General features: G+C 39.2%; 2 protein-coding genes across 3 annotated transcripts; both read left to right on the top strand.

Annotated features, from left to right (window-relative positions):
• Positions 1–7,098: 7,098 nt before the first annotated feature.
• Positions 7,099–23,828, top strand: LOC148158102 (protein NLRC3-like). 2 transcript variants are annotated; one of them, XM_088007732.1, is made up of 10 exons: positions 7,099–7,150; positions 10,488–10,613; positions 10,767–10,886; positions 17,047–17,125; positions 17,286–17,514; positions 17,652–19,440; positions 19,886–20,059; positions 21,416–21,589; positions 22,664–22,710; positions 22,858–23,828. In XM_088007732.1, exons 2-10 carry the CDS (start codon positions 10,525–10,527, stop codon positions 23,388–23,390), a joined length of 3,234 nt encoding a protein of 1,077 aa, XP_087863858.1. In that variant the 5' UTR covers positions 7,099–7,150; positions 10,488–10,524; the 3' UTR covers positions 23,391–23,828. The 2 variants fall into 2 exon arrangements, with proteins under 2 accessions (XP_087863858.1, XP_087863859.1); XM_088007733.1 differs by lacking the exons at positions 7,099–7,150; positions 10,488–10,613 and having other exon boundaries at positions 16,356–17,125.
• A 5,241-nt stretch (positions 23,829–29,069) lies between these two features.
• Positions 29,070–50,710, top strand: LOC106924220 (neurexophilin-1). Its single transcript, XM_088007934.1, has 2 exons — positions 29,070–29,727; positions 49,800–50,710. The coding sequence occupies exons 1-2, from the start codon at positions 29,671–29,673 to the stop codon at positions 50,571–50,573; spliced, it is 831 nt and encodes a 276-aa protein (XP_087864060.1). The 5' UTR covers positions 29,070–29,670; the 3' UTR covers positions 50,574–50,710.
• The last annotated feature ends 10,238 nt before the right edge of the window (positions 50,711–60,948 follow it).

Here is a 60,948-nt window from a genome sequence, read left to right on the forward strand (position 1 = left end):
CTTCTCCAGCCTCTTCAGTGGCCCACCCTCCTTTAAAAGCTTTTTTAATTACGGCAGCCATTAAAGCAGGGCTGGCTCTCACAGAGCATCTACCATTGCCCCTATGAGCCAGCCACATGCTTACATGCATTTATGCAACCGCAGGCACACATGCATATAGAGCACACACAAATACAATCACATGAGATAGCGCTCGGTCCTAAATGCCCCAACCAGACAACCAAACTGGCTCCAGTGGCATTAAATCTTTTTAATCGCGTTTTCCAAAGTCTGGTGTCATTTAGGTGGAAGAGCTGCAAGAACAGAGCAGGGAAGAGAGGAAGGAGGATGAAGGAGAGCAGAAGACGGAGGGAGATAAAGGGCAGCGACGAGCAAAGCAATAAAACACTGTTTCCATGCTGGCCTACAGCGGAGGTGTGTGTCTGCTGCTAGATTGTTCTCATCAAAAACCGAAGAAGTGAGGCTAAATATAGAGGAGCTAACCGGCAGGATGGATGCCTCCGTCAGTAAAAACAGATAAGTACGCTTTAAAGTGTTGATTCACTGTCATAAAAACAGTCACAAGGAAATCTGGAGAGAGTCTGACCGCATAAAAGACACACTGTTAAAGTAAAATGGATTCAGCAGAGGTCGGGTCCAGTCACTGTTCTGCACAAGTCAAATCCAAAGTTATTCACTTTGAACCGAGTCTTAAATATCCAATTTGAACAAATATGTAACTTAATCAGATAAATTACATTTGTGAGAGAATACTTCATTTAAAAAGTGTTATTTTTCCTACAGAATAACCTGAAGCATTGGGGCCACTGTAGTTAGGGGGGAAAAAAGAGGAGTACATTTCTGCCAATTTTGACATCAGTTTCAGAAATTTCCAAGAAATAAAGCTTAGAAATTTCACAGTTTGAAAAGTTGTAAATTTTGGGATTAATCTCAGAAATGTTCTTGACATAAATTTGGAAATTTCTGTGCTTCAAAAGTCAGAAACATTTATCTTTCGAGTCATAAATGGTAAAAAAAAAAAAAAATCACACTTTGCATGTTTTTGTGCTTCCATTTGGTTTCAACTGCTTCTAAAAAGAGAAACAGAAATGCTTAAAAAAACACAATGGGTTTTTGGAAATAAAATGTTTGTTGGTGGCTGGAAAATGACCAAAAAACTCCAGAATGCAAAGTCACAAATCAAGCTTATCCCGTTACCTAGCAACCCCAGTGAAGCCCTGTCGTAACCTAGCAACCCACAATGAGCTTCACCACATTTCGCCAGCTGGTTTCACCACTGTATGAGCTGTACAATGACTGCTGGAGAAGTCAAGTGGTTTTTGTTGACATACAATCCAGAAATGACTTGCTGCATTCTTGATGGTTGTGCAGGAGGCTCCACTTTTGCTTTTCAAAGATGTACGCCTGAATAATTGCACATCTGTTTGCAGCCAATTTCACGTGTGAGTTTAAATATTGAATTCCCTCCAAATCACAGCCAGCAGCTTATTTGGATTTAAAGTAAAGCAGCTCATTCTGAAAGGAGAACTGACCAGAGTCAAATCTAAGTAGGATGATTTTTGTGCAAAAAATGCAATGAACATGTTTTAACCCACAGACTGAATCCTAACCTGTTCAAGGAAGCATAACAGGTCACTTTTAAAGACAAGTCCAAGTTTGTGACCTCAGTCTGACTTTCGTTCACACCTGTGGTGTTTACACATGTAGAGGTTTAAACGCTCCCCGGCCAGTTCTACCTGCATGAACGCATCGCCGCTCATGGGATGCCAACGCCGTCTGGCCTACATGAGACACTAATCTAATTGTCACTGTTCAGAAATACGTGTTTGACCCCTGGGTTTCTGGGGTCACGCTGGCTTCCTGTTTGGACCAATGGGGGGTCTCCATCGGGGTCTTACATGCTGCTAAAGCCGCTCTCAGGTTACGCTGCCCTGGCCTGGGAGCCGCTCTGCCGCCGCAGCGCTTTTCAAACACGTCCATATGGGATGTGGAGCGGCCGGGTGGGGCTCTGCGGAGCCGCAACCCTCCCCACTTCAAAGAGTCGCTGTCAGTCTCATCCCTGGGGGTCCTGCTGCTGCAGCCCCCGGCGCTGCCACCAACGGGTCGGCATCACGGCGGTTTGTGACGCAGGTCCGCCTGAAAGGCCTTGAAGTCTGACACCTTCCCAGCAGACCGAGCTGATGGCCTTTCCTGTGTGTCCCTGACCCTCAGAGCATCCCAGCTGATGGCGCTCCCACTTTGAAGTGCAACCCGAGAAAACCACATCAGAACCACGGCACTTCCTTCAGCCCAGCCGTATAAACCATATGGAACAACCTGCTGTGGCCCCGGCCCTTAAAACGAAGCACTTACAGCATATGGACATGTTGTCTGTTATCAGCTTAGAGGACCAAAAATGGAGGCAACAACAGAGCTTGTCTTGTTCTCTGGGTCACCGTTCTGCAGTTGAAAGCGTTTGGTGAATGATCCTTTAAAAAGCTAAATGAATGACTTCCATTATGTGATGACGTCCAGATGACCTATGGATTATTTGCGTTTTTTAGTGCGTTTATTGATTTTCTGGTTGGCTAAAGTGGAGGTACTCCCTAATTCAGAAGAAAAAAACACTTCCTCGCCTCCATTATGCATAAAAATTAGATTTTTCTTCCAGCCGTGTTGAATGGATAAAGACCAGACCAGCAGGTTAATGACCCAAAGCCCTAAATACCAATAAGGTTCCCCGTTAAACTCTCACTTTCCAGAAGACGGATTCGACAAACAACCCAAGCCACCAGAAAGCGGCATCATTAGCAAACGGTGGAGCGTGACCTTTTGACACCACTTTGATTTCTTTACCGACGCTCTGATGCTCATCGCTCATCCTGATTGGATGAACTGCAGTCGCAACAGATTTCAGCCAGAAGGACCAATGCATCCAGGCTCGGCCCCCTGGGGCCTCCAGCTACAACCAGGAAATGTTTAGAGCGGATCAACCAGCCCGCCTGAGGTCAAAGGTTACACAAAAAGTCACTCTAGTTTAAGCTACGTCCTTCGACAAAGACTAAAGGGTGAATGTCATGGCTCTCAGTGGGGAACCCTGAGATGTTTATTATTGGTATTGGAGGGAAAGTGCCACAGGTGAAATGAGGAGGTGTTAAAATCAACCGGCTCTCCCGCCGACCAGCTCGTCAAACCCAAACGAACAGGAATGCAACAACTTAGCGCCTAACACCTTTGGACGTAAGCGAAGGCTGAGCAGAGGTCAGCTGGCACGACTCGACTGATCAGAAGCAGATGAGCTGATTATGATGAAGAACCGGAGCAGAAACTGAGAAAAGACAACAGAGAGATGTAATCTCTAACTTACTGCCTCTGTCACAAACATGTACAGGTTTTAATAATATCCAAAAATATGCAATTAAAATGAGCCTAAAACATGTTTGAGCATTTTTAATGCTTTGGTTAAAGGTGTAAAGAGGATTATAGGGACGCTGAAAATAAAGAAGAATTATGACTTTTCTCAGAATTACAACTTCTGATCTCAGAAGATTGAAGTGAAATCTGAGATAAAAACATGAGAATTTTCAGATTAAAGTCATAATTTTGAAATTAAAATCAAAGTTGTGTGACCAAAGTCAGAAATCTGAAAAATTGAGAATTCTCAGATTGAATTTATAATTCTGAAATTAAAGTCATAATTCTTCTTTATTTTCGTCAGAATGTCAGTGGCTCTAATCCTCCTCCATAAATTAAAGAGTAAAGCTGGATTATTAATTCCATTAATATTCAAAAATTGTTTTAATCCATCGCCAGATGCTAACAGGAAGTTAGCATCATAATAAACATGACATATTTTAGACGTGTTGTTTCAATGATCTGCTGTTCTTTAATGAGGTGGGAAGAAAGAAGAAGAGCAAAATTATAAAATGTGTTGCACTTCCTTCTGAAACTCAGTTAACCCTGGTGGGACATAAAGATGGAGGAACGACCTTCATCCTGGGGAATTAGCTTTGAAATGCAATAAACTTTAAAAACAAAAGACCATTTTTGTAAAAAGAAAAAGGAAGTTAAATCAAAAGAAAATGGGATCGGTGTCCTGAAAGATGCAAAATTTCAAACCTTCTTTATCTACAGGAGATTTCATCTGAGATCCCATGAAGTTCATTCGTTTCTGTTTTCAGGCGGCGTTCCTCTCCTCCAGAAAGCCATCGATTAGCAGGGGGACACGGCGACGGCCTGGCCTGTCACCGAGCCGCTCATGGGGATCAATCAGTCTATTGTTGGCTTCAAGTGCCTCATATATTTATATCTCTGCAGCTTCAAGTTCACAGCCAGGCAGGAAAGGAGCTGAGCAAGAAGAGGCAAAAGCAGGAAATAACTCTGGATTTTCACATCATGTCCTTCCTACAGCCATTATCTACTGTATGCGGTCGGACCAGAAGAAGACAGAAACAAATAATTCCTGATTTTAAGGGAAATTAACTCAATAGAGCAACAGCAGCTTAACGGTTATGAGGTATTAAGTTTGGTTACAGCGCCTCCCAGTGGCTGATGGTGCTGTTTGCCTCTAAATCTCACCGAGATATTTATATTTTTATATTATTCAGTGCAACAAACATCTAAAATTAGATAAATTGTGTTTCTAAGTTTAAGCAAAATGTTGTAAATGTAAAAATGGACCATAAAAACATTACATTTACTCTACTGTTCACTAATCTTATTGTTTTTAAGTTATTGTGCAGAAATCTGGAGCAATAATTACAAAACTACACTAAAAACAATACAAGACTGAAAACAAGAGCAATAATCCATAAGGTTGGATAATTAAAACAAAACGCAGACTATTTGTGAAATCTAAATTATTCAAGTTTTAAATTCTTTACAAAGGCAAAAAATAAGCTATTACTGTAGAACATTCAAAAATTCTTTAAAACTAAACATTTATAAGTTAACGAGGGAATTAAATTTTAAATATGCAAATTGAAAACACAGAAAACTTGTATCAGTAAGAGAAGTCAAACTGGAGAAAACAGAATATTGAACTTAAACATAAAGCTGTTCAAATTATGATATGAATACTGATGGATATAATTTAATAATATCATTAGTAAATTATTCTTATTGAAGTTAGTTTTTTTTTGGTAAAATATGATTATCTGCTCCAGTTAAAATATCAAATATCCACTAAATGTCTACAATGACTGAAATGGACTGAAAACTTGAGCGTTTCTTACACGAAAGTTTTGTCATTGGGGCCTGCCTATGCAATGCATGATGAGAAAGATAGAGATATGTGAGAGATACAATGCATTCTGGGTAACAAATATTTCATGGGATTATTGTTATTTCACTTACATAAATGTATTATTTCTGAATGTGAATTAAAACCATTAGTATGAAAGTTGAACATTTCTCGAAAAAAAAACAATTATCCACTGTCTTTATTTTTTTGTATTTCGCACCGTGAGTTAGAGCCACATGTGCAAAGCTTATAGTTGTAAGTTTTGTACTGTAGAATTGAACCAGGTCAGCCATAACACTGTGGTAATGGACCTGGCATAAGTTACAGTCATTGCACTTCAGTGGTGGGTAATGTCAATCCTGTCTTGGCTCTCATGAAGTTCAGCTTGCATGGGTTTTAGGTATCAGAATTCCAGGTCTAAAGTGATGTGCACAAGTCTGGCAGGCCCCAATTAAATTTATTCAGGAAGTTAATGTCTAGTAATTATAACACTAGAATAAATGCTATGTACATTATGCAGCAAAGGAAATCAGAAGATTGAACATACATCCATTATGGAGATGATTGGTTTTGGACAGGCGATGTGCCCCTATTGCATAAGCGATACTGAAGATTGACTTATGTCATTAACAGCACAGGGAAGAAGGTTTTTAGTTATCTTGCTATCTTGCTAGTCGTTAGCTAGCAGCTAGCTAACAGCACATCAACAACAGCCTAATGTCTGCATGATAAAAACACTGGATGGATAGATAATAACAGTTTTTCCTCACCTGGCTGTCTCCTCCCGGCTGTCAGTGTGTGTTGTATTTCATTTCCTCTCTGCTTAAACCACTACTCTGTGCTGAAGCAGAAACGATACAACGTTCAACCTTTTCCGTCATGTGACTAGTAGCAAGTCTACTCCACTTTTATTTTATAATTCACCAAAAACGGCCCTGTTATCTGGAACGTTCGCTACGTTGAGCTCCAGTTAGCCGCCTTATCTCACTGTGCGAGAGGCATGGGCAAAAGGTCAAAGGTAACAAAGTGACCGGAGGGCTTATTATGTTGTTTTTCTTTCAAAATACAAAAAAAAAAAAATTAATAATGTTGTCCACAGATGACACAAGCATCACCAGTTCAGAGTGGTGTCTTCTCCTCTCACAGCTCTGTAGCAGGTTTATCTTTTCTTTCTCTGCTCTGATCCTGGACAGCAGACCAGTGGAGGTTGTTAAAGCTCAGTCACACACAGTTCCAGTCCAAATGTCCAACAGGAGACAGACAGTCGTCCCCTGAATGGAAACGTCTCATCAGGTCTCTGGTGTCAGAATAAATCAGGATGAACAGAAACTTCAGAGCCTGGAGGTGATGAAGGTTTTCTTTGTCTTCCTGATCCACTGGATCACTTTCACCAGCTGGTGGAGTGAGAGGGACATCATCTGATCCATGGAGGACAGGGCTGAGGAGTTGAGGTCAGAGGTCAGATGCACCACAGTGAGGCTCAGACAGAGAGGAAAAGAAGCAGCAAATAGAAATCGATTAGGGTTTGTTATATTTTTATTGTTTATGTAAATATGCATTTATACAAATGTGGTGATGTTAAGAACTACAGCTCAGATTGTTTGATGTTTCTGTTTATTTTCTGTTTGTATTTATAGTCTGACCAGTTACTGCAGAGCGAATAAAGCAGCTGTTCTGTTTTCTGGGCTCATTTCTCCTCATGATTCCATTATTTTTATCTAAACTTCTCTTCTTCCCCATTAAGAATTTATTTTGATTCTTGTGATTTCATTTCAGATCTACTTTCTGTTTATGCTGCTTCGAAAGAAGAAACTAAAAACCATGTGAGTTGTGACATCATGAGTCACACAATATCCCCCACATTTACTTTCAGTTTGAAAGTCAGTGTGTTCAGATGTTCTTCTTCTCTTTGGATCGTTTGAACAAACTGTAAGTTTGCTTTGTTTCCTACTTAAACTTTGTTTTCAGAACTTTCCTGTTTGTTAATTTTCAGGATTATTAGATTAGTGAGGAACTTCAATCAAACAACATGAACAGCTGATGTTTCTTAGTTTTCTTTCTCTGAACAAACTGCTTCATATGTCTTTATCCTGAATTCACCTTGTTACCTTTGACCTTTTGCCCATGCCTCTCGCACAGTGAGATAAATCAGCTAACTGGAGCTCAACGTAGCGAACGTTCCAGATTACAGATCAGTTTTTGGTGAATAAAGTGGAGTAGACTTGCTACTTGTCAGATGACGGAAATCGTTGAACGTTGTATCATTTCTGCTTCAGCGGTTTAAGCAGAGTGGTAATGAAATACAACAGACACTGACAGGCCTCTGCGTCTGTCTTGTTATTGTGCCCTGCTGTTACATTTCAATGGCAATCCACACAGCCAAACTCATGATCATCAATCTCGCCAAGCTGAGCTTGCAACTTCTCCAAGGTCTGTTCTTTCCTGACAGCAAGTTTCAGGAACTGCAACTGAGCTGTGGTTCTGAACAAGAATCACTTCCTGTTTGGTTCTAGTCACACAGCATCTGAGTCTGAGTTTTCACAACAAGGCATTTCATTGTATGAACCAATCGGCCTCTCATGGCCAGAATAGCTGCCAACATTTCCCAAATTTCAGGATATACAAAGTGCCTGCTGGGTCCAAAAAGCAGAAATCCTGTTATCAAAAATTCAATTATGTGCATTTTAAACGTTGGCAAGCCAACAATATGGACAGACTCAGGGTCTTCCTTCTCCCAGGAGTCCATCATTTATCCAGATGCAAATGTCCCATGGGGGCTGGAGGGCTGTCCTTTGCCCAATCTTCTCATCGAGACCAGATCCATACTCAATTTGGATTTAGTTTGCAATTTGGAAGATGCGCAAACAGAGGCTCCAAGAAAGAGCACAGCTCACAGAGCAAAAAGCAGACCAGCTGAGGGAGGCAGCATGAGCATAAGAAGCATCAGCTTCACAGAGAAGAGAAAAACAATCCACTGTCAGGTTCACACTATCGTATCCATTCCATTGTTAATTTATAAGTTTAAAGTTGTTAATCTGAGCTATTGGCAGACATGATTATGATGGTTTTTAGTTAAGAAGGGTTTGAGAATGTCTGTGTTGAGCTAGTTATGCACTCAATAAATCCACTACTGTTCATTATTGTAGCAGTTGTTGTTCTAGCCAGTTTAATACTGGCTAGAACAATTGATACGCTTAATAATAAGCGTTGATCCGTTGCTGCTTAATTTTGACGCACTGAGCAGCTAATGTTGTACATTTTGATCATGTGTTAAGTTGATCTTCTTGTCGTCCAAATTCCAAATCTGTTCCAGTCAGATGAGTCGTTTGTGAACAAAATCCATTTATTCCATGATACACAGCAACAATGTTAACAATGACTTTGCCACAATGGTCAAAACCTTGTATGCCCCTCCGCAGGGCCGTGCAGAGACCACTAAAGCGGCAGGTGCTCAAAAAAAAAAAAAAAAAGAAAGAGCACATCTAACCACCTTCTAGGACAGAATATTAGCAAAGCCTCTCAGCTTTCAGAGTTTAATAAACAATGATAAATTACAAAATTGTGAGATATACAATCAAAGCTAAGGAAAATCTATATATAGTGTATACAACTATGCATATATAAAATATTTTATTAGTAATTTCTTCCTGCAGGTCTATTTTAGTAAAGTATTGCAGTATTCAAACCCGTAATTTAGCAAGATATGTAAATCAGAGCGAGACCACCAGACATATTTTGTCTTTACAGAATTACACTATTAAAAATATAAACAAGGGCACAATGCAACCTTTTAGTGGACTGTAATCTATAAAAAAGAGCTGCCTGTTTGCTGCAGTGGAGATGAAGATGGTCCATTCAGGAAAGCAGAGCTGCATCAAACTTTAATGTGGAACTGCAGAAAAAAAAAAAAAAAGCAAAAACTGAATTGTTAATGCATGTCACTATGAGGTCACCATGAGAAAAGCCTACTGAGTTTTGCTTAAAAAACTTTTTAAAAAAGTAAAATCACACATCTTTGTCTCATGAAATGAAAAAATTATTTGTAAAACAAACTTATTTGCACTTGTCATAAATCGTTTCTTGCTATTCCACGTTTTTGTTTGTGACTCAAAGTTTTGCTTGTGATTCTCACATAACATCATGGGCAGGGCCTAAAATCACAACAAAAGATTCCTGATGTGTGCAAATAAAAATTTATGTTTGGCAAATAACTTTTTTAATTTCACGACACAAAAATTAGTTATTTAATTTAAAAAAAGTTTTTTAAACAAAATGTTTTGTTTTTAAAAAATAAATCATTACAATTCCAAAGGTTTTGATTACAATTTTATTTTACTTAACTGAGGTTAGTTTTTTTTTCATTGAATAATTGGGAAAAAAAAATTAACTGCATACTCTGCGAACAAGACCCTAAACTTACTTAAAGTCTGGATTGAGTTTTTTCCCCTTCACTAATGACACTTTTATTACATACATTATATAAATCATGGTAATTCAGGGCGAGTTATTTTTAATTCTAAATGAATATCCTTGTTGGACTTTTATTTAAGTGCTATTCTCCTTCAAGATGGGCACAGATATGGGAAGTGTGGAAGCCCCTACTGTATCAAATCGATATAGGAATAACAGAGAGTTGGCCACTCTGAGGTAAAAACGACAAACAGTTTCCAGTCCAAGGGGGGGCACAGCTGTCTCTGTGGGCGGGCAATGCCCCCCAATGCCCCCCCCCCATGCCGCCGGGCCTGGTCCTCAGGTCTCCACAATTAAACTCATACACAGCAGTTTTCTGCCGCTTCCTTTAAAATAAAATATTATTGTTAAAATGCGTTTCATTCAGTCACATCATTAAGTATTTATGGAGCACATGTTCAGTTCTTGATGGTCAGCATGAATCAGTGTGGTTCAGTGAATGTAAGTGTTGCTTCATGTCTCCATCTAGTGGACTGATAGTAGAAGTGCAGGTTAAATCAGTGAATGTAAGTGTTGCTCTATGTCTCCATCTGGTGGACTGATAGTAGAAGTGCAGGTTGAATCAGTGAATATAAATGTTGCTCCATGTCTCCATCTGGTGGACTGATAGTAGAAGTGCAGCAGCTGATGCAGCTTCCTCTGCCTCTCTGCTGTCTGACTGCATTCACCTGACACTGTTATGAAGCAGAGAAGAAGAGCCAATCAGAGGAGGAGCAGCTGATCTTTTTCCAGCACTAATGATGTAAAGGATGATCAGAGTTGATGTGCAGATGAATGATGTGTGTTTCCTCTGCAGGTAGAAAGTGTGTGTGAGCTGATGTGAATTCAACAGCATGGATCAGTGTGAGGACAGAGAGGAGGGAGTCCCTCCCTCTAAAACCACTCTGTGTGGGGAAGATGAGAGCCAGAGCAAAGGTCAGAGGTGAGGTCACCATCTCTAACTGTCCACAGCCCTTTTCACACAGCGTTCACTATATCAGGCCAAAACAGACGTGGTGATGAAGCTGCTGCTGCTCCTGTTTACTGCTTCATCCAGACTGAACAGATTCAGTTTTAATCATCATGTTTCTGTCAGGATCCATCAGAGACTCAAACCAGAACCAGAACCAGAACCCAGCTGTGTGTCCTATAAGAGCGACTGGTCAAAGGGTACTCCCATTTACTTTAAATCTCCTGGATCTCCACCATCAGAGAGGTGAGCTGTTTCTAACTGCTGGAACTGTTTCTATCTGTCATTGTGGCCATGTGACGATACCAAGTTCTGTTGGGTTCTGTTGCCATGGGAACATTAGACTGAATATCAGGTTGTTTTATTTTCACTCCATCAGTGCATATGGTAACATGTCTTGTTAAAGACGTCTACACATCTTCCTCCAGGTTTGTGATGTGAGAGATCAGCAAGTTAAAATCAACCAAACTTTAATCAAATGCAAAGATTCTTTGGAAAGCTGACAGAAAAATTCACACAAAGATTCAGTCAGATCTGGTTTCCATTCTTAATACCTGCAGTTATATAGAATAAAGCCTCAAGCTGCACTAAAACCTCTTCTGGAATATTACAGCAGCAGCTGCTGGCATAACTAATGATCTGAGTAACTTTCAACAGTTTTGGTTCTCAGTCCTGCTTCATAATTATTTCTGTTATTTCTGAGATTTTACTGCTGCATGTTCAGACCAAGCCTTGTACCGTGCATGACCAGGACAGAAACGTTCATGTGCACAAAATATTTCACTAGCAGCAGAGCCATGAAGTTATTATAGGAGATCAGACTCAGTTAATTACTGTTTTACTCTTTTAAAATAGTAATAATAAAAGTGCTAAAACTGGTGCAGTTTTAAAATGCATAATCATTAAGTCACATCACAAAAACGGGATGAGATAACATTCTGTAGGAAAGATTTGATTTTTAAAAGCACTATTATGTACAAACCATATACATTTATACAAAAATAATATGAGCTCCTTTCCAGGCCTCAGGGATTTGGTTACAAAAACAAAAACCTTCAATGTCAAGAACTGGTCATGATTGCAAACACATTGTTACAAAAATTGAAAAATTACAGTTTCTAGTGTCTAAAACTGAGTTTAATTAATCATTTTTACAGTCTTAAGGATTCAAAAATAATGTTATGGAAAATGACCACATGTTCAGGCCTCTTGGTTTTGTTAAAGACAAAAATAAACCCAGTAATATTTCCATTATAAAACCCAGATTAGGACAACATGACATAGGATTCTGCATTTATTATTTAACACTCAAAGTGGTTCTTACTTTTTAAGATGCAGCAGAGGGAACCATGGAGCCTGGAAAAGCATCAGAAAATGTCAAGTTAAATGATTTGGAAACAGAAAGATTTCAAAGAAACAAAGGACAACTATTAACCTGAAATGACACTAAAGGTACATCAGGTTTTTATCAGGTAGAAACATGAGCATCACTGTCTGCAGTTCCTTCTGGATTATCTTGCCCACTTTTCTGGATGCCACCTTTCCATGGATGGTCTTTGTGCCTTTCTGGGTTCACCTTAATGAACCCAGAACAACAAAATAAAAATAAGAAACACTTTTGGAAAACTGGCAGTTTGAAGGAAGAAAGTCAATGTAATGTAAAAAAAAGTCCTTTACCTAATGTGAATTATTCCGTTTTTAAATATATTAAGATAACACGTCAACATATTGGTCAACTGTTAACTATCCTCCTGACTACCAGGAAAAAAAATATTGTCCAATCACCATTTTTTTAAATCCCACAATCGTTGTAAGGAAAAACTAACGGTACTACTTTGTGTCAAATTTTAATTAATCGAGTTTGATGGATTAAAATGCCACGCCCAAATCAAAATCGATGTTATCGCACACAAACATCTGTTTATTTACGTCATAAAATGCTTATCGCACACAAACACCTGTTAAATCTGCGTCATAAAATGGTTATCGTATAAAAACATATGTTTGATTTAAATTGATTTCTTATCAATAATAAAACAGGCAGTGTTCTGGAACATTCTCTCTTGCATCATATAAAATTAAGTTGATATCAATGTAAAGCAGACAATGTTCTGGAACCTTCTCTCTCTTGCATCATATAAAATTAAGTTGATATCAATGTAAAGCAGGCAGCATTCTGGAACTTTCTCTCTCTTGAGTCATATAAAATTAAATTCTTATCAAAATAAAACAGGCAGCATTCTGGAACCTTCTCTCTCTTGCATCATATAAAATCAAGTTCTTATCAAAAAAAATAAAACACAAGATTCTGGAACCTTCTCTTAAATCAATTGGTTAATAAGGGGTGAGGTCCTCTTTGTGACTTTTGACCCAGTTATACCAATGCAACTCCTCCTCACGCAGATAGACTCCACCCCCAACTGCTTTTATCTTCCTGCTCCTGGCAGATGCCCCAGCCCACTTTTATGAATCAGCCAATAGAGATAAAGGGGTGGATTTCTGTTTTCTGCTTTAAATAATTTTTCGGAGGCCCTGTCATTCTACTTGTTGCATTTGTTAGAGGAAGATCCACTTTGCTCTGACAGAAAACAAACAAACAAACAAACAAAGAAACAAAAAATGGTTCGCATTAAAAGAGAAAAGCCTCAAAAGAGAAGACATCAGGAAACCAATCAACTACCATGTGCCTCATCTGCAGATGGACAAACCATCACGAGGCCCTGCTCCATGGTTGATGCTTCAACCTCTACACTCCTGGATAGAAATCTGATCCTACCTCCATCAGCAGCCGAATCCTCAATTCAGCACGAGATTCCCACCTTCCAGGACTCCAAACATCCTCCGCCTGATTCCTCTGGATACCACTCTGCTGAAGCTCCTTCATCCATCTTGGGAAAAACCACCACCACCCGGTGTTGTCCAGTGGGACCTCCCTTCTCTGTCAGACTCCAGGCTCGGTCTATTCAATTCCAGTCCATAAATTGGATGCTTCCCAGAAGTCCTCCTTTTTTTGTGCAAGAGAAAACCTGAAGACAAAAGGCAGCAGGTTGTGAAGTGAGGTGGAGAAGCTAGTCTGGTAACATCCAACTCAACTGCTTGAAGATCCAAAAACAATCAGATGGGAATCCCACCACCTGCTCCATGCATCACCCCAAGAAGTAAATCATTACAGTTGGACAAAGTTTCCTCTCTATTTTTTATATATTTATTTATTTTTATATTATTTTTTTTTTGCTTCATTCATATAAATGTAATCCAACAAAGAACTTTTATCTCCACCTCCAAGCCTGAATCCACTCTCAGTCACTTCATCCCAGTCAAGGCTGATGAAGAAATTAAGGTCAAGGAAATTATAGTCACTATCTACTCAATAGTTAAGCATTTAATAAATCATGTTAATTGTTATATTAATTTCAAATCATAATAAAAACAGAGAATAGTTTATTTCATAAACAAAAATGTATCTGTGTTTAACTTCCTCACCGTTTCTTTCTCTGTGCTGCTCTCAGCTGGTATCTGATGAACCATCCTCCACTCTGTCACTTCAACCAACCGACTTGCCTCGGGGTGAATGAAGGTCCAAAATAATGTCGAGTCACTATCTACTAAATTGTCAAGTATTTTATTGACTAATATTTTGTTTTTTACAGTAATTTTTTTAAAAGTTACAATTTAAATAAAAAAAGAATTTTGTTAATTTTGTGGACAACTGATCCATATGTTTAACTTTGAGAGCTTTTCTTTCTCTGCTGCATCAGCTGCTGAGCTCAGCCTGTATCAGATAAACCAACAGCCCCTCTGCAACGGTCACTTTACCCCAGCTAGGGATAGTAAAAGTCAAAGATATGTGGAACCGGTAAACTGTCAACCATCAATATATTTTTAGAATAATGATAAGACAAGCATACTGTTATAATTATTACAATAGCTTAATCCTATGAACAAGTTTTTGCTGTTTCTTTCTTTGTGCTGCTCTCAACTTGTATCAGATAACCCAGCAGCCTGTCTCCAACGGCCACTGCTTATTTAAAAAAACAGTCAAGGAAATCTGGTTCTACTGTTCCCTAACTCAACAAGTATTTACTAAGCCATCAAACATGTACAAAATTATTAATATTAGTACAGGTTAATTATTTTAAATTAAGTTAGAATTGCTTACCATGTCTTTAGTTTTGTTTTCCTTCTGTCAGGTAGTTTTCTATTTATCATTTTAAACTCCTCTCCTATCTAGAGAAACCAAAGGAAATGAAAAAAAAAAACACCGTAGCACTAGCACACGACTAAAGAACATACTTTTTCATAGAGATTAGGACAGAGCACAAGAATGACATGATTGAGTGGAAGTTTGATAGGTTGGCCTCTAGTCAAACCTGAGCCCATATAAAAATAAATGCATAATTAAAGATTAGCTTTGTGTATTTCATTGTAAACCAAAAATGAACCAGCTTTAATAAAATTCCTCTTGTTCATGTGTGTCAGGCTTAAACACACAGGAAAGAGAAGAGTCTGTTAGTTTATGGAAAACTATTTTAATATTTAGTTGTTGTTTTTTCTTTTTTTTTTTTCTGTAACTGAAACAAGCCTGACCTCTACTACGTTTACACTACATCTACCGATACCTGCACAAGACATATGAGGAACATTTTTATCATCCTGTCTGATTATGCATTGTCCATGCTGTTAGTGATTCTATTCAATCGTTCAACCTTATTTTTCCTCAATATCTTTCCTAAAACCCATTTAGTACCATCTATGGTTCAATTACTGGTTGCCATCTTCAAAACACCAGGGCAAGAACATGCATGCAGTTAAGTGTTGTAGGAAATAGACCTCCCTGAAAGGAGAAAAGTTGGAAAGAAAAAAAAACAGGAAAACATGACCACAGAAGCAAATCCACTCAGACCTGGTCTCCAAATTCAATTCTGAAGCAAAACTGTATCAGTAGATCCACAAGTCCACCACACTTTTCAGATTTTTATTTTTTTTTTAATCCTTAACTTTATAAACCATGTATCCCATATAATTGTCAATCTATTGGAAAAAAAATGGAATACACTGAAATATGTGGTTATTTACTTTCTTACATTTATTACGCTCCTGCACTGGACTTTCTTTTTTTTTTCTCGAGTTGAATGTCTGAATGCTTTAGCACGTTGAATTCTCTCGTTACTGAAATCAGTACAGACAAAGTTTTAAAAATGAACATTTTTCATTTTCATATTGTTTTCTTATAAGCTAACAAGTGAACCATTCTTTATAATAAATCCCTCTAGTCAATATGTCATCACCAACAGTTTACCTCATAAGCATGAAAAAGGTGCTTATGAGCATTTTAATCCATCAAACTCGATTAATTAAAATTTGACAGAAGGTAGTACCATTAGTTTTTGTAAGGTAATTAAATACTGAAAACATTTTTTTTGGAAAAAAAAGTTTTTATTTTTGAACCCCATACATTTGAAATTGAACCTTGATGGCAACCAGGTTGTCCCAAAGAAAATATCCAAACAACATAAGAATAAATTTCACATTGACAGAACTGAGCACTGTTGCCTAGCAAGAAGGTTCTGGGTTCGATTCCTGGCCCAGGATCTTTCTACATGGAGTTTGCATGTTCTCCCTGTGCATGGTGGGTTCTCTCCGGGTACTCCGGGTTCCTCCCACAGTCCAAAAACATGACTGTCAGTTTAATTGGCCTCTCCAAATTCTCCCTAGGTGTGAGTGTGTGTATGCATGGTTGTCTGTCTCTGTGATGCCCTGAGACAGACAGATGGACGGACGGATGGATGGATGGATGGACGGACGGACGGACGGACGGACGGACGGACGGATGGATGGATGCTGGACGCCTCAAAGATGACTTGGCTTTCAGCGCTGACCGTCCAACCAGCCACTAGCTGCTCATCGCTCTATGATGGGCAAAGACACAAGTTTTGTTTTCATTTTTCCTCAAACATTTTACTTTGATATCAAAGCTGAATTCATTTAAGCTCAACATGACAAATCTATTCTACAAAACCTTTTCATTTATGTTGAGAGTGGCTTCCAGTCCTTTTTGTGCGCAAATAATTTTTTTAAAGAATCATGTAATTCTAGAATATATTCAACACTTTAAGAAGTATTAAGCAAAACATGTAAATAGTGATAATTTGTTTTGCTCTTACATAATATCAGACAAGTCCTGCCACCTGCTGGCAAACTGAGGCTGGTTTCAACATCTGCTGCTGTTGCAGGTCAGATTAAAAATGAGCTAGTTGGATCTTTTCGGGTTGAAGATGGACTCAAAATCAACTCCCAAACCTACTGCCAGTTTTTAAAAGAAAAAGGAAAAAGCTGCATCTTTCAAGAAGTAAATATTACTGGATGAATATTTCCTGCCTTCCTGATTGTTCTGGTTCCTCCACAGAGTGGACCAGCAGAGCTCAGAGGTTCCCAGTGGTCTGTCTGCCCAGCAGCATCAAACACAGCTGGACTCCATATTTATGGTCTGTACATGAACAACAACTACTTTTCCATGGTTCTGTTCACAGTCGTCTCCATGCTGCACTTTGTAGACCAGAGGACTGTCAGTCTGTCCAACATCCATCTGGTGTTGGGCTCCATGATTTCAGTCTGATGTTTCCTTCATCTATTATTCTGTTCCAGCTGCTGGAGGAAAACATTGTCACTTTTGTGAAGAACGAGCTGAAGAAGATCCAGAAGGTTCTGAGTCCAGATTACCCAGAATGCTCAGAGAGTCAGAACGATGATGATGAGGTGTTGGAAGGTGATGATGAAGAGCAAAGGAGGAGCAGCAGAGAGGCAGTGATGAAGATCACACTGAACTTCCTGAGGAGGATGAAGCAGGAGGAGCTGGCTGACCGTCTGCAGAGCAGTAAGAGGATTTCTACAAAGATTTGACCTGATGGATAAATGACACATTTACTGATGTCTGAAGAAATGGAATCACATTTATTTAAATCATCTTCAGAAGGTATTTTGTTTCATCTCTGACTTTTTGTGTTACTTTAGAACATTTTGCTCCAGTTTGTAAACAACTTAAATCTGGTCTGAAGAAGAAGTTCCAGTCTGTATTTGAGGGGATTGCTAAAGCAGGAAGTCCAACCCTTCTGAACCAGATCTACACAGAGCTCTACATCACAGAGGGAGGGACTGGAGAGGTCAATGATGAACATGAGGTCAGACAGATTGAAACAGCATCCAGGAAACCACACAGACCAGAAACAACAATCAGACAAGAAGACATCTTTAAAGTCCCACCTGGAGGAGATCAACCAATCAGAACAGTGATGACAAAGGGAGTGGCTGGCATTGGGAAAACAGTCTTAACACAGAAGTTCACTCTGGACTGGGCTGAAGACAAAGCCCACCAGAACATCCACTTCATATTTCCATTCACCTTCAGAGAGCTGAATGTGCTGAGAGAGAAAAAGTTCAGCTTGGTGGGACTGATTCATCACTTCTTTACTGAAACCAAAGGAATCTGCAGCTTTGAACACTTCCAGGTTCTGTTCATCTTTGATGGCCTGGATGAGAGTCGACTTCCGCTGGACTTCCACAACAAGGAGATCCTGACTGATGCTACAGAGTCCAGCTCAGTGGATGTTCTGCTGACAAACCTCATCAGGGGGAAACTGCTTCCCTCTGCTCTCCTCTGGATAACCACACGACCTGCAGCAGCCAATCAGATCCCTCCTCAGTGTGTTGGCATGGCGACAGAGGTCAGAGGGTTCAATGACCCCCAGAAGGAGGAGTACTTCAGGAAGAGATTCAGAGATGAGCAGCAGGCCAGCAGGATCATCTCCCACATGAAGACGTCACGAAGCCTCCACATCATGTGCCACATCCCAGTCTTCTGCTGGATCACTGCTACAGTTCTGGAGGATGTGCTGGAGACCAGAGAGGGAGGAGAGCTGCCCAGAACCCTGACTGAGATGTACATCCACTTCCTGGTGGTTCAGACCAAAGTGAAGAAGGTCAAGTATGATGGAGGAGCTGAAACAGATCCACACTGGAGTCCAGAGAGCAGGAAGATGATCGAGTCTCTGGGAAAACTGGCTTTTGATCAGCTGCAGAAAGGAAACCTGATCTTTTATGGATCAGACCTGACAGAGTGTGGCATCGATATCAGAGCAGCCTCAGTGTACTCAGGAGTGTTCACACAGATCTTTAGAGAGGAGAGAGGGCTGTACCAGGACAAGGTGTTCTGCTTCGTCCATCTGAGTGTTCAGGAGTTTCTGGCTGCTCTTCATGTTCATCTGACATTCATCAACTCTGGACTCAACCTGATGGAAGCAACACAAACATCTAAGAAATCTTCACTATTTAAAAAACCTAAACTAAAGTCTGTCCATCAGTCAGCTGTTGACCAGGCCTTACAGAGTCCAAATGGACACCTGGACTTGTTCCTCCATTTCCTCCTGGGACTTTCACTACAGACCAATCAGAGACTCCTACAAGGTCTGCTGACACAGACAGGAAGTAGCTCACAGACCAATCAGGAAACAGCTCAGTACATCAAGAAGATGATCAGTGAGGATGTGTCTGCAGAGAAAAGCATCAATCTGTTCCACTGTCTGAATGAACTGAATGATCGTTCTCTAGTGGAGGAGATCCAACAGTATCTGAGGTCAGGAAGTCTCTCCACAGGTAAACTGTCTCCTGCTCAGTGGTCAGCTCTGGGTTTCATCTTATTGTCATCAGGAAAAGATCTGGATGTGTTTGACCTGAAGAAATACTCTGCTTCAGAGGAGACTCTTCTGAGGCTGCTGCCAGTGGTTAAAGCCTCCAACAAAGCTCTGTAAGGACACACATTGTTAATAAAGTTACTTTTGATGGGTAGAAATCTGCTAATTATGAGGTAAATATTCATGTTTCAGTTTATATTTTGGTGCTTTGTCTCTTCAAAGTGTCCCATTGGGGGGAAGCGCAAAAAAAGAAACAGACTTCCTTCAGCAGCTGAACATCATGTTACATATTCACGCAGCAAAACTCCTCCACTTTGTTAAAAGTTAAATTGGGTTACTATAGTTAATTGTGTAATTTTATAATTCTCTTTCCAACCTCCTTGTTGCCTGTAGTTCTGTCATTTAAGGCTGGAGGCCCAATGAACCAGTTCACAACAAATACAAAGGTTGTGTAAAATTAGATGGTTCCTTCTCTGTCCAACAAAAACATTGTTGATTTGAAAGAACATAAAATCAGATGAATAGTTTAATAACAGACTTTCCTCCCTGTCTCCTCAGACTGAGTGGCTGTAACCTCTCAGAGAGAAGCTGTGAAGCTCTGTCCTCAGTTCTCAGCTCCCAGTCCTCCAGTCTCAGAGAACTGGACCTGAGTAACAACAACCTGCAGGATTCAGGAGTGAAGCTTCTCTCTGCTGGACTGAAGAGTCCAAACTGCAACCTGGAGACTCTCAGGTAAAATGTGACCAATCCTGGTGATTTCTATCCACTAGCTGCTAGCAGAGATTAACTAAAGTATTTGACCACCATCCAAATGATGGGAATCAGGAGTTCCAGTAACTTCCATGGCCACAGGTTTACGAAAGTAGCACCAAGGCATGGAGACTGTTTTTACAAACATTTGTGAAATAATGTGTTGCTCTCAGTAACTCAGTGGATTCCAGCCTGGAACTGTGATAGGATGAGCAACAAGTGGCTTCCTGTCACTAACAAAGTTTCTACACATAAACGTTGCTGGTTTTCATTCCCTCCATGCTGACAGAACCAAGAACAGAGGTGTTTAGAAAGGCAGTGGTCAGACTTCATTGATAGTGTAACTCTGGATACTTGACAGATTGCTGCATCCTTGGTGCACAAATGAGCTTTATTACAGATCCTTCCTCCCAGCAGTTGTTAGACTTTCTAACCAGAACTGCTCCCAATAGGGCTGCACCGATTGCAGTTTTCTGGCTGATCACGGATTACCGATCTTTTAAAGAGCCTTACTTACCGATTCCGATTTTGGTCAATACCATGTTTTTGTATGAAATGTTGCTGAATATATCAAGAAAGTTCCTGAATTGGCAGCAATGGGGCGACTATTGTTAACTGTAAATGTGCAGACATGAGCTGGTCGGCCGGTTTGTCAGTCAAACTTTTCTCACGGGAGAAAAGAAAAGCACAGTGGTTGATTTTAGACTTTTGCTGAGGTTGATAACATCGGTGGATAAAATCAGCTTCACATGTAAAAATCGGCCAATTACCGATCTCCTAAAATTAAGGAAATTGGCACCAACAAATCAATACACCCCTACCTCCCAACAAACTTATTGTTTTTATACATACTGGCTGTTACCTGGTGTCTTTTTACATTCCTTTTAAATAGTCTATTGCTGTTTCAACATACAAATATACACATCTTATAGATCATTATAAATCGCCCTACTCAGCTGCACATTTCTTTGAGACTTATGATGCTGTTTTTATTAAATGTACAGCATTTTTATTCCTCTGTTATAAATGTGTCATTACTCTACAGTCTCCTATTATATATTTTTACCTTTTCTTTAATATCTGATTCTTTCATTTAAACTTGTTGCTGGTAAACCTGAACTCCCTGCTGTGGATCAATGAAGGATGTTTCTATTCTGATCCGTTCTACATGTGACAAATGTTGATTTTTATGACACACAGAACTACATGAGAGTGTTATTACTATTTCATCTTATTGACAGGTTAATTTATTGACTTTTTTCCTCTCCTATAAATGTCCAGTTCAGACGATGGGCTCTACCTCAATGTTCTCATCATGTGATGATTGTGTGTCTGCAGCTTATCAGGCTGTTTGGTCTCAGAGGAAGGCTGTGCTTCTCTGGCCTCAGCTCTGACCTTTAACCCCTCCCATCTGAAAGAGTTGGACCTGAGCTACAATCATCCAGGAGACTCAGGAGTGAAGCTGCTGTCGGCTGGACTGAAGGATCCAGACTGGAGACTGGAAGCTCTCAGGTATGGAGGAACCTGCTGCAGGAGCAGAGAAGGTCTGATAGAGGAGGAAGAGGAGAAACGTCTTTAGTCTGATGGGAAACATTTAGTTTGAAGAGAAATATTTAGTTTGATCATTAAATATTTAGACGCCTCATCTGGAGGCAGAGATCATTACCCAGTTTTCTGGAATATTCTTCTGACTAAGAACGGCTCACAAGGAAAATGAAAGAGTGGGATGGATTTAATAGAGTTTAATAGGGACTCTGACTAAATGAATAAAAGTGAAGTTCAGTTAGATTTCCATGATGATCCACTGATGACAGAAAGGACTTTAAACAATATTTGATGGAGCTCCAGACCAATCAGCCCCAAGGAGCAAAGATGAGAAGAAAAGTAACTCCATGTTGGTCAGATGGATGTTTAAAAGTTCAGAGACAGAAATAAAGATTTTAACAAAACTCACAAGTGTGTATCGCGCCACCTGGTGGTGCTGGTTGGTAGAGGAAGTGCTGAAAGGTTGGAGGTGTTTGTCAGAGGTGTGTGATGATGGAAGCCTCTCCCTGGTTTGTGAGTCTGAGCTCAGAGATCAAATGTTTGGTTCTTGTTGAACTCTTTGTTGAATGTGATGCAGCTTCTCCTTTTTAATGTTTGTATTTCTGGATATTCCAGTGAGGCCACAGCAGGTTGTCAGCAGCAGGTTGTTTAGTGTTTCATTCCTTCATCTGTGTGGATGGAGCAGGTATCCAGGTGTTGATCAGAGTTTAGATTGATTGGATTTTAATGCTGATTATTAAATCAGGTTGAGCTTCCAGAAATGTTTCCTTAGTTTCCTGATGTCCTTTTAGGCTTCAGTGAGTTTCTTCAGGTTGTTACTGAGGGATTTCCTTTCTCCTCTCTGTTGGAGCTTTTCCTGTGTTTGGAGAAATGAGTTGTGCTGCAGCAGCACCAACTGTCCTTCCTACATCCACTGCAGTTTGCAATCCAGATGTTGGACTGTTCCTGTCTCAGTGGAGGACAATGTGTGTCTGAGAGACATGTAATGTCCATGTTTGCTGCTGAAAGAGACTGATGGTCTGACCCCCCTCCTCCTTTCAGGGTGGAGCCTGCTGGAGGCCGATTCTTGACACCAGGTCCATGGAGATGTAAGTGTGTTTTTCATCTGATTCATGACAACAAAGCAGCTCACATTCAACCGTCTTCAAACTGTCACATCACTCATTCAGGATCATCATCAAAGATCAATAAATGATCAATAACTGCAGCTGGATTGTGTTTGTTCTCTCCATCAGATTCCTGTCAACTCACCATCGACACAAACACAGTGAGCAGAGAGCTCAAACTGTCTGAAGACAACAGGAAGGTGACATGTGAGGAGGAGCTTCAGTCATATCCTGATCATCCAGACAGATTTGATGTATATAATCAGCTGCTGTGTAGAACTGGTCTGACTGGTTGCCGTTACTGGGAGGTCGAGTGGAGAGGAATTGTTTATATATCAGTGAGTTACAGAAGAATCAGGAGGAAAGGAGACAGTACAGACTGTGTGTTTGGATATAATAATCATTCCTGGAGTCTGAGCTGCTCTGATGATGGTTACTCTGTCAGACACAATAACAGAGTAGCCCGTCTCTCCTCCTCCGTCTCCGTCTCTAACAGAGTATCAGTGTATGTGGACTGTCCTGCTGGCATTCTGTCCTTCTACAGAGTCTCCTCTGACTCACTGATCCACCTCCACACCTTCAACACCACATTCACTGAACCTCTGATTCCTGGATTTACAGTCTGGTCGACCAGTTCTGGTTCCTCTGTCTCTCTTTGCTGATTTGAGTCTAAAGATTTTCCTCCTGTCAGAGAAACTCTCTCTCTGTTGAACAGATAGTTCATTTCTACAATCTATTTCGTGGTGAAACTTTTCTGATCGAGTCCTTGGAAACTTTTTCTTCTTCCAGTCCTTTAAAGATTGAAACTGGGACTTTTCCAGGATTATTCCAGGATTATTCCAGGATCCACATTTTTTCCTGTCTGTTTCCAGTCAAAGCTTCACACTGAATATCAAGATGTTGTTTCTCTCATTTTTTCCTCTCATTCATCAGATTTCATTGAAATGTTGATCAGTTTTTCTCTCTGAACATTTTCTGTTTCTGTCGGCTCCTATTTTTCTAAACTCGTCAGATTTGAATATTAAATCTTCCTTTTGTTTATTTGCTGCAGTTTTTCTTCATGTGTTTTAGAGAAATAAAAACATTTTTCTTCTTCTGCATTTGGTTCATTTGCTGCTCATTCTGTTATTTTCCTGTTCAAATTTAAATATTTGCATTAAAACTATTTTTCATCAACTCTGCCTGTCAGAAAGTCCTAGTTAAAGTAAAACATTCCCATCCTATGAAGGTCAGAGGTCAATGCTTTGAAGCATAAAGTGATAAAATCTTCATATTTTCTGTTTCATTCAGAACTTCTGCCTGAAACTCAGAACCTGCAGAACATTTTTTCTCTCTGGAGAAAAAATCCAGGAACTTGAAGATCAGAGCAGAATGAAAACTGGAGATCAGTGATGGACAGAAAAGCTCTGATCGCTGCATCTCTGACATATTTTACATTTGATAACAGTAAACCTATTTTAGCTGAGAATAGACCAACATGGATATGACCCGCCACAGCCCAACGTGGGCCACACCTGATTCAACCCAAACCGGAAAATAAAGGATTTAACTGGAAATCCCAAAACTCAGTAAAATCAGCAGCTGGTTGTGATTAAAATGCAGTTTGTTGCAGAGATTCAACCTTCCTGATGGTGAATTTAAAGGGTCATGAAGAAAGACTCACCCTGGAACTGCAACAAGAGGTGGAGGACCGGCTGCTGGTCTCACCTTCTGATGTCTCCGACCAAACACTCCACCATCAACATTTAAAAAATGATGCAGGAATGCAGTTTTCCTACTTTCCCACTTGAAATAATCTAGTCTAAATATCATATACAAAAATATCAAACCAAAAAGTGACAAATCCAGCAGTCAAGGGAAAATAACCTTCAAAAATACAGAATACAGCAGTCAACTGTTCAAATACGGAATTTGCATAAACATGGATGCCCAAAAGTAATTCAAATCGCAGAATGATCAAAGCATAAAAATAAATGCCAAGGATCATGACAGAAATACCAAGAAAAAAAATCTGTAATAGAATTTTGTAAAATTATAAACTGCAAAAGTTTTTCACTAACTGGCATATAAAGAAACATCTCTGGAAAAAGCTTTACTTTCTGCGAATGTTTCAATTTATTTATGAGAGAAAAATGACAAATAGTTCAACGTAAAAGTTTAGTTTTATTTTAGGGAATTTGGATTAATATACAATCAACCACTAAATCTACATCCACTGTAAATGATGGGAGTTTTAAATGTAGACAAAAATAAAACCTCAGCACTTTTGGGGATTTATCGGGACTAACTGCTCGTTACCTACACAGTTCACAGGATGACTGAAGGTTTATCCAACAGCAAACCTTTTCACACCTGATGGAAAATAAATGTGGAAAAAGTAAACGGGAGAGGGCGGTAAACTACCGTATTTTACCGCCCTCTCCCATCGTGCTCCCGTATTAATATTTTCCAGTAAATATCCGACACTGTGCACAGGAACACAAAATCTTACCAAGTATTTTTGTCTAGCCACTGAAGGGAAATTGACCTATTGATTATTGCATTACTTGCTTAAAGGAAGCTTTTACATTTATTTTTTAGCACTTTTTAACCTAAACAAAGATCCTCACTGCAAAAACACAAAATCTTACCAAGTATTTTTGTCCAGTTTCTAGTGCAAATATCCCAGTACACTTGAAATAAGACAAAGCTAACTCACAAGTAACTTTTCAGCAAGACATAGGTGCTTGTTTTAAATCAATCATTTCATAATATTGATTGTAAAAAAGGTATTTATTCCATTAGCAGATTATTTCACATATCACATTTTCCCATGTTATAAAATGTTCTTAAAGGGCCGGTTGTGCCAGAATGCATTGATAAAACCCACTAAACTGTTCAAATATCAGTGAGTTGCTGTTTGTTTCAGCATTCAGTATGGAGGCTGAATATGTGACATTTTAAATAGAAAACTGACTTTTTTGTCAGATTGAGTTCTTATTATGGGGATTATTTTATCCAATCAACAAATGTGTCCAAATTGAAGGCTGATTTTTCTAAAACCGTTTTAAATTTGGGCTGTAGCAATATAAAAATGTGGGTATTTTCCCATATTTGGAGGTATTTTATCTCAGCTTGCATGATTTTCTCCCATACAGACTTGAGCCAAGACACTAGAGGGCAGCCAACCCTCGTCTATTAGCTACGTAACCTCAGCCTGCATCATTTCACCAAGCTGTCTGTTGCCTGCAGCCCCTCATTCAAACAGAATTACACTGTGAAATAGGATTACGTGTCAAGCAATGCAATGATTGAGCACAATTGTTGTGCTTTGGCAGCATCAAGGAATAAAAAGGAAATACACAAACATGGATTTCCTGTTTGTCACGTTGATGTGAGTCGTCTGTGAAACCACATTAAGATAAGTTGATCCTTGGTGTCAAATGATGGGCATCTTACCATCCACACTTCTTCCTGCTTTTATAAAGATTTCTTTTTTAACCAAAGTAAAAAAAAAAATAGAAAGAAATAGCAGTTCCTTGTCTGGTTGATCCCCAGAGAGCATCCAGACTGAGTTATTGCCCTATAATTATGTGCATGAGTGAAAGTGTGTGTGTATAAATGAACGTGATCTGTTTTAAAAGGAGTTTTACTAGGGTTGCTGTTTCCTCAGATTGTGGATTTGGGACTGGATCTCCCTTTATGGGTTGCCGTTCCCTCCACAGCTGAGCTGGCTGAAGAGGCTGATTCGAATTATACAAAGACACGTTTAGCAAAAGAAAGATAATCAAATCAGAACCAAAACGAGGGGTGGAGATTAAGAAAGCTTCTCAGCCTCATATTTCATCAACATCTCCTGCATGCCGATGAGCCGCGGGTTGATGCGTCTGCATGCAGGCAGGATTGAAAAACACGAGTCTCTGAAAGCTTCCTGTTTCAAAACCGTTGATGTGTTGGTCAGTCTGGATTGGCAGGGCGGCGGTCTGCAGCCTCAGAGGTCAGGTCCTCTGGTGTGGCCCCTGAGGAACCAATTAACCCCTGATCTGAGATCAATTAACCCATGCTCTGCACCTCAACAGGATAGCATCAATAAAGAGCACAAACAAGTTGAAACATACAGTTCTTCCTGAAAACAAAGTGTAAAAAGAAAACCCTCGTCTTAATTAAGCAGAGATGTAACTGTTGAGAGATAACCAACCTGCGTAGTGATATCTCACATTTCAGTTCATTAAATATCCTTAATAATGAACTGAGAGTTACAGAAGAAAGTCTATTAATCACACCTGACTGAGGTGGCGGACAGCAGCTCATCTGAGTCGCCATGTTTGTCAATATCCTCTTCAGCAGAGCTCTGGATCAATGGCTGCCCTGAAACGATGGCGACAGACAGGCTGGTTATTATACGTACGTTGTGACAAAGTGTAGGAATCACAGGTTGATGAAGAAAATACTCAAGACTTTGTGATTTCTATGGATTTTATTTTGCATCTGCAAGAGTTTTATTGGGATCCTTCGTTATGGACCAACACAACACAAAGGAAAAGGATGCATGCTATTCAATTTTATGCTAATAGAAATCTGAAAAGTGTGTTGTACACCATTGAAAATAATGTAATGTAAGCAACAGTGTCTGTAATTTATACCCAACTTTAAACCCAGCTGTTCTGTGAAATCTTCAGAGGTTTGTAGAGAACTGGATCACCAAGACCAAGAAACAAGAAGGTTGATAAGAAGTTTGACTCAAAGATAGTTTATAAAATTATATCCCAAACTTTTAACAACTCAAAGTTGTGTCATCATCCAAAAATCTATGTGGCAGAACCTACCAAGACACCTAAACTGATGTCAAGATTAACAGGAAAAAGTCACTTTTCATTTTATTTATTTTTTTATTTCATTCACACAGTACAAAATATTAAATAATTCATGTAACCCCTAAAACTTGTTGACCCTTTGCAACTACGTCAATCATTGGAGGCGCCATGACGGACGTCGGAAATGAGGAGGGAAGTGTTGAAAAGAGCAACTGTAGCCGGTTTCCAAAGTTGTTTTTGCCAGTTTATCCGTGGTTTCTACTTGTTCGAGTCGAGCTAATTTGTCCTTTAAAGTAACACACTTGATAGGAGCTCTTATTCGGTGGTATTTATGAAAGTAGGAAACAGCTAGCTTAGAAACAGACCCATACCTGCTCCCTCATGACGTGTTGATCAAATTACCGACTCTGCCTGAATTCACACATGATTTATATCATTATGTCATGAACAGCGTTTCCCTTAAACCGGAGCAGCATTAAAAACGTACAGAAGCCGAGATGCTAACCAGTTTTTTCCATATATGCTAGGCTACATGACGGCACTGTCTCCATGGTTACTGACGGTTAGACGCGGACCTTCTCCATAATGCGACATTTAATATCTTTCTAATCACACTTAGTTATAAATATGAACGTTAATCTTACCTTGTAAAAAAGTGTTTGCTGCTAATCCGTGGTTACACCGAAAGCTGCAGGTCATTATGACTGACAGCTGATATCCATCACCGCCGTTTCTTTCCTCGTTACCCTATAAAACCACAAATCTGGTTTCCATTCTGGTTTTTCTCTGCAGCCGACCGCGCAGCGTCCTGTGACCATTCTTAATACGAAATCAACTAAATAAAAGCGATATTAGGCCACCAGATGTGCGTTTTTTGACGGGCTTTACAGGAGCGCATCGGTTGTTTTGGCGTCCATCATGGCGGAGTGGGCGGAGTTTCAGAGGGAGTGACGTCACGTGTAAAGGGTCAATAATATCTACTCCCTATTTCCATAAAAAGAAAATTCATTAGACTATTACAGACAAAAAAATAATAAAAATTACACACCAATGCCACATCGCTTCATTGTAATGATTTTTTTTAGATTGTTCTGTTTCACCTTTAAAGAGACAACATGTGGAAGAAGATGCAAATAACTAACTTCACATCACACAGAAACACGCCCCTCAACATGGTGGTGGTGGAATCATGCTGTGGGGATTTAGCAGAGACAGGGAAGCCGATGAAAGGAGCTAAATGCAATAAAATATCTCTGCAAAAGGCTCCAGAGAGAAGTGCAGTCTCACCTTTCACCCCACAGAGCAGAAATGAAATTGTTTACTTCAATGTTTATTCATGTGCTGAACGCTACTTATACTTTTGCGAAGCGTAATGTATTCACTGACGGAAATGTATGCAGGAAACTACAGAAGAGGGCACCTTTGGGTTAAAAAATGCTGGAATAGAGAAACAGCTCAGAAAGGAGAGCAAATTCTTTGGAATAAGTAAGAGATGGAAAAAAAGTACCTGGAAAAGGTGAAGACTGAGAAGGGAGGAGAGTAATTGAGACAAGGGAGGGAGGGAGAAAAGGCATCTGATGAAGAGGGGGATATGCACAAACACACACTCTCACACACACAGGGAGAGAGGGAGAAAAGAAACTGTTAAAGCGTCTGTTCGCTGTTGCCAGTCTCAGCATCGCTCAGTTTGTGCAGGAGGCTGCAGCTCCTTCCCTCCAGGATCTCTACCAGCATCACTGAGCAGATCTGAAGTCTCCTCACTCTCAGCTGGGATCACTTCATGATTTCTTCTTCTTCTTTCCTTTCTTTTTTTTTTTTCTTTTTGGTAAATGGATGACAACAGCCAGCCTTATACAAATGGATTTCTCGCAGCTGAACTAATTTGAGTTCAAACACGGGATCTGGAGAGGCGGGGGGAGAGATCAGACAGAACAGGGCGCTCCAAGTCAGCTTCTTCTGTGTTGTTTGTTTGCGGGAGCAGCACTTCATTGTGCCTTGGATATGGGACCGTGCGTCAGCCCAGCGGGATCCGGTGCCGTGGGAAGAGCGTCGTCCTGAAGCAGGAAAAAGACCCTCTGCTGGGTTTTCTTCTTCTTTGATTCTAATTATTCTCTCGAGGGAGGGGCGGCTTTGAGATTTACGCGCCGGAATGATGCGTCCCAACCGCGGCTTCATCCTGCTCCTCCTCAACGGAACCGCTTGTTTGGTAAGAAAAGAGTGGGAGTGGGCAGAAAGTCACTTTGCTTTCCACGCACCGTTCGGTGTGTCCCCCCCACCCCCATGCATGGTGCACTCACTGTGAGCTGCTCCGTTTCGATTTGAATCCACAAAAACTTCACAACTTATTCGAATACGACAGATTTGCGTGACACATGCAGCCGTTTCTTTGTGCCAAAATGCAAACGGAGTCATTGTTTTGTTGGATGCTGAAAACGCTGATTTCCGTGTTATTTTCCTGATTAGGCAGAGAGCAGGGCTGAGTTTGGCTCCGGACGGGCAGCTGCGCTGACATTATTCCCAGGAGGATTACGGTGCCGAGCGCCTTTCTGGTCCCAACCTGTCATTCATTCTGATGTTTGGGCTCTTTCACAGCGTGGCGACACATTATAATATAGTCACAGAAAGTGCAAAACGAAGGTGAAAATGGAAAACTTTTATTTTAAGGACGCGCGTTTTATTTACCAAAGTGTTGCCAAAACGATCAACTTACTTCTTTGTAAACAAAAAAAAATAAAAAAATACACATTTTAATTCAAACTAATTGCAGCATCGTAATCATAGTGTGACTGTTGAACAATGACCCAAACCGTCTGACTGGTGAATCCTAAAAGGCAAAAACTACAGAATAAACGCTGCCATCCTTACATAACCTGCAATCAAATTTAAATCGCCCACTCCTCTTTCATGCTGAGGGACTCAAACGCAGCTTTTTAATGAGAAGACGGTTCTGGATCCACTGGAGGAAACTTGAAAAACATGGTTGTGTTGGGAAACCCCTGGGCTGCCTGCAGCTCAGTCATCCTGGAGCCCAGGGAGCCGATGAAGGATCTGCTCCGTTCGCTCATCATGACCTTGTGATTGAGATTCTTCAGACTTGCAGCAGTAAGAAAGTTTTTCCTGCTCCCTGAAAATCTGGGAAGTGCTTCCCGTTTCCTGCTCTCCCAGTAAAGTGACGAGCTTTGTGGGCTTGTCGTCTTTCATTTCTGGGCTTTTTTCCTCTCCTCCCTGCCAGACCGTGTATCTGACTGAAAACATGACGTCTCTCAGCAGGAGATCTGCACTAATTCATTAGCTGTGACATTGATAAATTAGGAAGGAATTAATATATTAAGTAATTATTTTATTATGCAGCAGAGGAGCACTTAATAATATAATCACATAAGCCCACTCTGCATTAAAAATTCTGATTTGGATTATTTTCTGTAGTAATTCCCTGACAGGCTCGGTCTCCAGGGATCCTTTGCGAGCGACGTCTATTAATACAAGGTGCCACTCGGCTTGTTGTTTATATGATTAATGATGTGTTTCAAATGCTAATTCTCCCTGTTTGAATGGAGGGTTATGAATAATCCAAACCATCTGAGTTGTATAATTGACTGCTTGAGAAATTGTTTATTTTTGGCAGCGTTTTGTGTTATTCTTCATCAGTGAGCTCTCTGGATTTGGAGCGCCGACGTGCATATAGGAAGACGATAATCTGTGAAGATTTGGGATGATAGTTGGGTATTTAGCAGCTCCAAACACAAAGCAGGCATTTCACACTTACTATGAAAAGTTTTCAGCTTAATTTCCCAAATTTAAATCCCACTCATTCCTTTCAACTTGTGGGTTTATTTTACACTTTCTGCTCATATCACAGAATGCAGGAGTTGTGCATCAATAATCATTAAACACCAGATCAATAAGGATTTACCAGGCCTTATTTTACACTTTGAGGTTTGACCTTTGTTTTTTATTGTCTGTTGTTTTCAATCCAACAGACATTAAATGAACTTAAGGCTCTAATTTCCATCCATTCTTTTTAAAAGAAGCAGAAAATAGTTGCAGCTGTTTTGCTGATTGTGAAATGAACAGAAACCATAAGAACGACTTTGACCTGCAGTTCAGTGATCAGAGTTAAAGTAAGGTCGTTTTATTTATACAGCACATTTTCACCAACAAGGCAATTCAACGTGCTTCACATGAATTAGAGGAAGTACAAACAAAATAAAATAAAAATAAAAAGTACTCCACAATTTATAAACTAATAGGAGTTTCTCTGGATACACAGAAAAGTAAACGTATAAAACTGCATCCCCATGTTTAATAAGAATAATTGATAAACTAGTTGGGGTTTCTCTGGATTCTTGTTCGGGTAATTTTATATATATATATATAAACTGGTTATCCACTGATCTGGTTGATCGGTGCATTTCTAAAAAACAAACAAACAAAAAAAACAGAAAAAACAACAAAAAACTTCTGTTTTGTCTGTTGAGCAGCTGTGGAGTTAAAACTGTTCCACATGTCCAGAAACCCAGTTTGTAATCAGGGACAGTCAGATGTAGAGGTGAGCAGAAAGAACAGCAGACTGGGTGAAAACAGGAAGGTTTGTAAATCTAAACCTGTGGAAAAGCTCCTGGGAAACGGTCTGCAGCCGAGAGCTGCAGCACAGCAGAGAGCCGAGCGGTTCATGGGATTTGGGATGGATGAGGTTAATTGAATGCGCCTCTCTATCTCAACAAAATGAGCATCTACCAATAAAAGGATGAAGAGCCCTCAAACAGGACATTGAACTCTGCTGGGGAAAACAGGCCGTTTCTGCCTGCAATTATTTCAAGATTGCTCCTCTTTGCCTTGAGATGCAGTCCTCCTCCTATTCAGCACGCCGGTTTAAAATGTTTTTAATCAAACATGTTAAGAGGAGCAGAAACCCTGCAGCAGAGGAGCATAACCTTCAGACCCGGCGGCTCCTTCTGCCTGTTCATGCTGAGCACAATGAGGAATAAAATGTTGTGGAAAGAGCATCAGGTTGCGTCGCTGTGGCCGTGAGAGTCAGAGCTGCTTCGTTCTGCGTCTGCTTTCTGTTGGCTAGATTCCATCCTAATAAATCTGGGTTTCGACAAACCTGAAGGTCACAATGCAACATTTTTATACACAACTCTGGAGAAACTAACTGCACTGAAAACCTCCTGGTAATCCCACCTGATATTGATCTCTGAACTCCTCCCGAGTTAAAACATCACTATTGTTGTTTATAAACGAATATAAACTTTGTTTTCTTTGCATTATTTGCATCTTTTTTTGCTATTTTGACCATTTCTCATTTTCTGCAAATAAATACTGAATTTATGCTTGTAATGTCAGACATGTTGTCAGTAGTTTACAGAATAAAAGAACAATGTTCATTTTACTCAAACATAAACCTATAGAGAGTAAAATCAGAGAAACTGATCATTTAAAGTGGCCTCTTAGTTTTTGCAGGTTTTTTTAATCACATAATACCTTTAGGAACTTGCACTAAAACTGTTTTATTTATCACAATGCATCATTAAATAAGTAATGTTCAGATACTGAAACTCTGTGGAGCTAGAACTGGATAAAGTTTATTCAATCCAATATCTTGAAACTAAGAGATTTGGTTAATTTATAAGTGTTGGTTATGTTTGAGTGAAGCTGCTTTAAAACAAAAGCATGTTGGTACAGTTTGGAAGAGGAGTTGAAAAATGCAACACTATAAATCAATTTAAAACACGTTATAAGAAAAAAAAGTTTGATGCAGTTTTGAGTTAATAATATTGTTCACAAATGATATTAATTTAAAGCATGCAGCCCTGAAACTTCATGTTGTAATTATTGAGAAAGTGGCAGATTTTTCTTCTTCCTGCTTCCTTCTCACTCGTTTACAGTGAGAGTTTAGTGACTGACTGATTAATTGATAACAGTTTGCATGCACTGGGTGGACCCTCAGATTTGCGTGTGAGGTTAAAACGCAGAAGCAGACGGACGATGACTCTAACCACATCGGACTCGCCTCTCCGTTCTGAACTGTCACAAACTCTCAGATTCACGCCCATCCTCCTGGCGGGGTCAGCCACCTTGTCCTTACAGATTCGTCCCACACTAAGCAGAAAAATCATCCCATTCCAGGGAAAACCAAACCGTCTCCGTTAACGCTAATCCTGTGCCGGGTCGCTGCTCCGGACCGCTCTGCTGTCAAAGCTCATGAACCTCCCGTCTCCGCCGTATGTCCCACACAGATGCTCAAAGGGAAACAACAATCATTCAAGAGGCATTTCCGCTCACAGATTCTGGACATGCTGCTGCACGATGAAACATTTATCTGGCAGAAAACCATCTGACGTGGGTCAACTCTAAAATAAACGACGAGAGGCGCTGACATGGGATCACCATTTGTTTTAGAGCAGCGGTGTTAAACTCATTTTGGTGTTGGGCCAAATCAAGATCCTGAAGGCTCTTAAAGGGCCGGTTGTGTCAGAATGCATTGATAAAACCTGATCACAAACTGTTAAAATATCAATAAATTCTTAAAATTACACATTACTGAACATCTTTTCAGTTCCTCCAGGATTTCGTGATACTAAAATTAAAGTGTTTATGGTTCTAATTTGGAAATATATGCGCTTATTTGTGAAGATAAATGCACCTTTTTATTATTTATGGACTATAATCTGACATGAATTAAGGCTGAGGCACCTGTTTAGTACAAGTGAGAACGTTTTTGACAATTTTGAGAAAAACCTGTAATAAACTCCCAATTAGGTATTAGCGGAAAAAAGTTGTTGATTTTGTGTGAATTTCCATGATAATTCTCAAGAATTATTTATCCTCCAGATAAAAACTGCATTGATTTGACTGATAATAACATTTAAGCACACTTAGCATTTAGTCTGGAATATAGAGGGCCACATAAAAAGATACGGAGGACCGGATTTGGCCCACGGGCCTCGAGTTTGACACGTTTTAGATGAATGTAACAGAGAAGAAAAATATTTAGAAAAGTCAAAACTGAGACATGAAAACATCAAGTCGGGTTTTAAACGCACAACATTCGACCAGATGATGATCAGACACGAACCAGATTTGTTTACAGAACAACATGAAGGAATCAACAAGGACTATCAAACACACAATACAGTTTGACAAAACCAACTTAAAAGTAACGTATGAGCAAGAGATAGAGGCTTGTTTTAAGTAAATAATTCTTGATATTGATGAAAAAGTTCTGGTTCCATTGGTAGATTATTGATCTACCAATGGGATATTGGTAGATCAATGCAATATTAAGGAATTATTGACTTAAATATAAGTTACTTAAGTTAGTTTTCTCTCATTTCAAGTGTACTAAGATATTTGCACTAGAAACCAGACTAAAAATTATTGGTAAGATTTTGTGTTTTTGCAGTGAGGATCTTGGTTTAGGTTAAAAAGTGCTCAAAAATAAATGTAAAAACTACCTTTAAGCAAGTAATGCAATAATCAATAGGTCAATTTCCCTTCATTGGCTGTAATCAGGTCATCAGCTAAAGTTAAATAAAATCATCCAAACTAACATTTCCAGTTTTTTCCAGCCTTTAAATGCATTGACTTTAGTAGAAAAACAAAGTTTGACCACATACTTTGATGCACATCTAGAGATAATTTTGTAGTCCTTTTATTTTCACCCTGTCACAGCTATAAATTAATTAGGTATTTTGTTAATTTTTATGGTAAATGTATGTTTGTATGAGTCAGAACAGGCCAAAGGTATAAGCAACATTTGCAGCAGTCTGGGATTTTCTGCTGAAGACCATTTGGATTTACTAATGCAGGTTGTGCACAAATGAGGACACAAATTGGAAATTATTTGATCGATAAACCAAATTGATCTGCATCAGTCTCATCTCTGATTGTTTTCATTGTAAACTGAAACTGTAAGCAGATTAAAGAGAAAGTCTTTTCCCCACATATACCTGAAACAAACCATAAAAGCTTCCTCCTCCTTCCTAACTCTCCCAAGTCTGTTAAACTTCTTAGAAAGTAAATCAAATCAGATTTGAGTTTTAATTCTAGATTTGCCTGATGATGTATAAACAATTTAAACAATTTTGAGTCTAATTTTGAAGTCAGTGGGGTCTGAGTGCCTCTGTAGATAGAAAGAAGGAAAAGGAGGTAAAGTTTGAGTTTAATCTCAGAAATTTTCTATAAAAAGAATAAAAGTATTTCTGTGCCTGTGAGATCAAACATTTGCTTGAAAAAATCTCAGAAATTTGTGAGAAAAAATTGGAATTTAAAAGTTGAAAATTTTTTACTGTAAAACTCAATTTTTTTGTTTTGTTTGTTTTTTAGACAATTTCTTTGATTAATCTCAAAATTTCTGAGCTTATTTTGATCAAATAATTTTCAAATTTCCTTGTTTTTCTAAAAAAAAATTGAGATTCATCTCAAAATTTCTGAGTTGTTTAGCAGAAATGTACTCTCTTTTTTTTTCAGTGGCCCTGAAACATACAGGGCATATGTTTCTGTACATACATTTGATTACAATTGTTAATTTTATGCACATAATTCCCAAAAAGGCATAATTTTAGATTAATAATGCCCTAAAAGATAAAAAAAAAAAAATCATAAAATTTTATTCATTACCCCTAAAGAAGTAGGGTTTGTTGACATCCTGTCACAATGTATGGTTCTTGAACATTTTCTTGTCTTTTTCCTTCATTTACACAAACTAAGCACTCCCAGAAACAATATATAAACATGAGGAAGCGGTTGAACCACCTGCCTGGGAGGGTAAAACAGCTGGACTTATTCAGAACCACAGCAGGTGTGACCCCAGAGGGTCACTTCATCCCTCCTGGACCGCCGAGTCGGACCCTCCCTCCGGCAGAAAACTCTGACAGCTGGAAGCAGCAAGCTGACCTCAGACAGAAAATGTTTACGATTTACAGTGGCAATGCTCCCAGGGAGACAAAGCAGTGGAAGGATATCCGTAGGCTGGCGGTTGCAGTGCGCAGCTTAAAGGAAAGTGGTGGAACGAGTAGGTGGGACTCCCAGGGGATCCGGATAAACATGCGTTTGACTTTCACACGGAGATGAAGAAGAACAAACAGGAAAATCCTCATTTTAATTTCAGAGCGCTTCAGCTGGAGCTGAGAAGAGCAGAAATTGTGTGAATGTTTCGTGGAGATTCAGAGGGAGTCGATATTAAATGAACTTTTCATTGTTTCAAGATGTTTTGGCAACTCGACGATATTAGAAACGGCGCTTTGGGATCAGGGGATGCGGGTTTATTGAAGGGGGAACGCCGGGCTGTCAGTGGACGGTGGGGAGGGAAACCAAAGCTTTCCTGATGCCGCAGGCTCCCAGGCACACGCCAGCTTCCTCTCAGTGTGACCACGACCGTTTGATACCACACCGCAGCTAGAGCAGCGCGCGAGAGCCCATTTATATTCTCAATTCTCTGACAATCTGTAAACAGTCAGTTCTGCATGGATGGAGGCAGAGCGTGCTGTTCACCAGCGCGCCGGCTGGCCGGCCGGCGACGCTACACTGGTTTTCAGGGTCAGAGCCGTGTAGATGTCAAGAACCGACCTGCAGAGGGAACGTCCAGGGGCTTTCAATTAAAAAAGCAGAGCACAGCCACAGGGAGAGAGCCAGGATTTTGGCTGAGTGCACAAATTTTAACATTGATTTCTTAACTGAACTGAGAATGAACCAGCGTAGAGTGAAGGGGAGCAATTATCCCAAAATGAGAAGAACCAAAAAACTTTGGCTTATACTAAGATCCCCACTTTACAGCAAGTTGAAGCTACAATTTAGAATATTTTAGAACATAATTTTTTATTTGCGCAAACATGGTAGGGTAGAGTACCCAGAAATTGTACTCAAGAGTAAAAAGTATTTGGTAAAAAGTACTGAGTAACTCATTAATTTATCATTTGATATTTAAGAATTACATCATCAGATGGACCAAAATATAAAGTTAAGTACATATCTACACAGCAGGTGTGGTACATGTTTTGTGAAAACATGTTCAGTGGGTAAAAAATCCAGAAATTGTATTCAAGTAAGAGTAAAAATATGTCATAATAGAATTACTCAAAGTAAAGATACTCCTAAAAGTACATAAAAAAGTTACTCAAGTAAACGGTAATTGAGTAAATGTAACTAGTTACTACACAACCCTGCACACCAACAATGCAAAATGCAAAGATAGATTTAAAAAGAGCAGCTTCGCAGATTAAGAAATCAGCCCACATCCCCTATGAAATGAAAAAAAAATAAAAAAATATTAAGCCAGAATAAAAAAGTCAAATACAAAAATTTTTTAAGAAGTGATCAAAGCCACATACCTTTTAAAATTAGCATAATTTTAAAATGTTTTCTCAAGGTTATTCCAAAGTGAATCACCTCTATATTTAAGAGCGTTTTGCTTAATTGCTGTTCTGCGAAATTGTAAATAAAAGTTTCAAAAGCGACTTGTTGAATAAGTGTCGATATCAGAATAGTTAGCAAAAAATCTTTGAAAAACTATTAGCAAATCATTAGCTGAATGTACATCTACACATAAAAAGAGACGTTAAAAGTTCACATTAAATATAAATAAAATCAAGATTTTCCCAGGTGAAAGTTTCTTAAATCGTAACGCACCCTCAGGTGCCTTCGCTGGAAATTTTCTGTTGAAACAAAGGCGACAACTGCTAACGGCAACGGCTGCTCGTTACCTAGCAACCGAATTCCACAGAAGTAAGAAAGACAAAACCACATCCTGTGAAGCGCTCTTCAAAATAAAAGACTTCCTCTCTCCTAAATAAAGCATGGTTCGCGCTACATATGTTTCACTTCACCTTTTTGTATTTATAAACAATCATGTTAAACTCAGTGAATAATAATAATTATACATATAAGTGTAAATAAGTCTCAACTAGCATATAAGGATATACAATAAAAGTTCACAAATATAATCAAGATCAAATGAAGAGCCCATATGAAAAATTCATTATTCTTAGTCATTTCTTTTGAAATAATAAAATCTTATGGATTGACATGTAGCATCAAACACTATTGCAATATATTACATACAAGAACAGTTAATAAAATAAGCCCTACACAAAATATCCATTGATTTTACCATCTTTTTACATACAAATCCAGTGTCTCATCAACAATTACTCCTAAGATTTTAGTTTGAGTCACTTGGCTAATTTTAATGCCATCAATATGTGCATAAATCATTTGTTTTTTTGTACTAAAAATCATACAATTAGTCTTTAAATATTGAGACAGTTGGTTAAGCTTTAAACCATTCAGAAATATTAGACAATTGTTCATTTGCTTCTCCTGTCAGGACAAATAAATCGGAATCTGATATTAAAAGACAGTCAGTAAGAATGTGGAGTTTTCAAGCAAAGAAAGGATTTTGGTTGCATCAGAAACAGAGAGGCGTTGATCAGACATTTACTGGCTTTCATGTTTTCTTTGACACTGTGACATAAAAGGAAAAACAAAGCAACACATTTCATTCTGCAGTAGCCAGGAAAAGTTTCCTCTTTAAAACATTTAGCTGCAGCCATATTTTCTGGTGACCCCCTCCGGAGGGTTGGGGTTAGTGGCCTGTTTTTCTGTTCACTGCAAAAACAAAACCAAGTATTTTGGTCTAGTTTCTGCTCAAATATCTTAGTGCATTTGAAGTAAGAAAAACAAACTTAAGAATAACTTAGGAGATTGTTTCAAGTCATTAATTCCTTAATGTTGATTCAAAAATACAAGTTTCATTGGCAGATTATTTCACTTGTAACATGCAGGAAATACATCTGTGAAATAATCTGCACTTTTTCACCAAAATTGACTTAAAACAAGTTTTTATATCTTGCTTAAAAGATTTTTGTAAGTTAGTTTTCTCTTATTTTTCTATATTTGCACTAGAAACTAACCAAAACTACTTGGTAAGATTTTGTATTTTTGCAGTGTGATAATATTTGAGAGATTCACTTTCTCCTGGTATCTGGCAGATTATTTAACTTACAAAACATTTTTCCAATCATAAAGTGAAATATTAAGCAATTATTAACTTAAAACAAGCATCTACATCTTGCTGAGAAGTTACTTATGAGTCAGTTTTGTCTTATTCCAATTGTATTAAGATATTTGTACTAAACCAGACAAAAGAAACTTGGTAACATTTGGTGAGCATTACCTCGTCTTCTGAGCCGAATGTCTTGTTGCAGCTCTTTTTATTAAGAAGGAATGTACATTAAAGTTTTTTTAGTTTCATTTCTGGAGATATTGCTGGTGTTAATATTACATTAAAGGCTTCAATCAGACCCTGCTTTGCCCTGGACTTTGCGGTAAAGAGTCGGGGCGAAAGCGTCCCCTGCCGCCACTCTCCATCCTCCTCACACCGCCAACTTGTCGATATCATATAATGTAAAAATTTGATAGGCAATTCAAAGCAAGGCTTCATTCTGAACATACGAAATGAGCTCGGCTCCCCGGGGAGCCGCTCGCACACCGACTGAGCGTGTGCAGAATAAGCTGGGTGAAAGGGGTGAGGATGCATAAAGACTGGATGGATTGGGGGTGGGGGAGTTTCAAATAAAAAGACTCAAGTCACCCACGGCAGACCTTAAGCTCCCGTGACCTCAAGAAGCGAGAGTAAATTATTCATTGAGAGTCAAATGGCTTGTTTCTGGAGAAATTACCTTTCTCTCAATAACCTCTTCTTAGATCTACACAAGCCGGCGGAATAATTAGGCCACTGCCACTTTCAGACTTTAATCATGTAACGGAGAAACCTCCTGCAGTGAGCATATTACATCTGGAGGGGGTGAGAGGTGTAAAGAACGAGGCAATGATAGACACAAAAACCTTAGCTGCTTGTGTTTTAATAAAAAATTAATGCCATTTAAAAGATGAAGGCTTTAGGAGGAAAGCGGAGCGGTTATTGAGCGTGTCGGTACACAGCCCAGGCATTTGTTGTGCGTTCATAAATCATTTAACCTGACTCCACGTGTGTTTGAACGAGTGGAAAAGACAAAACAATGAAAAGAACAACTGATACACATCACAACACTGTAAAACATATGAATGTGGTTTAACTTGAAAATTAAAGTCCTCCTGCTGCCTTAAAAATGCAATTTAAGTCAACAAGAAAATAGTTTTGGTTTTAACTCAGAAATTAAAGTTCATGAAGTTGATTTAACAGGAGACATGTTGTTTAAACATTTTTTTAAAGTTCATTAATCTGGAAATGAGTTTTAACTTAATGCTGCAATTTAAACCAAATAATTATTTCACAAAATGCATGAAAAAACTAGTTAAAGATCACACACGTCTCCATTATCAAGTTAAAATAACTTATTTTACTTTAGGATAATTTAAATTTGTTTCAAATTGCATGAACAAAATTTCTGATCTGATAATGAATTTTATTGAACATCACAATGAATTCAGCTCAGAAACATTTAGTGAGATCAGGACATTAAAATAAATATTTGCCTTAATAAAACACAAGAGTCAGATCGATGTAACGCACTTCCACCTCAGGATACAAAAACAAGCCGCTAAGCATTCTGGGAAATACTTCCCGCTCCTGTTTTTTTCCTTTTTTCAGTTTTTTTAAACTCTAGATTATTCAACTCTAATAAAAAGTTAACACAACTTACTGCTGTAAGTTTATTTTTCACAAACTCACAAAATCTAAAACTCGCAAAATTTATTTGCCTTAAAAAGCAGAAGACAGTAAAAATGCAGCTGAAATGTTTTACAGTGGGAGGGAAAACCTTCAGACCTTCATGTTTCATTTTACTATAATACATTTTTAAAACACGGTGGTGGTGCCATGATGCCAAATATTCACTTTTTTCTGCAGCTCAGGCTTTGGTTCCTGTAGTGGAGATGCAGGGAGGTGCATGTAAACGTTCCACTCTGATCACCAGCTTCGTCTGTCTGTCTGTCACTTGGTGCTCAGTAGAAACAGCAACATGCCGCCGTCAAACACGCTCACTCTGGGAAGCTACACTGCTAAACATCCTCCATCCTGGACGGTTTAACGTTTTTATTGCTTTTACAAATCAGTCACGATCAACAAAACTTTCATTGACATCAGTTTTCAGTTTGATGTCAAATAAATAAAAATATGCAGCATAAAATCAGTGTTTGGATAATTATTTATGTCTTTTATTAAAAGAGATTATGCAAAATTCACATTTTTGTACTTCCATTTTGGTTTCTACTCTTAAAAACCAGACAAAAAACACAAATCTTTCAAAATTAGTACCACAAAAACTTTGATTTTTCTTGCAAAAAAAATAAAAAATAAAAAATCACGAAATGCTGGAGGGACTGTTCAATAATATTTAATTTTAAGAAGTCAATCATATTTTAACAGTTGGTGATCAGGTTTTATCAATACATTATGGCACAACCGGCCCTTTAAGAGCATTCAGGATCTTGATTTGGCCCAAAACGAAGATGAGTTTAGCATCGCTGCCCTAAAGGGACAGACGTGGTTATCATCAATATTCAGGAAAGCTGTGGTAATTTAACGATGGTTAACTGGTTTTAGTGGGGAGGAAGTGTGAGAAGAAAACGTTTCCTCACACCGTTACGAGCCTGAACTGTTTGTCGATACTTTCATTTCGTTTATTTCAAACTCTGATTTTTCCATTTGAATCTATTCTGACCTGAAATCAACAAGACATGTTTGTCCAAGATAATCAGTGGATATTTCCTCTTTTTCACACAAACCTCTGTTAACTGAAGAGACGATTTTGGCTGAAGTTTCCAGTAAATCAGCAGTTTCTGAGATACTCTGAAAACCAACCAACAATCATGGCTCATTCAAAGACATGTTTTCATTCTTTGATCTTGTTCTCTTTGGAACAAGATCAAAGATAATTATTATAGTCACCATATAATGCAATGACTAATTCCAGATTAGTTGTGTTAAGTTGTACTTAATTAAGTGGTGAGTAAGCTTGTATTACATTTCATTTTTATTTAATTTGCATACTTTCTTGGCATGTCACATGAAGCTGAGGCAATAACAGCCAAAACTGTTTGTGTGTTGTGAACATGGATGGAAAAATGGGTTAAAATGGCTTCTTTATCGAAATCAGAATCTGACAAAGGTTGCTTTTGACAGCTTCCCAGCTAAATGTCAAGTGGTTTATGAGAAAACAATCTCTGAGATGAATAGAAAAAAATGGCCAAACTTCAAAAAGATAATTAAAAAGTACTAGTTCCATTGGCAGATTATTTCACTTATGGCAAGACTTTGTTCTTATGTTAGTGAAATAATCTGTCAGTGGAATTATGACTTTTTCTTCCATATAAATGAATTATAGATTTAAAACAAACACCTTTATGTTGCTTAAAAGTTGCTTATAAGTTAGTTTTGTCTTACTTCAAGCATACAAGAAAACAGACCAAAGATACTCGGTAAGATTTTGTGTTTTTGCAGTGAAAACTCTGTGCTAGCTTCACATGTGATGTGTCAAGACACGCTGGGTAAACATCGTGTGCATCCAGCTCAGACTGGAGGAAACTGCATGGTCTGGGTTCGCCCACTGGGATAAAGATGTGAGACTTCTCAGGAATCTTTCTTTACTCCAGGGAAACCTTGGAAACACACAGAATACATATATATATAAAGAAACAAAGTGTGGGTATTATGTAAAATCGATTTCTTTGAGCTTTATATAATTTTATAATGTCACTCCCTCATCAAAACCAGAGTGTTGTTTTGATCCTTTCATGCATGTTTGATAGGTCCTTAAATTCAGCTGTGCATAAATGGTTCCTCACACAAACCTGGAAACCAATTTTCACAAGCCTCAACCTCTAAATGTTTTTATATAGAGAGCTTGATAACTGAATAAAAGATAATTACTCGATTCTGTTACAAAATGACACAAAGAGCTTGAAAAATACATGATACCGCCCCTGTAAACAGGCTCAGTAGTTCGATCAAGCTAACAACTATTGTATTACATTAGCTATGCATAATTTGCAAAATACAAACTGAAAGGATTTGAAAAGTTCGTAAAAGAAAACCTTAAAAGAACTTGAAAGTCTGATGAAATATTAAAAATATATATATTTTTTTATTTAAACTTCCTGGAGACGAACAGAGACAATCTACAACAAACTGCAACACAGAAAACTTCAAATAAGGGTTTTTTTTTAAGCTAAACCAAAAAAATGTATCTCCTCAAAGGCGAAATATAAGGAAATAACAACTTTTAATCTCAGTAATGTTCTGTATCTGTCTGTCACCAGACTCTGTAGGGCAAATCGCACAGATTTTGGTTAATTCAGCCTCTGATTTCTGCGCTATATCAACAGTGTGCATCAGTAGTCAAGGGAAAAAGCGTTAAAACCCGGTACCTGTCACTTCGACAGGCAGATTATTGCCAGTGGAGCAGGAAGGCTTATGAGGATGGCTCTCCTCCTGAACTTCCTGCTGGGAGAGAGGCCCGCGGCCCGCCTCACTGAGCCTGAGTGACTCACAATTACCACAGCGACGGACGGAGCCACAGTCACCTCCCCTCCTCTCCAGCCGTTCCCCTGACTCACTTAGCGCACATGACAAATGACAGAATCACCCTGGACCTCCGCCCCCTCTCTGAGCCCGACTGCCCGTCGCCCACACTTCGCCTGCAGTGCTTAGAGCCCGGATAAGTCTCGCCAGCAACGAGCATGAAACGCAGCAAACCTGCGCTGCTGACAGGAATTTGCTCTGGCATTTCCAAAGTGCCATTCCACCATGTGTCTGGCTGATTTGTCACTGAAGGATGACTTGTTTCGCCCTGTTTGAGTGATATAAATACCCAAATCGCATATGTGGAGGGTTAACATATGCGAGTTAACCCTCCACACCACAAGGGGGCCCCCAAGAACACCAAGCTAGCATGAGTAGCTTGATTTTATATAAACAGCTCTAGAAAACAATGAGACCACATAAAATGATCAGTTTCTCTGATTTTACTCTTTATAGGTTTATGTTTCAGTAAAATGAACATTGTTCTTTTATTCTATGAACTACTGACAACATGTCTCCTAATTCCAAGCAAAAATTTAGTTTTTATTTAATATGCAGTGCCTTCAGACCTCAAATAGAGCAAAGAAAACAAGTTCATATTCATTTAGAAACAACAACACTGATGTTTTAACTCGGGAAGAGTTCAGAAATATTAATATTATTATTATTCCACAAAATAATAATATCTATATTACTATTTGGTGGAACGACCATGAGGTTTTTAGTGGTTTTTACTTTCAAATAATTAAAATAATATGGAAAACCTTAACACTTTATTTAGTTTGCTGCTCTTGTAAGGTTAAAATCAGCAGTCATAACAATACTGACATGATGTAAGCCAATTACAAATGATGCTAATGACAACATAAAGTAGCTTAGGAATGATAAACCATGCTGGTATGGAGGGGGCCGCTTGGGGCTCCAAAAAAGGCTAGGGCCGGCCCTGTAAATCAGACAACTTTAAGGTTTGATGATTAAAATAATGTGTGCGCATGTACTTTAAAACATTCTGTTAAAGTGAAGAAATGCATTAATCTTTTGCCCTAATAAAAGAAGACTAAACTCTGAGGTTATTCTTTACCATCTCAATTTGCTTACAGAGCAGAAGTTGGAGGACTGCTGATAGTGATACCACAGCTCATATACTTTACTAGTTAAATGCAGGGAGGCAAAAGAGTTGTAGCAGTATGCAGTTTTTCCTGGGTGGAGTAAAAGCAGCAGAGCTTGTTAAAATATTAACAGAAGAAAACTGATTTTGCACAGAAACGGCACATAATCCAATATGCATCTTTCAACATTAACATACAAACATGAAGCTAAAACATAAAATCCAATTTGACTGCAGAAACAAATGTTTTGGGGTTTTTTTCTGTAGAAGTCGTTACTGCAGCAGCTCAGGGTTTTCTATCAGCCGTAATAAGCTCAGACTAACATTTGTCTTTTACAAAGATGCTGCGTTCTGAATCCGACACCTCCAGTGGTGCCAGACACTTAAGTCTCTTCTGTTCAACAACAGCACAACACTCGCTGCGTCGCTCCTCATCCTCAGCTCCACAGAATAATTACAAAACGACCCAAAACGTAACGGTCAGTTTGAGAGAAATCAAACCGCTTCTACAACTGCAGAAGGAGATTTTGTTGGAAGCAGCAGGAGTTAAGTGCAGTTATTGCAGACAACAAATCAAACATAAAATGGTGCATCAATGGAAGCCCTTGCTATGAAAGATTAGAGCCACTGGGAAAAAGGTTCTGACTTCTTCTCTAATGAGAAAAAAGTCAGAATTTTGAGATTAAAGTCAAAATTTTGCAGAAATAAAATGTCAATTTATTTTTCTCAGAATTCTGAGTTTTGATCTCAGAAGAACAAAGTCAAAAATTTGGGAAAAAAGTCAAAAATTTTAAGAAAAAAAAAAATTTGATATTGAAATCTGAATATTGCAAAAAAAAAAAAAAAAAAAAGTAAAATTTCTCTCACAATTTTGACTTTTTCCCCTAATCTCATGAGAATAAAGTCAAAAAATTTGGGTGAAAAAAGTCCAAATTTTTAGATTATAGTCAGAATTTTAATGGGAGAAAGTAAAAAAAATATTTATTTTTTTCAGTGACCCTAATGCTCATCCTTAGATGGCAATGATGTGTCATCAAAGTATTTTTGGGCTCCTTTTTCTGTTAAAATTATTCTCAAATAATAAGTTTTCCTCAGATAAAGCACCAAACCCCTCTGACAGAACAGGAAGTAGTCGTTGTGGGGGTTGTTTGGGTTCCTGTGGGGAATCTGAAGGAACCCAGCGGCCGTGTAGCGCAGCGGCGGCAGCAGGCAGGTAACCAGAGCAGAGGCCGTCTGGCCTGCAGAGCTCCCTCAGGAATAAAGCCAGATTAAGAAAAAAAAATGGGAATCCTCTCAACTGGGTCCAAACACGAGATCGCAACCACATCACCGGGAATCCCTTTTGTGGAACTTGAAATGCGATGCCTATCGTTATGAAAGGAAATACATGTTTTTACAGCGACAGAAAATCAATACTACTGACTGACTGCGCTGCAAGTTAACAAATACAACTGAGGCTGAAAAAGCTGCAGAAAATGGAATAGAAATGAGTCAGACATAATAATCCTGACTAAGCCTGTATAAGGAAGCCCTGGCAGTCAAGACAGCCACTGGATCAGAGCACAGACAGCGATGCATGCATTATGTATCTCTGTAAAATCCACTCAAGTGAAGCGCACACACATATTACATTTGCATCACTTATTGTTTGCACTCACACAAATCAGAGTTCAATGCATCTGTGTGTGTGTGTGAGAGAGTGTGTTCTCCAAATCAAAAGGCTGACACAATGCTGAAAACTTCCCTGTGACATTAGACAGAAGCTACCTGCTAATAGATCATTACCACTGAATAATTATCCATTACGTCGTTCACACATTTACACACTCTTCACAAAGCCACTGCTGAGTGCAGCAGCACCATCTCCTCTCCTCCTCCCCCAGCTGATGTTGACGTCTGACAGCTTTGTTTGTGCGCCGATAGGTTTTTTTCCCTTTAATTAGAACACTGGAAGCCGTAATTGGACATTACACTTTATTCCAGGGCCCTCCTGCCAGCCCAACTCCCCTTCCTCCAACTCTCTGATCGCAGTGCGCAAGAAGCAGAAGAAACTCTCCAGAGTACACGGCGTCATGTGAGGGTCTGACGTAAAAAGAGACTGAAAAATGCACGACAGTTTGTGTGACAAAGCAAAACAACTGTGGGGAGAAAGATAGCAAAAAATAATAATAATGTTCTGTTGTGGGTAAGTCCACAAAGTTACACACATGTTCATAGTGCACTGCAAAAACACAAACTCTTACCAATTAATTCTGGTCCAGTTTTTAGTGCAGATATCTCAGTAGACTTGAAATAAAACAAACTAACTTCAAAGTAACTTTCCAGCAAGATATACTAGTTTGCTTTAAGTAAATAATTCTTAATATTGGTGAAAAATACATGTGCTATTGCCAGATAAATTAACTTTTAATATGGAGAAAGAAATCTTGTTATAAGCGAAACAATCTGCTAGTGGATCTAAAACGTTTTCATCAATATTAAGGAACTATTGACTTAAAACAAGCTGTTATATCTGGCTTAAAAGCTACTTTTAAGTTAGCTTGTCTTATTTCAAGTCAATTATTTCAAGATATTTGCACTAGAAAATGGACCAAAAACACTTAGTAAGATTTTGAATGTATGGCAAGTTATCAATTAATGACTGAACCTAAAGTTTCTTAACAACCTGAGATTTTTCTTGTATCAACAGAAATGTTGATACAAGAAATTCAGAATTCATCATATCCTGAATTTAAAAAAATAAACATTTTTCTGTATAAGTGCTGACTGAATAAACAGAAAATGGTAACAAAAAGAACCTCTTACGTTGCTGAGCGGAGATGAACAGGAGATAAAAATAATAAAACATGTGAACAGAGATTTGTTCATAGACGTACCGTCTGTGGTTGCTCTCGAAGAAATGCTTAAACTTTTCTCCATGAAGAGGATTAACTCACAAAATTTTAATAAACGCAGACAAATCAACTTCTCCATTTTTCTGACGTTCTTTCCCCACCTTTGTAGCAAATACTAAATCATGTTTTGAGAAGTTGACTCTGCTCTACCACCATTAAGGTGAAACATAAGGAGCTTGTTGAGTGTTTAGATTTCATAACAAAACGTTATAAAGTGAATTTTACATCCCACAACGGGCTTTGTTTGAACCATTTCTCGTTTCCGTTCTATTCTGGCCCTCTGCCATCTTTATTCTGAAGAAGAAGAAAAAAGAAGTAATTTACGGTAAATTTTACTGTATTTAAATGGTTAAATTTTTTGCAACCACAGCTGTTGGTATTTTACCGTAAAATACACATATTTTGCTTTTTTACAGTGTGGATTCTCTTAATGGATAAAACCAAAAATGAATCTTTGGGTACGTTTGTCACTAAACTGCACTTTGCAGAATCTGATAAAATGAGACTTTTATTTAAACACGGTGATATTACAACAATGTCAACAGCTCCAAATACCCGTCAATAAAGCTGTGGGACAACAGAAATAGTGGCAAACCTTTGCAAGGTGTAAGAGATAAAAAAAAATTAAATACTAAAATTAAATTGTGTGTATCAGAGAATGTCAGTGAAAATAAGATTCAGTAAATGGCCAAGCTGTTAATGAACATGTTTAGTCTGAGAGGGTAAGTCAACCTGTAAACTTCTGCTGTCAGAGAAACTCAGAGAGCGTTTTGTATTTAAGGTTCTTTATCGTTTTATAACCTTTTGAAGAAAATTGCCCCTCTAACAACTATTGATTCAGCTGAACCACAGTAAAGCTCTCAACATTTACTTTGATTCCTGTAGGAGCCCAGAGAGCTCAGGGAATTGTGCTGCATGTTCTCCTACAGTTAAGGTAAATAAAATAACATAATTTTACTGATAAATGTAAACATTATTGGCCTCATTGATAGAAGGTCACAGTGAACATGACTTTAAAAATGGTCCTCAACTCTAGTAAAAACTACAACTCAACTACAAGCAAAAGTTGCTCAGTTAAAAATTTACTCTACCTAAAGATACCAAAGTAGTTACTTTTCTAAATACTAAAGTATTCAAAAGTACAAAATGATATTATCTTATATCTGTGCACTGCTTTTCTAGAATATTGTAACTTGCTGAAACCACCTGATGAGGTATTGATATGTAAAACCGCTCTGCTGCTACTAAAACTCTACACCACCTGCTAAAACTTCAGTCACTCAAAAAGCCTGAGTGGACCTAGCCCCGCCTTCTAGGCGCAGCTCCTCCTCAGAGCTGCAGTTTTTAAGCTTTCAAGCTTCCATCCTCCTCTGTGACTCCCCCATTCAGCTCCTTCAGACTAGCCAGAGGCAATTAGCAAACATCTGGTGGAACTACGCATCTGCTGAGCTCATCATAGGAGCTACTTCTCAGTGAAACGCTGGTACAAATGTTGTTAAAGGGTTAATAGAGGAGCCATGTTGTGATGACCTATTGAAAGCAAAGTTTTTAAACAGGCCCAATTTCAGGGTGTCAAATTACAAAATCATTGCAGTACAAAATGCCACTATATCAGTGGAAAACACATAATACTGATCCTTTAAGGACAGTAATCAAGTACATATATTCTGATTTTTACATTTGCAGTCTTTTATGTTCCTTTTAAATCACTAATGGCTTCTGTATTTTCTCCCCATCTTCACCAACTACCCAAGGTGGTGATAGGTCAAGAAGATGACTCCTCCAACTCCAAGAGCTCCTCGGACACCTCCTCCAAGACGGCGGGTCTTCTGAATGGACAAGCCTCTCACTCGCCCCTGAGCCGATGGATGCAGCACAGTAAAAGCAGAGCTGCTAACTCCACCTCCCTGGAGCTGCCTTACCGCTCCCCAGTCCCTTTCTCCAAGCAGGAGTTCTCCAAACAAGAGTTCTGGGAGATGTTGGGCAGCGACCTGCTCAAACCAGACGCCTCCAGCTCCAGGGTCAAGCGCCGGCCAATCGTTAAGACCGGCAAGTTCAAGAAGATGTTCGGCTGGGGAGACTTCTACTCCAACATCAAAACGGTGAGGCTCAACTTGCTCATCACTGGCAAGATTGTGGATCACGGCAACGGCACGTTCAGCGTATACTTTCGCCACAACTCGTCGGGTCAGGGCAACATCTCCGTCAGCCTGGTCCCGCCCGTCAAGGCCGTGGAGTTCGACCTGGAGCGCCAGAGCGTCGTCTACCCAAAAGACTCCAAGATATTTAACTGCCGCGTGGACTATGAGAAGGTGGATCGGCAAAAGCGCACCTCGTTGTGCAACTACGATCCATCCAAGACCTGCTTTCTGGAGCAGACCCAGAGCCACGTCTCCTGGATTTGCTCCAAGCCTTTCAAAGTCATCTGTATCTACATTTCCTTCTACAGTACGGACTACCGCCTAGTGCAGAAGGTTTGCCCGGACTACAACTACCACAATGAGATGCCCTACCTGCCTTCAGGTTAGAGGAAGCATGAGGGGTAGGAGAGAGGAAAAGCGGGGGTGACTGAACATGTGAGGAGGAAACTAGGGCGGAAAATGTCAGCAAGACACCTTAAAACAAAACATGTAGCCTGACTATTGTAAGATGTAAAAACATATATGCAAACTACAGTATGCATTTAAGAAACATCTGGGACTGGCAGTGAAACTCTACCACCAACACATTTTACCTCAGTCCTGTTTCGAAACTCGAACATCTACGCAGCATTCCTCCAACCAATTTAGTCGTTTCTGAATCTTATCTGAGTGTCCTTTTTAATCGCCCTTTGCAAAGTCGCGAGAATTGAAAGTGGGCTTTTAAATGGTGCGGTAATTCACAAGAGAGCTGCAGACAGATTCAGCGTTTATGATAATTATCATGTCGTGTTTAACATTGTGCTCTCTAAAGATGATTTAAACAGACCACAGGGAACATAAAGTATTCATTTGCTCACAAAGTGCAGATGAATGTGGAATGTAACCAACCGCAGCGTCATTAAAGTGACGCTCAGACCTTTCAAAGGGCAGACGTTTATGGGAACTCGGTGCCAAAACAATGCCAAAACTTCTGACGCAAACATCAGCAAATCCCAATATATCCATCACTTAAATCCCCTCCAAATAAAATGTATAAATAAACAGAAAGTGCTTTGCAGCATTTCAGGTCCAGGGATTAGGACAAGCTCGGTGTGAAGGCAATAACGAGATTGTACGGCGGTGCAGAATTGGAACCTCCACACTGATGAGAGCGAGTACAAGGTAGCGGGGTGAGATGCAGAGATTCAGAGCTGTTTTAATTAAAGAGGAGAAGGAGACGTGGGGTATGCGGCGCCGTCTATTGTCCCTTCTGTATGAAAAAGATTACATTTTGTTGCCGTCAGGATTCCTGATTTCACGCCTTGATAACTTTGACTGTGTGCAGGAGATTGCTCTCTCTCTCTCTCCTGACAAATACTGCATTCACCAAAGTAAACCCAGTTATCTTGAATAAATGAAAATATTATCATAATAATTACATATAATTTAATCTCTTTCAGATATAATTAAGGCTTCAATGAGAGCGCAAAATGTGTTCCTAAAAATCGAGTCAGTGGGAAGGAGGATAAGAGAATATTCAGTGAGGATTGTTGGGATGTATTCGCACGGCGCCAGCAGCCACAGTTTAGCCCTGAGTTAACTGCTCTCATTAAGATAAACGGCCACTAGCTGGCCCGTCTCATGTTGCACACACAAACAATATCAGAGCACAGTCAAGAAATAAATCAAGTTGCCTGAATCTTTTCACGTTGAAAGGTTACGAGGACACAACGACTCTTTGGTTAATTAACAAGGAACATTCACAAGAGTGAGGGGCCAATAAACAGATCAGATATCCAGTTTGATGCCAATGTGGTGTGACATTGGTGATAAAGTTCAGATATGAGCGGATCCCAGATGGAAACGTAAAGCCGTCCTGTGGGGGCTCAAGCATTAGCTGCTCCTTTGAGCCACTTTACTTACAGTGTCAGCACAAAGACCAAAATTAGGACAGAAATTTCAATTTAACCCTGTCATGCATAACGGTCACTGCAGTGGACAGATATCTTGTGTTTCCTGTGGATTTTTATGTTATAAATGCATAAAGTGTCTCTGTGCATACACTGGGTAGCTGTGTGTTGTACAACACACAGTCAACTACTGGCCATCCACTGCAACAGCAAGTAAATCCAATATGGCAGAACAAACATGCCTCCAATCCGTCCTTCTGCTGTAGAGTCAAGTAAAGACTAATAATACTGATGTTCCAAATAACTTACCACTGATCAAATTTTAAAAAAAATCCTAGAAATCAGAAAATCAAAAACACTTTGGAAAGAAATCCTGACATAAGGGATCATAATTTATGAATGGAAGGGTGAAAATTGCAAATATATACACATTTAAAGAGAGCCTCAGTGAAAACATCTTTATATATACTTAACTCTGTGGTGCAAAACTGAACTGATCAGTACATTATTGCGGGAGAATGCAAAATAAAAACAAATCCTCCATGTCCTTTAGGGGCTCCGTAGCACAAAAGCACATTAGGACAAAATATTGACCCTTTGCAACTACGTCACTTAATCGAGGCGCCATGATGGATATCAGAAGTGAGGGACGGGAGTTTTTAACAGAGGGACTGAAGTTGTTTTCCCAAGTTATTTTTATCAGTTTATTCATAGCTTCTACTTGTTCAAGTCGAGCTAATTTGTCTGTGAACGTAACACACCTGGTTGGGGCTCATAGACGGAGGGATTTATTTACAGAAGTTTGAATTAGCTAGCTTAGAAACCGACCATTATCTCCTCCCACCTGACGTGTTGATCAAATTACCTACTTTGCTTGAATTCACACCACATGATTTATGTCACTATGTCATGAACAGCGTTTTCCCTTAAATCGAGGCAGGATTAAAAACGTACTGAAGTCGAGATGCTAACCAATTTTTTCCTTACATGCTAGGCTACATGACGGTGCGGCACTGTCTCCATGGTTACCAGCCGTTAGACGCTACGTTCGCCATAGTGAAATATGCGATACGTTTCTAATCATACGTACTTATAAAGTTTATGAACGTTAATCGTCTTACCTTGTAAAAACTCTTCGCTGCAAATCCGCCATTTCGCCGAGGCCTGACAGTCATTATGATTAACAGCTGATTGCCGCCGTATCTTTCCTCGTTAAAAGTTATAAAATCAAATGACAAGTTTGGTTTGCATCCTTGCCTGTTTGTGCAGCCGACCGCACAGCATCATGAGACCATGTTCACTGCGAAATCTACCTAAGAAAAGCGATATTGGGATATTTACAGGAGCGTATTGGTTACAATCCGTCATGGCGGAGTGGGCGGAGTTTCGAAGAGCGTGACGTCACGTGCAAAGGGTTAATGGCAAACCAAACCCAAATAAATTACATCTAAGTTCTAACAAGGTAAAATGTGTGAATGCTCAATAGGCGTAACTAGTTTTAAACCATAAAGACATGGAAATCTGAACATCAAAGTTTTTAAATTGTTTATAAAAATGGAAAAGGCTAATCTTCGTCACTCTGAGTCCCTACAGCAAAGAACAGCAGATCACAAAGATATCTGCAGGGAACAAGGCGGCAAATTCACCTGCAGACATCATGAATGTTGTTTTTCTGTCCTCTCTTAGCTGGGCGCTGATTTTATGAAACAATATTTTAATCATCTGTTGACACGTGAATCTGTCTGCCTCTTCATCTACCAAGCTAATATTAGCGACAGGAATCTGAAAACACCAGATTGGCTGGCTTCACGTCTCAGAAATAATAAATAAACAGAGTCTTCGTGGAGCAAACATTACAGGTTAGGCAAAAGCTCAAACTGAATCGCTGACGCCTGTTTGAAGGATCTTTTCCTGAACTGCTGGATTGAATACAAAGTTTTACGTGTTTCAAATGCATCAACCAGCATGACTGAACCGAATCTTTCTTCTTTATTTTAGTAACCTCGTCCTCTGGCTTATTTCACCTCTTTCTGCATGTTAGTCTGGTATTTTCACACCTTTGTGTGTTTATGTTTGACCCGCTCTACCTCCATCCTGCTGGAACCGAACCCAGTCGTGTGAAGTTCTTTGCTGTTGCTTTCACTGCAAAAATACAAAATGTTATGAAATAATTTTGATCTAGTTTCTTAGCTCACTTAAAATAAGACTTATGAGCAACTTTCCAGCAAGATAGAAGAGCTTGTTTTAAGTCAATAGTTCCTTAAAAGAACTAAATCCACGGGCAGGGTGTGTTTTGTCTTGTTATAAGTGAAATAATCTGTCAGTAGAACTTATAATTTTTCATCTATAATAAGGAATCATTGACTTAAAGCTGCAGTATGTAACTTTTATAAAAAAAAAAATATTTTTTACATATTTGCTCAAAAAATGTAAAAAGATAATCTGTAAAAAAAAAAAAAAAAATCAATCTTCACTTTATCCCTGATCAACTATAAAGGTCTGAACAAATGCATTGCTTCTGGTCAAAAACAACCAATCAGAGCCACGAGGAGGGTCTTAGCGCTGCCAATCAATCTCGTAAAAGCACTGCTAAATGTGCTAATGATGGACAATTTACAGGAAAACCATTTCCCTGCGGTCATAAGTGGCTATGCTAACTAGCCTTAGCATTCATGACTAACACGGGCATGATTGACAGCGCTAAGACCCGCCTCTTGGCTCTGATTGGCTGTTTCTTGTTAGTGCTAAGAGATGGCAGAGAACCTTGATTTTTTTCAAAGATTATTTGTTTCATATTGTACTTTCAAAACAAATGATAGTTTTGAAATTTTTTATTTTTATAAAAGTTTTATATTGCAGCTTTAAAACAAGCTCTTCTGTTGTACGGAAAAGTTACTTGTAAGTTAATTTTGTCTTATTTCTCTAGTAGACAAAAAAATTTCTTGGTAATTTTCTGTGTTTTTGCAGTGTTGCCCCCTGCTCAGCTCACATTCCTGATTTGAGCCCCACAATTCACTTCTACATCTATATTTCATAAAACATCATGTTCACACACAGTCTTAATATGTATTGGTTTAGTTTCTTCCTCCCTCCTGTTCAACCATCTTGCATAAGCTCCTGGATCGGGAGGACATTCGCCGTCCTGGAGAGCACACTAACATGCCCCAGTAACCTCAAAACCACGACGCATCCCGCAGATTCCCGTCCCGCAGGGCGTCTGGAAACTCAAACACCAAGGATTCAAAGCTTGGAAACCACAAGCCCTCGGCAACTCTGACAAACAAAAAACAAAAGACAAAAAGGACAAACGTCGACAAGAAGCTCCGTCCTCTTCTCCTCACTGATCCCCTCAAGTATACAGCAATACTCTCAGTGAGACGCCACCCTCCTTGCCTCTCTGGGGAACAGAAAAGGCTGCTGAACTGCGGTTAGCAGGCGGACATGTTGCTGTGGGACGGAAGGTGTTGTTAGAGCAGCAGCCTTACTATTTACCCATCTGGTGCCAACAGACATGTGAACATTTGGCCTTAAAGGCTGCAAGCAGCAGTGGTCCATTCGGAACAGAATAATTACAAAAATAAGACTGTTTAAACATGAATATACATATATAAATAATATATATATATATAAAAGCTAAGAGTCCTGAGATCTGAATAAAGTTGTATTTAAATGTGGGTCATGCTGTGAAGGTTGTCTGTTTTACGGTTTTGTTCCTTATGGTTTTGCTTCTCTGTGAATGATAAACTGTATGGATGAAATGATGGACTTAAAACAAACCAATAAAGTACGCAGAGGTACTTACAACACTGAAACTACGGAGAAACGAGCCGCCGTCTTCTATCTGGCTGCACTCCCTGTGCAGGTGAAGTGTGTCAACAACACTGCAGTCTCTGTTTTCTGGTATTTGCATAGCTATGCTGCGTGTGCCAGGCGCCGGTGGCAAAGAAAAGATGTGACGGAAATTTAGCTCAGGGCTGCTGCAGATATACGTGAGGAGAGAGGGGAAGAAAACACGGCTGAGAAAGAAAGAGGAACAGAAAGCGTTTCAAGTGGAGTGATGCTAATTAGCCTCCTTTCTCTCCCCTCCCCTCGATCTTTGTTGTGCTACTTCTCAGCGTCTTTTATTTCTCAAATGCAACTGGCAATAAATTAATTTTACGTTTTAATTAAATCCCAGACAACTGCTAAGGTGGGGCAATGAGTTCAAACATTCAGCTCGCAACATTCCCTTTAAAGGCGATCGATTAGGGCATGGCTAGCGGCAACGCTGGGGCCTCCACCCCGTCACCTCCACCCGCGCTTTGTTCCCGTAAAAGCTCCGCCTGCCTCGGGATAACCTTGCCTGGGATGATGAAAGGGAAGCAAATGAGTCAAAATGGGGAAAGAAATGGAACTTTATTTAGAATAAAGGAGAATTGAGGTTAAACTAAAATGTGGGAGCAGCATGCTGGGTCACACACAGAGACAAAAAATATTTAAATGTGCTTCTTTTTTAAAAAAAAGAGTGATAAAATTAACTAAAATTAACTATATGGGTGCAAAAGGTTGAATAAACATGCAGGAAAATAATATTTTTTATGAGATTCTGGAGAAAGTAGAAAAGTTATGGCATTTTTCTTAGCTTGAAGGAGCAATGTAGCCCTTCCCCCACCTGTTGCTGTGCTGCCAGTCAGTATTTTGAAAGATGGGCCAAATTTTTTTAAACAAAATTGAGGATTTTTCTTTAAATTGTCATGTTTTTATTGAGCCACGAGTCAAACTCGAGGCCCGTGGGCCAAATCCGGCTCGCCGTAGCTTTTTATGTGGCCCTTTAGATTCTAGACTAAACACTAAATGTGGTTAAATATCATGTTATCAATCAAACCAATGCAGTTTTTATCTGTTTACCTCCAAATTATATCAATCAGTCCCTCCAGTGAGAATTATTGTGGAAATTCACACAAAATCAACAAATCTCCACAACAGCTGAAGCTGTAAGAGGGCATCATCATCATCATCATCGTCAAGTCCCAATGTGACCTTTAAGGTCACTCAGTAAGGAAGAAAGTTTTACCATGAAAATCCCTACTGCAGTGTGCAAATGAACTTAGGAACAAGGCTTTAAATTTTAAAGACGTGTCCTTTTGAGTGATGAGTGCTAAGAGTTTTTTCCTGTACTGGCTGTAACTTCAGCTGAATAAAAATTGAGCACTTTGTGCCTGGAAAGCACATAATAGCAGCTCTTTAACCCCAGCTGACCTGGAGACGTTGAGTCCTGAGTAAAAGTGAAACTCTTATGATTTTTTGATACATACACAGACATTTTAAATAAAAATGTGCAACATGATCTGTTTTTATTCAAAACACGTAAACTACTCTTCTTTTAGTTAGATTCCAAAATATTAAATAAACACAGTTTAAATTTTGTCACTCTGTTGCTACGTTTCCACTGATGCAATTTGACATTTTGATAATAAACTTTCTCAATCCAGTGGTATCAAACTAATTTTGTTTTGGGCCAAATCAAAATCCTGAATGCTCTTAAAGGGCCAGTTGTGCCAGAATGTATTGATAAAACCTGTTCACAAACTATTAAAATATCAATGAATTCTTAAAATTAAATATTATTGAACATCTTTTCAGTCCCTCCAGGATTTTGTGACACTTTTTGTGATTTTTTGCAATAAAAAAAATCAAAGTGTTTGTGGTACTAATTTGAAAATATTTGCAATATTTTCACATATATGACAGTAAATGCAACTTTTTATACAGATCATGGACTATAATCTGACACCAATTAAGGCTGAAGCAGTTGTTTAGTACAAGAAAGAATATTTTGGACAATTTTTGAGGAAAATCTGCAATAAACTCCCAATTATGTGCTAGCGTAAAAAAAGTGCAAGGATTTGTTGAGTTTGCGTGAATTTCCACAATAATTCTCAAGAAACTGGAGGGACTGATTGATATAATTTGACAGTAAACAGATAAAAACTGCATTAATTTGATTTGACATGATATTTAAGCACATTTAGTGTTTAGTCTAGAATATAAAGGGCCACATAAAAAGCTATGGCGAGCCGGATTTAGCCCACGGGCCTCGAGTTTGACACATGTGGTTTACCATCTTCTATTCTTAGTCAAATAAATTTAGCAAATTTTAACTAAAAATAATTCTGTTTTTCATATTATTCCATCAAATAAAGACACAGATCAGATTGAGCCCGTTTCTGTGTCAGAAAGCAAAAAACTGACGTGACGCCTCAGTAAATATCTGGTTTCTACCGTGTTTAATGAGAAACAGGGAGGAGCTGCTGACAGGAAATCCGTGTTGCCTCTTTGTTTTGGACATCAGGATTATTAGTTTCCATCCTGCAGGGTAATAATCATCAGCCGTTTTCCTTTATGCCACACAGAGGACTGTTTTCTAGCTTGTTGCGCTCTTCACCATCATCCTACACTGACAGTGTTGACAAAGACAAAGCAAAAAGCAGGGCGCTCTCATTTCTTCACACTTTGAACTCATCAGTGGGGATTAGGTTCTTGGATCTGTTTGTTGATACACAACTGAGGTTCTATTAAAAGTCTGGTTTCATTACCTGGCATGAACTGGGTCTCTGCTTCACAAAGCAGAGAAATCAGGCTAATCTTCTTGACATATTTTTGTTTTTAAATCTGCCTTTTGTAAATTATTTCTTCAAATGTCCTTAAATCTTATTTTTTGTGGTGTAGCTGGGTTAGATCTAAGTGGAAATGGAGGATTCACACCAGTAGAAAAGCTTCAAATTGAAATCTTGGTAAGAAGTTAACCCTCTTCCAGTTCTACTGTTTTATGTAAAATGTGTCTTGTTAGATCTAACCTCAAGTGTGCAGAAAACTGTTTCCAATGAAGCCAAAATGGTCAATGAAATACAGAAGAATGGAATAATAGCAGAAATCAGAGCTGATTTCCTTTCACATTATGGCTTCAAGTTGTGACTTGAACTTTGACTATACCATCATGACACCCTGACAGCGTTTTTAAGCAGTTTAGTTGTAGATTTTATGTCTTGTTTTTCTCAAACTGTGGTACGCAGACGCCCTCTAGTGGTCCGCGAGGTACTGCATGTAAAGCTTTGAGCTGCTGTGACGTCAGCTTAAAGTTGTAGCCGCTAGATTATAGTAATGGATAAAGGGCTTAAAATGCGTCACATAAAAGAAAAACTGAAGATTTCAGAGGAAACAAAACAACGGCAGGATAACTTGTATGATCGGAGGAAGCTGTCATATCTACTGAGAGAATTGATGTCATTCACGAGTGATTCACGTCGTTCACGTTATCCTGCTGGACGTATCCATCAAAAGATGCTCCACTGTGGTCATGGAGGGATGGACATGGTCAGCAACAACACTCAGGCAGGCTGTGGCGTTGACACCATGCTCAGTTGGTACTAATGGACCCAAAGTGGGTCAGGAAAATATCCCCCACCAGCCTGAACGGTTGATACCAGACAGGATGGATCCAGGCTTTCATGCTGTTGATGCCAAATTCTGACCCGACCATCCGAATGTCGCAGCAGAAATCCAGACTCATCAGACCAGGCGACGTTTTCCATCTCCTACTGTCCAGGTTTGGTGAGCCTGTGTGGATTGTAGCCTCAGTTTCCTGTTCTTAGCTGCCAGGAGCAGCACCCGGTCTGGTCTCCTGCTGCTGTAGCCCCTCCAGGTTCAACGTGTTGTGTGTTCAGAGATGCTCTTCTGCAGACCTCGGTTGGAACGATTTGAGTTACTGTTGCTGTTCTATCAGCTCCAACCAGTCAGCCCATTCTCCTCTGACCTCTGGCATCAACAAGGCATTTGCCCCACAGAACTGCTGCTCACTGGATACTTTCTCTTTTTCAGACCATTCTCAGTAAACCCTAGAGATGGTTATGTGGGAAAATCCCAGTAGATCAGCAGTTTCTGAAATACTCAGACCAGCCCGTCTGTTACCAACAAAGACACTTAAATCACATTTCTGCGTCGTTCTGATGCTCAGTTTGAGCTGCAGCAGATCGTCTTGGCTGTGTCTACATGGCTAAATGCATTGACTTGCTGCCATCTGATTGGCTGATTTGACTTTTATTAATGAGCAGTTGGAGAGTTGTACCTAATAAATTGTCCGGTGAGTGTAGAGCTGTTATTAGCGAGGTGGTCATGCTGCCAATGATCAGCTCATCAATGCATTTGATTGGCTGTATCTAGTTGTTAAATTCCACTAAGGCAGAACTCTAGTTTTTTAAATCCATTTTATTTTTTCAGTTGCTTAACAGGAATGAAAGAGAAATGAACAAAACGCATTGTCAGCTCCATAAAGGATCCGCTTCAGTTTTTTGTGTGAGATGAAACCATTAGTGTTGGACAATGCAGCTGTTTTAGAAACTGATATTTTCGGCTGTGCTGCTTCCATTCTGATGCAGTTTGTCATTTCGGTGCATTCGAGCCGTGCTCCTGGACGTTTTACTGCACCCTGAGTTCATGCTTTCATAAATATAAGTGCAAATGCACACATGAAAAGAAGCACACACATTCACCTGAAGCACTTTCATGCTCCAGCATCTTAATGCTCGCATGCTTCTCCCTGAGCACCAACAGCGTGAACCGGAGTGGACCGGACTGGACCAGCATCTGGTCTGTGCTGCCTCACACGAGGACAAACACAGGATCAGACTGTCGACGTCTCCTCGATTCCTCCACGACGGAGAACTACAAGCCACATCTGTGACTCTCAGCGAGAACCGAATACAAATCATTGACAGAAACCCGGAAAGATGCTGGAAAAATTACTGTGCACTGAAGAGGCTCGGGAAACAATCTGGGGGGAAAATAGCACAGATGGCCTCAGGCTACAACATGTTGGAGAGGAAGAAATAGCTGAA

Source organism: Poecilia mexicana, unplaced genomic scaffold, assembly GCF_051168715.1.
Source record: "Poecilia mexicana isolate PSO_F unplaced genomic scaffold, ASM5116871v1 scaffold_8, whole genome shotgun sequence".
Classification (NCBI taxonomy): domain Eukaryota; kingdom Metazoa; phylum Chordata; class Actinopteri; order Cyprinodontiformes; family Poeciliidae; genus Poecilia; species Poecilia mexicana.

Coding starts and splice junctions, on each gene's coding strand:
- LOC148158102 (XM_088007732.1), top strand. CDS start 10,525: ATGGATCAGTGTGAGGACAGAGAGGAGGGAGTCCCTCCCTCTAAAACC. Junction 19,441..19,885: donor AAAGCCTCCAACAAAGCTCT/GTAAGGACACAC, acceptor CTGTCTCCTCAG/ACTGAGTGGCTGTAACCTCT. Junction 22,711..22,857: donor GACACCAGGTCCATGGAGAT/GTAAGTGTGTTT, acceptor TCTCTCCATCAG/ATTCCTGTCAACTCACCATC.
- LOC106924220 (XM_088007934.1), top strand. CDS start 29,671: ATGATGCGTCCCAACCGCGGCTTCATCCTGCTCCTCCTCAACGGAACC. Junction 29,728..49,799: donor TCAACGGAACCGCTTGTTTG/GTAAGAAAAGAG, acceptor CAACTACCCAAG/GTGGTGATAGGTCAAGAAGA.